The sequence below is a fragment of the Diorhabda carinulata genome, chromosome 9 (assembly GCF_026250575.1).
Source record: "Diorhabda carinulata isolate Delta chromosome 9, icDioCari1.1, whole genome shotgun sequence".
Lineage (NCBI taxonomy): Eukaryota > Metazoa > Arthropoda > Insecta > Coleoptera > Chrysomelidae > Diorhabda > Diorhabda carinulata.
Genome location: NC_079468.1, coordinates 15,415,943 through 15,476,890, shown reverse-complemented (window position 1 = coordinate 15,476,890; position 60,948 = coordinate 15,415,943). Strand labels below are relative to the sequence as shown.

At 31.2% G+C, this 60,948-nt stretch overlaps 2 protein-coding genes across 5 annotated transcripts; one reads left to right on the top strand and one right to left on the bottom strand.

Annotated features, from left to right (window-relative positions):
• Window positions 1-1,578: 1,578 nt before the first annotated feature.
• On the bottom strand, window positions 1,579-13,680 carry LOC130898056 (uncharacterized). Of its 4 annotated transcripts, none has more exons than XM_057807091.1 (11): window positions 13,576-13,680; window positions 13,051-13,310; window positions 12,844-13,001; window positions 12,561-12,738; window positions 9,061-9,232; window positions 7,577-7,737; window positions 7,214-7,398; window positions 4,554-4,709; window positions 4,079-4,394; window positions 3,657-3,938; window positions 1,579-2,368 (listed from the first exon to the last, which is right to left on the bottom strand). In XM_057807091.1, the coding sequence occupies exons 2-11, from the start codon at window positions 13,282-13,284 to the stop codon at window positions 1,745-1,747; spliced, it is 2,466 nt and encodes an 821-aa protein (XP_057663074.1). In that variant the 5' UTR covers window positions 13,285-13,310; window positions 13,576-13,680; the 3' UTR covers window positions 1,579-1,744. The 4 variants fall into 4 exon arrangements, with proteins under 4 accessions (XP_057663074.1, XP_057663073.1, XP_057663072.1 ...); XM_057807090.1 differs by having other exon boundaries at window positions 13,580-13,680; XM_057807089.1 differs by having other exon boundaries at window positions 13,051-13,317; window positions 13,375-13,616.
• LOC130898055 (MMS19 nucleotide excision repair protein) lies at window positions 13,629-33,404 on the top strand. Its single transcript, XM_057807087.1, has 12 exons — window positions 13,629-13,803; window positions 13,861-14,063; window positions 16,572-16,752; window positions 17,098-17,300; window positions 20,294-20,437; window positions 24,281-24,838; window positions 26,548-27,241; window positions 29,257-29,408; window positions 30,450-30,553; window positions 31,579-31,723; window positions 32,705-32,875; window positions 33,179-33,404. Exons 1-12 carry the CDS (start codon window positions 13,707-13,709, stop codon window positions 33,365-33,367), a joined length of 2,841 nt encoding a protein of 946 aa, XP_057663070.1. The 5' UTR covers window positions 13,629-13,706; the 3' UTR covers window positions 33,368-33,404.
• The last annotated feature ends 27,544 nt before the right edge of the window (window positions 33,405-60,948 follow it).

The following is a 60,948-nucleotide window of genomic DNA, read 5'->3' as shown; positions in this document are numbered from 1 at the left end:
ATATATTAACTGCGATTGGACTAAACACTGCAATCAATTGTATGAAGAACTATTAAGGAACCATTTTCGTTACTTTCAAAATTAACACCTAAAAATTTTCAATATTATATCAAATATCAACAAACAACCAAAGCAAAATGTATCTAATAGCTTAATCAGCAAAATATTCTTTCATAACAATGTTTTATGGTATTCCCAAGGCACACTTTGCCATGACAGACGTCACAAAACAAGTATCTACATATTGTAATACTCCCTAATTATGTAAATTGTGATAATGGGTGTAATCTTTTGCATCTTCAAATCTACTATAAACTCACTAATGTAGAAATATCCAACCTATTACTTCTGACAGTTATAAGGATTTTCAGAAAAACTTATGTTGAAGAGTCATCGATATTTACATAAACCTAGACACAGTAAGAACTAATAATTGTTAAAACACCAGTACCTACTCTCCGTCTACATAATGCATGTTTACCTAAAATAAAAATTCACTAGATACACTCCGCCCATGTATTTTAATATAGTGCTTTGTTGTTGACCTGGTCTTTTGGCTATATGTCGCTGATGTTATAAACATCTTCGATCTATTGCAAATTGGAATCTTCCACTAAGTTATGTAACTTTGTATTGGTAAGAACCAGTCGATCCTCTCCGTAAGGGAGGTTTCATGAAGGCGACCAGCCACAAGTCTGTGTTAACATTACAACCGGCGTGATACGTTATATCAAATTGTATTTTGTTAATTATTGTAGCACAGGAATCTCTGGTTCTGAAACCTATATACCACGGGCAACTACTAAGAACTGAATTTTAATACATGTCTGATGTATTAATTATTTAAAGCAAATTTTGTAAATTTTTTTCCGTGGAAATTAATTTTTATATTTAATTGGGAAACAAATTTTCTTCATTTAAATCGTCTTGATTTTAGGTAACTTTTTGTAATTTTTTTTTAATATAAATTACTCTTGATGTTTTGATCAATCTCTTGTCCGAAACTAATCAAGTATCTGAATATACTCTCGGTGATGTCCATTTATAATTAATCATTAAAAATGTGTTTTTACTATAAAGAAATATAAAAAATTGAAAGCAAATTCGTCCTTCAATTTAAGGAATAAGTACATGGGCAACATATTTTTGAAACTTACGATAAGTATTGGATGATTTTTGAACTATTTCTTTTTTTATAAACGTTCATGATAAGTTGTTTGCTTGCCATATTTCATTTGGAATGAGCTAGATAGCAGTGAGACTATTCCAAATAGCTCACCACACTAGTTTTAGAATCTGATGATGATTATATTCCCATTTACATCAATGTATTGATTACTTTTATTGAACACACTACCACTACACCAACAGTCATAATGACACTACTTAGTTCTATGTTAATTTTGCTGCAGTGTTAATAAATATTATCTTCAGTTAAATATCACTGTTCAAGATTTTTCAACTTAAAAACGTTTATTTGTGTTTTTTGAGTAATTAGGAATATATATTCATTACAATTGCTTTATATTTCTTTAAAAAAGTGATACAAGTGGTTCAAACCTTTTCTATATCAAAGACTTTTTCTTTTTATTGCACGATTTTATTGTGATAGTTGATTAACACATTATTATTATGAGCCCCTTATTCCTTTTAATCACTCTGCATATGACATTATTGAAATGATTAAAAAATGTATAACCTTTGTCAATAACGAAGCTCGTTAAAAACCGTTTTCCATAGTTAATTAATAATTTTCTCCCATCAATATAACAATTAGAGCACTCCAGCCAGTAAAGGGCCTCGCACCGCTACCTTCTCCAGTCTTATCATTATATTGTTCCCAAATATATCCACTTTTGAAATACTGTCGCATTATATTTTCAATCAGATTATTCCTCAATTCTACATAAATTTCCTTAGCCAAAGCCTGATACGGGCCGTTGACCTTTGAATAGTGATACAAAGCTCTTGTGGCTAAGTAGTTGATATTAACCCAAATTTGACCTCTCCAATATGGGGGATCATGCTCGGTATTTCTCTTCATATATAGGGGAGCATTTTTAGATAAAGACCTTAGACCATATGGAGTCCATAATAAATCGGGGTTGTGTAGATTCTGTAAAGTTTTTTCTAGCTTCGGCGAATCTGCATCTAAAACTTGTAACAAGAATGGGAATAAGCTTACATAACCAAATGTTGAATCTACTAAGCGATATTCTGGTTTTTTAGTTACAACTCTTTGCAGCTCTAGATTTTGATTTTGTGATCTTGGCAATGGTTTTGGTCTCTCTAATCGGACAGCATCTGTGTGAAGACCATAATCGGCATAAATTTGGGCATATTCAGACCAATGTAAAGTGTCCATCAACTGAAATACAGAAAAGAAAAATATAAATCATTTAAGTATAACTTTAATGAAGATATCAGCATTTATTGGTGTGATTAGACTTTACATGATAGTTCTTGTCGAATTGAAATTCTACCACTGTAAAAATTGTTTTAAAAACGTAGCAATTCAGTAATACTCATAACTCAAGGATTTTTGCTAAATTGGAAAAAAAGTAACATTAAGTTGATACTGATTTAATATTCGTAGAAGTTGCATGTAAAATATATTTTTTACATAGTGTTAAGAATGAAATTTAAAGCGATAAAAATTATTGTAAGAGAAAATATCCCCTAAGTTTCAGAAGAATTCAATATTTATAGAAGGAATTATGTGCTCTTTCAATATTTCATGTCTTTGTAATGTTATTTTATTGAATAAGTATTTATTAACCCATATCTCAGGGTTCATCTATTCCTACCGCTTTAGATTTCTACGTTTTAACAGTCATTTAGCAAGCAGTAAGAAGATATCTCTTTCCAGAAGTATTGCAAAAGACTGTCAGGGCCACTCTCCAATCACTTAAGTATGAATAATTTCATTTAGGAGCCAGAAGTGACGCCACTGCTTGTCAAATATCATACAAAGACTTAAGAATCGTCATTCATTATTAGTATTTGGATTAAATATATTATTTATGTGGGTTCTTATATTTATTATTTCCTTCTATTGTGCCCTTTTGCATACACATTTTTTTAAAATTTTATTTTCATATAAATGGATCTAAAAGTATCAGAATGAATCAAAAAAACACTTAAGCTATAGAACAAATCAAATAGACGTGGGAGGTAAAGAGTTTAATTTGAAATAGTTTTTTGTGGTTCTTAAGATGTCTAAAAAATATTAAAGATGATTAATCTATAGATCCCATTCGGACCCAAAATGGTTTTATGTTTAATTTATCATTTATAAAATTGCTAAAACTATAGAAATTAACAGATAATATGCAAGAAAATTTTTAAAAAACAACAAATTTTTATGAGAAACAACTGGCACTTATAAAGTCATTCCAAATCACTCAATTTTTGTTTTTAATACAAATATTTTGGTTTTGCACTTACTACTGTAATTATACACAAAAATCACTCCCAACTTTCACCTCAAACTAATAAAAAACATAAACACCTTGATGGATTCCATATAAAGGAAACACCCTTTTTATTAGAGGATTTAAAATATTCATTACCACATAAAAGACTGCGAATAATGAATGAAGTTGTTTCATCATCCTTAAGCTTTAATATCATTAATATTTCCCAAATTTACTAACCTTGTTGTTCAATAAATAGGCTGCGGTCTGTTCATATTTGTACCCATCGCTTCCTAAAATTTTGGCCAATCTTGCCATAGTCTTTGAAGCAATTGCCATCCAACAATAAAGATCAATATGTCTTTCTTCATCGGTGGGATGAGATGCCCTGGGATAATCATCTAATCCTGAAGTTAGAGTTTTCGGATTTAATTCTCTTGTAGTTAAAGCATCACGTCCACGCCATCTGTAAGATCCTGGAGCATCACCTTTCTGTGTGGTATTAAACCATGCATACCAAGCCTATGAATAATATATTTTTCAGAAAAATATATAAAATTAATTGGAATATTAGAGGTTCTGGAAGCAGCCACAATGTTTAAAAATGAATTGTTGTACTGATGACAAATTATTTAATTATCAATATTGTTTTATCTACTTACTTGCAGCCTGGGATAGAGTCGTTCTAGTAAACTATACTTTTCTCCGATTAACAAAGATTCATATCTATCTAATATGGTTTCCAGTGTCAAGAAGAAAGTAGGTGGATTCGCATTCGTATTTCTTTGTACCACAAACTCACTTGGTACTTTAGCTAGCGCCTCCACTCCCAGAATTTGTTCCCTAGGAATCCAACCTTCTGCATTCATAAGGTCAAACCAATGACTAATTATGTCCAATTCGATATCCAGATTCCATTGGGATATTAGAAATCCATGAAATCCTTCATCCCAAAGAAAACCTCGAGGAAAGAAACTCCTAAAATGATATTTTTGGAACATTGTTCACAGTATTATTCTAAAAATACAAAACGCAACGGAAATTTTTAATTTCTTTTCAATAATTAATAACGTTTAGGAAAGTATCACATTTCTCATTTGACCACCCCGTAGAAAATAATTATTCATGGAAAAGTACCTTGAAGGAACTGCTGTATACAATGGGGCTCTCCAATAGTAAACAGGCTCTTTAATATAATTACTTTGAACACGTGACGCTCCATAGAAATATCCAATTCCACCAATCATATTACTTAAAGCTGCTTGAGCAAAACTTATTTCCTTTTGGGTATACCTACAAAATAATAGAACATAAAAAAGTTACAAAACAAATTTAGTAATCTTCATTCGATTGGGAAAGACTGAAATATTATTTACAGTATACACAATGGAAGAACAGCATATCAAAATGATTATTTTAGTTTGAAAAACTAATGTTATAGATTAACTAAATTTTTCAATAGAAATATACATTATAATGTAATGATAATTCAATTATTTTAATAATTCATTTAGAAAAATATTTAGGTGAAATTCTTTCAATTACAATTGGCATGAATCTAATGAATGAATTAAATGTTCAATATAATCCCATATAATTAATTATAACAAAAAATTACTATATGGAAGTGGAGTCCATATAGTCCATGGTATATACCATATTATTATCGGAGGAATTTAATTGGAGGGTTTTGTACTCTGCTTGTCAATGCCTTGATTAAGAATTTCTGGTCTTAAAAAACTTTAATAGTATTCAAAGTGATAATGAGAAAGGTATGTTGATTAACCCAATACGTACCGTATGTCATATGTCATGTCATATAGATAGGACGGTTAATTTAGATTTTTTTTTTTTTGGAAAACCTTATTTATAAGAAAAAACAAAAGCTGACTACTGTAGTCTAACATGTGTCTATTCTGTATATAACATTAACTTCTATATTTAAAAATATGGGTCTTTATGGAAGTTATAATTTTTTGAAATCTGCAAGTTATTGCGCGATTTTGAACGTTGATGCATAAATTCATGAATTTTGAATAGTTTCGCAATATCAGTTTTACGCCATGAACAGATTCTTTACTATTGTAAGAGTATTACTCCAGAAATATTTTATTTATTAGAATGTTTATAAATCCTATTTATTTTGATAAAACTAGATTTAGGAAACCAGGATCATCAGCGTAATTTATTCAGGCATGAACATGACTCATTTCTTTTGACAAGTGAGTCACAAAATATACCAAAAAGAAGGTCGACTTGTATGTAAATCTCGGCAACACAAGTTCTGCCACCAGCCAATCGTGACTCTAGTGTAATAAAAATGTGTCATTACTGTCAATGTTAATATGTCATTTGTCATCAATTTCTGAATTCCCGACACATTTCCAATTTTTTTAAACATTAGATTAAGTTTTATTAGTAAAGATATTATTCGTTCACATTGTAGTTGGAATATATTAACCAAATTAATTATTGGGTTGGAGGTAAAGTAATTTCAGTTTTGTAATATACAATTTAACACTTTTTTTTAAATGAATAGTTTTTAATCAATTATATATTTCCTATTTTGCTCAATGGCCTTTTACCCATGATTCCGCGCTCATAATATTTTTGGTCTTTATCAGTAAAAAACTGAACCAGGTGCGATTGAAGGTCACCTTCATTTATGAAAGTTTACCAATCAAAGAATTCTGCAAAAATCGAAATAAATGGTAATCAAATGGTGCTAGATCAGGGCTTTATGGGGGGTGTGGCATCACTTCCCAGCCAAGCTCCAATAGTTTCCCACGAGTTGCTGAAGATGTGTGAGGCCTTGCATTATCATGGTGGAACACTAAACCTTTCCGATTAGACAATTCCGGCCGTTTATCTTTGATTGCTTCATCCAGTGACATTAATTATTGACAGTAAATATCAGAATGGATCTTAATCTCACCTAACTGACAGCATGAGCTTTTTTTGTTGTTTTCAGTTTTCGATGTGGTTTGTGCTGGTTCATCTTGTTTGCTCCATGATCGTTTTCGGTCTATGTTATTGTACAGGACCGATTTTTCATCACCAGGGATGATTCTTCAAGAAAGGGTTGGTTTCATTTCGTTAAAGGTGCATACCGCAAATGTTGATTCTTTGTGTTAAGTAAATTTTTTTTAATTCGTGAGGTACTCAAATATCAAGCTTCTTAACTAGCACAAGGCATTTTAAATGTTTTTTAATTATTGTGTGCGATACATATTGTAGCCTCTTCGCAACCTCTCGAACAGTTATATGGCGATCCTCTTTAATTTTTACTTTGATTTGGTCATCATCAACTTCAGTAGGCCGACCAAAGCGCTGCTCATCTTTGAGGGAAAAATCTCTAGAATGTAATTTTTCATAGCAAATCTGACATGTGCAATCAGCACCATAAACCACATATTTATTTATTTCCGCAGCCACTATAATAAAAAAGTAAAATATACCGAAAATGTTCGTTTCTGCACTCCTTTCAAAATTAACCCACAACTAATAGCTTTAATAAAAATCACGCAATACTAGTTACGTCAATGTGACTAGTATCACGTGACAAACGGCAAAGTACAGCACTAACATAAGTTATTCAAAAAATAACGCTTTCTATCAGTAAAAAGCTAAAGTACTTAGTTGCAAATTTAAAGGAGAATAAAATTTCTATTTCTGAATTTTGTGTATTTTTTATATACTTATTTTAGCACTGTGTCGTTCATAATTTTTTATTCATATTGCCAAACGCCATACGCAACAACCATCCTGGTCCACCAAACTTTTCTGATCTTACTCACCCCTTCCCTTTCAATTTGAAAATATTTTCAAATTTTTCAGAAAATTGATTCTGATGCAACTGAAGAATTTTTGTATAAGCATCTCCAGCTAAAATTTCTTGTACGCTAGAGCCAGATTCATAAATAACGTCTATTGTAAAAGGAACTCTTCCTGTCAATTGTATTGCTACTAAGTTCGGCTCTCTCTAAAAGAAAAAATAAAATAGTACTTTCGAGGGTAGTTTCCAGAAACATGTATTCCATATTGTAGTTGAATTGATGTGTTACAATTTGGCCAATATCTTCAAAAGGTCTAGTTAAGATAAGTTATTTCATGAAAAACTGGACATTTCATTTTCTATATATATAAATAAATAAAACTACCTTTTCATGTCCGGCAAATGATGGTAATTGTCCACCCAAGACAATTTTCCTTCGGGAACTTGGATCATCTTGAGCAAGTCTTAGTGAAGATATCACAGTTTCTTTGATAACATGTAAGCCTGGTGTTCTAGTACTTAAAAAAGACTCATGTTGTAAAATACCTGAAATATAAGAAAAACATGTTTTTGAAAAATATTACTAAAGAAATTGTTTAACAATAACTAAGTCAATAAGAAAAAGTACCTTTGGGCAGTGCAAATAAAAAAAATTAATGAAGTATTAAGCTAGGCTATCAGCTTAAAATAAATGTATCATTAGACAAGGGCCGACTTATTAATTCTTCATTATTTCATTACACATTGTTACGAACGTGTCTATGCCCTCGAGCCGGTCCTGTCTAGATGTATTGGAATTCTAAAATTCGGCGAAGACGTGCGCGGTGCCTTCACTTACTTTTTATAAACCGCGGTTTTCGTTTGATGTTAGTTTTTTATAGAAAGCGGTTTATTTACATATTTTCACTTTATATCTGAGAAGCAAAAATTCAAAAGGAATATTTATCCAAAATTTACATTTTTTGTTTCTAGATGGTGATACATACCTGAGTAATGGTAATCAGTAGCAGAAAGAGACTTAGAAATGTTACAAAATGACAAAAATCAAAGCAATTGATGTAGGTCATTAATTATTTTTTTAACTAAGGTTATGAATTTAGTTACTGTATTATTTTAGATATCTGGATCATTTTCTAAATTTAGAAAATTTTTAGAGACCATTTAAACATGACAGATAAATGTATGAAACTTTCCAACCAAGACATTATTGATGCCAGAAAAAGGGTTTTTCAAACAATTTGTGTAGAGTCAGGGCTCTTCTAAGATGACGCAAAAAGAATAAACCAATAGATGGATCTTGCTACAGAGTGTGCCAAAAAAATTATTTTAAAATGTTTCGTTATTTCTTTGAAACGACTGCATACAATTACACATACTATGTTAGGAAAGGATATTAAAGAAAATAGAGAGAAATCCAATAACACCCAGGATGCAACTTGGTATTAGGGTAAATTTCTTAAATCGTTTTATTTTGGGCTTCCCTATAAGCCTCTGCTCTGTGTGGTTTCTTATGCGACACCCTGTATTAAATAAAAAAATAAATTGGAAGACTAGTAGAAAGGTTACTAATTAATGAAATGAATAATAGAACAGAAGCATCACTATTTACCAGAATAAAAAATCAGCAGAAGTAGTAGTGGAAGAATGACAGGATGAGAAAATTGAAAAATTTTTACATTGAAATTTAGTTTTCAAAAAGTTCCACAGCCACAGATCTTTGAGCAAATTCATTTATTTGTTGTAATTCTGGGGTTTTAGTTAAAATTTGTTAATTCTTGGAAATTATTAAATAATATAATCTATAATTATTTGTACAAATATTTTTTGTTAACTCTATTATCATTATTACTATTTTTACTTCATGTTTACCTGAAGTATTGATAAATTTTACTCTAAATTCTCCTAATGTAGAAGTTTTTCCTTTAATTCCAGTTATTTTGGTTTCAAAATTGGTAGACTCAAGAAAACCTTTTGTTTCTTCATCTAATGCCAAGTACCATACCAATGAAACATCTTCATCTTTTAAACTTGTATTACTTTTCTGAAAAACATATTATGTGGTGTCATTATCAGGTAATAATAATATATGTCTTTTTTAACAAACAATTCAGAAGGGAATGAAAAATATCATATCATAATAATGTATTAATTTTATAAAAATACTGCTCTTCCTTCAAGACCCCTATGACTATATTAATTTATATAAACATTTACAGAATGAAAAAGAAAAAACAACCCCCTTATATTACATTTAGGTAGTACTATATTGTTCATTGAATTTTATTAGAAAGATACAAAGGTAGTCTGTGGATGTAACTCTATATAAAAGACATAATGAATACAGTTTTTTCCTTTTAGACGTCAATTTTGATGCTTTTGTAAGCCATTTTTCCAAAAACTATCATAACATAGTCACAATTATTTAAGTCAGCACTATACCAAAGATATTTTTTTTAATACAACACTTAGGGCAATTACAGTTTGGGTGGACTTTTTAGGTTAGCATAACCTTTTTGCAATATCTAACATGATCTGAAATACTCAACTTTGAGAATCGATTATGAATTTCAAATTTTTGCTTTTTTTAGCTCAGTTCACCTCAATTATTTTAATGATGAAATCACTTGGAGATACATTCCCTAATAATACATATTGTACATGGTCTTATTGATTATTAAACTTAAATTAACTTAAATTAAAAAACGACGTTTTTGACTCTTTAATCAGACAATAGTTCTGTTTATATTAATTTCTCCAACTGCTCCAGTTCGTTAATGGTCAACGCGTATTAATTATGGTTGACATAAAATGAAGTAACAGACAATGGATAGAAGAGGTAAGGAGAACCTTTTCTGTGTTACAGAAAATGTCCATCAAATTCTTTACGTTAGAGAGGCGCTACTATCGCATGAGTATAAATTTTAAATAAAGCGCTAGAAATTTAAGAATAAGGACAGAGAAAGAAAGAAGTAATTGACACTTTCTTTCTTACAAATTCACAATACTTAATTAACATTCAGCGTTATCTCACAGTAGTTTTTCTAGGTTATATTTACAAAATTATTTTGTACTACGTGAATAGTTTAGACTTTGTATACCAATATTTAATTAACGACTCTAGTCATTTAAAATATAAAATTTTCTAACACTGCATACTTCTCTCTACCTAAAATAACTAAGTTCATATGATATCTAGTCTGACAGGAGCGCCATTCTGGTCAAATTTTGAATTATAATTTACCGTCTACAAGCGAACAATTTTTAAGCTAAGGTCCCATATGAGATGGTCCTCCTTACCTCTACCCTCCATATAACAGACTAAGAAGGGATTTCTCCACTGATGCACCTGATATATTACTTGTAATTGGCTATCGAAAAAAAGTTTCTATAAATGCATTTAAATGGTCCTTTCCAATATAGACCAAGAAAGATTGTACCGAGGTTCGTCCACGATTTTCTGATTACTGCCTCTTCAAGTACTACAAGAGTGTAGAAAGTATTTACGATTCGTGGAAAACTTCTTAAGCGGCCATTGACATTTTCCTGAGAAAATGAGATTTTCCAAAAAAAGTGTCGTGCTCGGATTTTCTGATTTTTAAAATATTTATAGAACAATAGATTATCATAGATTTTATTAACAATTTTTTTTGGAGGTTAGCAAAGGTTCTAAGCGCTAAAATATATTTATATGAAAATGCAAGGAGAATCATCGATTTTTTCTTATTTCTGTCTTTTTATATCTTGAAAAATCATGGACTCCAAGGCCCAAGAACAGTTACAGACTAGAAGAACTCCTGCCAACATTTTTTATGATCATTTTGAACCAAATATATTTGATTGGTTTAGCAAGCAGGACTGAGATAATTTTCCTTGAATTTTCTTAAATATATTGTAGCCGTTAGAACCCCTACAATCCTCCTGGTAAAAAATTTTGTTAATAAAATTGTAAGTACTTTCTACACTCTTTTAGTACTCCAAAAGGCAGGAATCAGAACGAACTTTGGTGCAATATCTCATTGTCTAATAATTGGGAGTGCACTGATGGCCTGTAATTTATTTAAGTTTAAAGGGTATAAGCTTTCCTTCACAAAGCTGATAAGACAAGGGACAATCTACCAGTGTAAATTTCAATCAATGTCAAGGTATAATAAATAATTCTTTCTTATTTCTTAGACCTTTTGATATATTTATGTTTCTGAATCTTCTTGATTTTACATCTCTTCTGTTTCAAATTTTTTTTTTAATAATTTTTGAATGATAGATAAAATTGACGATTGTAGATATTTCGATACCATGCACATTTTGTTTTAAATAACCTTTGATGATCCGGTTTTGGAAAACATTTTCTGTGATAGATTTCCTTATGTATCCAAATTACTTCTTGAGTTTTATTCCTTGTCAAGATATTTTCCAAACAATAATGTTAACCTTTGTCAGAAATTTATTTAATCTCGTGTCACTAAAGTCTCAAATCTATAATTGATGTATGATCAAATTTATTTTACAAATTGAGATTTATCTAAAAAATTTAATTATGTCACTAAAGTTATCAGAGCAATATGAAATTTTCCTCTATGCAAGTTAAATGTGCAAAATAAACAGATAATTAAAGTAGAATACTTCCATAATTAAATGTTCCATTGTTCAATGATAGAAAAAATGTCTTATTTTCCTATTCTTGCCCGGAATTGGAGACTTTTACGCCTGTTTTCTGAGAGTTAAAAAAGCTTCACAAAAAGACGTCACATAGAAATGATTTTTCCAAGTTTTTTCAGTGGAACACTATCATTGTGGAGGAATTATCAACTTGTGTAGCCTCGGTAAGTAAATAACTAAGTGCTCGACTGTTTCCAATTAAATACTCAATTTTTTTGGAGACGTCACGAAAGAAAAAACTTTTCTCATTTTTCTCAACAGAGTCATTTCACTCGGTAACGCATGCAAAAAAATTCATATAATGTGAGCAGTTGATTAGCATTACTTGAGCACTTAATTATTCAGCCCCTAACAAAGCTACACAAGCGTATAATTTCTCACTAATGATGGTATTCTGCTGAGAAATCTCAGAAAGTCATTTTTTTTCGTGATGTCTCAGATTAATTCATCTAGTGTGCAGCAACGTCTTTTTGAAAAGCTTTCAGAAAACAGGCATAAAAATTGCTAATTCCATGCAAGAATGGAAGTATTCTACTTTCATTATCTTTTGATTTTGCACATTTAACTTGCATCACTTTCTTAATTTTATTCTAATGTTAGCAGAATAGCAAATTTCTCTAAAACTTGAAGAGTGACATTTTAATCTCTTCCAAATTAAATTTCAAAACTAACAAGATCAGTAATTGGTGAATTAATTATAATATAAGCCTTACCACATGATCAACCTCAATTCTAGCTGTCCAATCACCACCAGACAAACCTCCTGGTCGTTTCACAAATGATGTTACAAGTTTAAAAGGTCCATCAATAATTTCTTGAATACCAAAATTAGAGCCATCATGTTGTAACCAACCATATTTATTCAAATTATCACCTTGCTCACACCAGTGTCTTCATTGCAATATTTGATAATAGATAAGAAACAGAAAATATGCATATGAAAATTATCAATACAAAGTTATTAGTATCATGTAAGTAGAAAATAATAAAGGGTACCTTATGCCATCGCCTCCCGGACCTAGTCTTTGAGGAAAGTACCATATAAGACCTGTCACAAGAGAATTGGGATCCCTCGTTTTTAACCCAAAATAATTTCCTGGTCTGTAGCTACCCCAAAATAAATCAGGGACATCTAAACCGCTCTTAGAAACCACCTAAACAATTCAGTTAATACAAAAATTTATAAATAATGATTAGTATTACCTTTTTATAATCAAATGGCGTATTTAATCTAGTCTCTAAATATCCCATATATCCAAAACATACAGATATACTAAGTACAATTATAACTATAAATTGTTTCCAATAATCTAATAGACCTTTCGGTTCAGAAGACTGAATTTTAGAAATACTACTACCATTACTACTGCTGCTGTTAGTTCCCTTATCAGTTTTATTGCCTCCTGAATTAGCCTGAGATCGACGTTGACGCACCATATCTTTGAAATTTTCAATAACCTATACTATAAACTAATTTTATTATAAATATACATTGGGAATCGACTAGAATAAAATTATATGTTTAACCTTAGCAAACATGAGTTATTTTAGCGGTCTTAAATACAACATTATTGTGTTCGTGGCAAGATAACCAACCACTTGCTGCAACTATCATGATTGGTGAATAATTGAAAATTTGAAGAATTGATTTGTTTCTGCTTTATCACATTAAAATTAATTACACTTCCTAGTCGATGTTCTCTTACTAAAATTAAGGATGCAATATACCTACAATTGTCTTTCAAATAATTGTTTATATGTTGTCAAAATGTCAAACGCTTGTCTATTGTCATAACTCATGTGGTCGATGCGGTACATAGGTTATTGTAAATTTATATGGTTTTTTTGCAAAAATTGATATGACAACATCAATTATGGATTTGAAACGTCTCATAGATCAGCTAGAAGATAAGGAAGATTCGATTTTTAGAGAAAACACTTCAGAAATATCGAAAGGTAAAGATCAATAGATATAAAATATTTACTTAATTAAAACACAATTACATTTTGTAGGCATACTAGAAGATAAAATAACTATCCTTAGCTTAATAGAACAACTGGATCAATTGCTTACCGACGAACATGCCTCTAAGAGAGAACTAGGTACAACTATATTAACCGAAGTTTTAAGAGGAATTCCACTGGATTACTTAAATGTGCCACAATTGGAAGTTTTAGCTTTATTCTATAGCAGTAAGCTCGAAGATCATCACCAGGTAAATTTAATACAATATCAATTATAGTCAGCAAAATGGATTCCCATTGCTATTATTTAATCTTTAGTTTGTAGTAAGATGCATATATAACTATATTGTCACGCTTTTTCCACAAATTTTTCACCAGTAAATTACTTTTCACATAATAATTTTCAATTTGAGAACTGTATAGGTCTCAACATGTGGAAATTTAACACGTAATTTCTAAAACAAATGTTGTATATGTCCAAGATACCAGTTGTTTATTCAATAGAGATTAAATGTAAAATGAACTCTTTTTCATGGGAAAAGGTGCATTGGCATGGGAAATTTAGTATATCTGTATAACAACAAAGATTTTAGTTTATCTACAGTCTCTAAACATGATAACTTTGTTATTGAATTGCAAGTAAGAGTGTAATTGTGAATGTTAGTATAAGGTAACCAACCATTTATCAACACCTAACCAGTTATTGACATCCTTTATGTTCTCGAGCAAAAATAATAAACAGCAGATTATATATAATTTTGTGGCATCCATAATTTCTCTATAATGTATGACATTGTTATCAACTACAATAGCTCTGGATCTGCTATAATAGCAGCATTTCACAAATGTTCTGCAAGCACCTAAAATTTTACTTTGTGATTATGATAGTAATTGGAGAAATTAAAGTAAGTACTTTTGAGAATTTTAATTCAAGCCTCTAAAAATTGCAATTTAAAACCTACATAATATATTTATATGGTCGGGAATTGTTAGGGAATTGAAGTCAGAGTTAACCTTAAACATGAAATATGGTATTAAACTGATATGTCAATTATTGAATTACTGAAAATGGTGTCTTACCATTCATTTACAGCAGTGTAAATAATTGGTTTTGACATTTCTATTGAGATTCATATATCCTTTTTTTGCTTATATTACGGGCATGTTGCCAATATTCTCTGTAATAAGTTTAATATCAATTTTCAATATTGGGTATCCATAACTGGTTGTAGTGTGTCCATAATTAAACATAAAGTTTTTGTTTTTTTTAGAGATATTAGGCCTATTAGAGATCAATTTGTTGCAGAAAATGATGCTGTAGCAAAAAAAGAAATAATTTCGTGATACGAGAAAAATAAATAAGTTCAGAAAAGTTTTTTCCGCGATTTACTCACAATTAAGATCTAAAGTCTTTTGCATCAAATCAGAATAAAAATACAGCAGCTGCTACATCTGAAGTGTGGCGATCATTACACTCTAAAAAGGAAAATGAAAAAAATGAAAGTTGGAAGATATAGAACAAAGAATGAAACGAGGACAAGAGAAGGTACAGGACAAAAATAATCTTGAGATAGCCAAAAATATATCAAAATTGAATAAAAAGTCTGATCTCAGATGAAGAGAGACAGAAAAGTATGAGCAATTTGGGCGATGTAGATATATATGAGAGTTGGCCAACTTTCTGTTAAACTGTCCAGAGAAAAAATATTTGTATAGGAGATTATATTCTTGCATTTTTTTGGGGAGGTAAAAGAAATAAGAAAAGTTCTAGATACATCTGTACAGTTCAGAAGGTTTTCAAACAAGAAATTGAAGTTACATGTATGAAATTGATGAAGAATACATTTCTTTTATCAGTAAAAACTCGATATTGGGGATTTTACCAACTCCTACAATTCATAGAAAAGGCAGACATAATATGATATTTCTTTACCTGTAAACATTCTATTTAATATTTTATGATATTTAAAGTACATATATTGTTTATTTCAATAATTTGTTGATAACTATTGTTGTTTAGATAGACAAGCTTTATATTTTTAATTTGGAGAAAAATTACTATGTATGGTCATATATGGGATGTCAATAAATAGTTTTCCATAAACATGTGATGTCAGTAGTAGGCTTTTTGTAGTAAAATTTTTCTGAATCAAAAAATAATTTAAAAAACAAAATAAATGAAAAATTATTATAGTATGTTTACAGTGAAATATTTATAAAATAATTTACCGATGAAGAAAATAAAAAAAATACTTTCTGTAATGTGTTTAAGATTATGAATAATCTTATTATCTAAAAGTGTCAATAATTGGTTGTTTACCTTAATGATACTAAATAGTGTGTTCAGTATGAACACTAACTATTCTAGATATCTCAACTTTTCGACTATCTTAACATGTTCTTTGGCGTTTTTTATTTCCTACGTCTCGTAAATAGTTTTCTTTTGTTTAATCATTTTCCGATTAAGTATAGGTTGGTTAGATTCTTTCATAATTGATAGGTCTTTCCTGAGTTTATCTATTAAGGCTTGAAGTTTTCTTTTCCAGGGTGGATCTTGGTTTTGTGGTTTTGATTGTTTATTAGCTTCGGTTGCTTGTGAGGATGTTACTCTGTTTAATCAGTTCCTACAAGTATTGGAAACCATAATTTTTCATTGTCACAAACAATAAAATTTCCAATAATAAAAACCATATTTATTTTACATTGATAATTAACATTTCCGTTAGTAAAAAATGAGTATAACGCAAATTATATTTTAGGTTATTCCTACTACTTTATTAGGAATCTTAACATTAATTCAATTTAAGAATTTTCCTGGGAAAAAGGTACCAATTCTACTCAATGCTATTTTCAAAAATGTTCCCTGTCAACAACAACAAAGAGCAGATAGGTACCATATATATCAGATTTTTGAATTTTCATTAAGGGAATTCAAAGAAGGTAATTATTCATCATATTAATCAAATAATTGGTAACCAGTAATTACTATAATATTAAAAACGGTACTTATCTCAAAATAGACTGATAGTATGTATAGTTTAGTATGTATTTGTATATAAAAATTACCGCTTTGCTGAAAATCGCAAAAAAGTTATTTCTTAGACCTTTGACCTTGAATGAATTTTTTTCCATACATATGAATGAAGGGGAACTGCCAAATTTTATTTTTAATTATATTTTAAACAAGTTTACTGATTTTCAACTTGGTGGGAATGTAGCTTCACTACTATTATTTAGTCTAATTTGGCCGCACTACTTATTTCTTAAACAAACTGATGATTTTAGAATTACTGGCGTTGAAGTTAGAATTTGTATATATGGTATTGATGACCGTAGATGGGGAAAGAGATCCTAAAAATTTGCTGTTCCTATTTAAATGGATGAGGCTGTTCCTTAGTACTTTTTCCCTTCAGCATCTAACTGAAGATATATTTGATGTATTGGCATGCTACTTTCCTGTGGATTTTAGGGCACCTCCAAACGAAACAGTAAGAATCACAGTTATATATATATATATATATATATATATATATATATATATATATATATATATATATATATATATCAAGTAATTTATACAAAAAATTATACTAACTCCCATTAGATACATTTGGGTGAATTTTATCAATAATTTCCATATTAACAAAATTCAGTGTTTTTTTGAAAATTGTCTTGCAAGTTTTCACATAATTTCTCAATATTATGCAATTATAAAAATTCTATACAAAAGATAAGAATAATATTAAAATGGTATTTTGGGCACTCATCAGTTGTGACTAGATAGTTAGTTCTCTATGAATGAGATTATTCAAAATTTTGAAAAATGTAGAAGTATTGAATGTAGTGAAAGTCAATTAAGAAATTCAGAGATAGAGAAATAAATGTTTGAATTTCTGCTCAAACCAACGATCCTAGTTCGGGCTAAGGAATTTCAATTTTAAAAAACATTTTCTACAAATCTATGCTTTCCATGCATCATAAATGCATTCCATCTGTTGCAATATATTGATCTCCTAGACCTCTTTGTTTAATGAAAATTCGACAAGAAATAAATATTTGGAACTGGTGCAAATAGTGGCGTGCCCAGAATTTTGCTCGGGGGGCAGGAACCTCTGGGGGACCTGGGTGGTAAAATTAAATAAAAATGTTCTTAAATGGTGATGTTCTGGCCCATTTGCCCTCTGTAGCCTTTTAGGTAAGTTATTTAACTAAAAAGAAATTATTTACTTACATAACATTGAAGTCTAAATTATTGTTTGCACGAAATATTATTATGGTGAAGTGTTCCGAAAACTTTCTTCGAATAACATTATAACAAGAGAAAAAAACATTCATTACATTAATAAAAATAGACAATATTGAAAGATATTTTATTTATTCATACAATATTGTTTATTTCAGTTTAAACACACAAGGAAAAAACCATTCATTATATTAATAAAAAAATAATGAAATTTATTTATTTATTTAATATTGTCAATTTTAGTTTCAACATTATTTGTTATGGTTATACATGGTTATTATTTTTACAGCTTAATGCTAAGCTTTTGTCGTTTTTTGTTCTGGGGGGATTCAGTCGCTGGTCTGCACGTCACTAAGTACAAAATCATATTGTCCTTACAGATCTCTTATTGTTAACTTTGATAAGTTCCAGCAAAATGGTTCTCTTGCTCACATCATACGTGAGGTTAAAGATTATTGGGAAATAATTCAATAAATGTTATTATTTCTCCATGTGTTGTGCTTAAGTGACCCCATAGATCATCGGAATTATTTCCAAACTAATTTTTTTATATAAGATTATTATTTAAAATGAAATGTGTATATTTTCATGAATTGAGAGAAATCATTTCCAACTTTAAGGTAGAATTAATGCTGACTAGCTGAGGGATGAAAATGTATCTGTGTAATAAATTTGGATAATGTTTAGCAAAGAGGGATGGATTATTTGATTGTTATTGATTTTAATTACATTTGTGAAACTTACATCCCTCTTCCTAGTGTGACTTCACATATTTTGCAAATTACATTTAAATTATTTTTTAATAAAATTAACATCAAATCAAGTAATTAACAAAACAAAAAACGATCAATTATATTAATTAAAGAAATTAACGAAACAAAAAATATTAATAGAATTATATTAATTAAAGATATAAACTGATATAAACTTGAGTCCATGGACTTTGAATCCACTCCTTTAAATCATTTATAACTGGCATAAAATTCAATATTTAGGCAATAGTGTATTGCTAAAAATAATCCTGAATTAACCCCCTAATGGTTTATGGGTTTAAGCTAGGGTGGTAATAAAATTAATTTTATAATTTGCATTAAGGATGAAGATAAATATATTTGAATGTCAATTTTTGTATTAGTAATTTTCAAATATGTTTCATCAATATTAGAATCTTCATTATCAAAAACTGCTTCTGTACTATCACTATATGCTACAATCTTCAATATTTCACCTGTTTTATTAGTTTGACTATCATCTGTTATTGTAAATTTTTTTCTCGTCATCAAAAAAATCTTCAATTATAGTTGGTTCATCTATATCATCAGGAGTGTTTTTGTTAAGCTCCATTTGATCAACTTTTTTATTTTTTATAGCGATGGAATCTTTTTCTTTTTATTAACCTATATATATATACTTTTCAATAACCCCGGTATCTTCAGTTATATTTTTCTTATTTTCAGTATATCCAGTTCTATCAACGTCGGTACTTTTAGTTTTATCTTCATGTTTTTTATCACTTTCAGTGATATCTTTTTGTGTCAATTCATTTTTTAGTGGTACTAATGAATTATTATCACTACTAGTGCTTTCTAATTCCTTTGTTATATCACTATTATTAATTATATCTTTTTTTTTCGGTTAGTATACTATTTTTTACACACAATATATCAATATTTATTTGATTTTCATCGATATCTTTGTCGGAATTGTCTTTCAACATTCTCCAAAATATGATATTGACACTGACAATTTGTATAAAACAAATACATTTATCATATCTCGAAAATCTTTTGAAACTCACACTTATACAAGGTGTTAAGAAAAGGTTATCTCGTCTCTAGGATAAATATAGAACTGAAAAATATTTGGGGTTCGCTCAGTAAAAAATTTTCGTAACGCCATCCGTATTCAAGATAAAGGGCGCCGAAGAAAAAAATTGCGTACCGTTTTCGGAATATTTTGATTTGAAAATGTATGTAAGTAATAACCGATGCTGGTATGAAGTAATGATAAATGTATTAATTATACAAAAAATCACAAGATGAAACTATAAAACAAGTTATTAGTCTTTTTTTATCTTGAATACGGATGTTGTTAAGAACAATTTTTATTGATCATACCCCAAATATTTTTCACTTGTAAGTTTTTTATAGATTTTACATTGAAATTCTTATAATCCACCGAATATTTTCCAATACTGTTTATAGTAGTAAAATATGTACAGATGAATATTTTTTTCAGATTATAACTAGAGAAGCTTTAGCTGAAGCTTTGGCTCCATGTTTGTATGCTATTCCAGATTTTGGTGAATCAGGTGTAACTTTGGCATTGGAAAAATTGGATTCTTCCTTGGAAATCGCAAAAACAGATAGTTTGAACCTTTTGGTATGTAAGAATCATGTTTTTAGTCTTATATGCCTATCAGTTTAGTTACGCCTTAGTTTGATTACTATATTTTCTAGTAATGGGCAGTGGACCATTCAGTTTGAAAATAATTTCCCGTTGCCTTTTCATAAGTTATTGTAGGGTCTGGCGGTATGGATCTCCAAGTAGAATAGCTCCTACGAGGAGAGTTAAGAGCTTTAGCATTGTACAATTTACCCCAAAATATATTTGAAATCAGATTTTAATTAATAAGATGCCAAATTAGCTTTGAGTATAAAAAATGACCGTTAACGAATAGAGATTTATTCATGTCAGATATTATTCAGGTCAACAAGACTTCAGAGAACTCTCTTCTACATAGCTTCATTAAACACTAGCAGTCTTTTTCTTTTATATAACACGAAACCATTGAAAATTAATACTTGCACTTCTGAATAGGGCTAAGAAATCTACTAACTGAATTCTGTTTTAAAACTACTCCTACTCATTCGAAAGTCAAAGATCAAGTCTGATCTCTATCAGTCGTGAACATACAAATTGAATTTGTTGCTTTGGCTGTCTACCTCGTAGAAAACAATCAAATTTTCATGTATTTAAATAGAAAATGCAACAGTTGTATTATAAATAGTTTATGAAATGCAGCCTGTTATCTCTAACAATCAAACACCTGGAACAGCAAAAATATTAATATTAGCCTTTATTTCATTAGTTTCATACTTTATAAGTTTGACATTTATCAATATAGTATTTTTTGGATGTTTTTTTTAGACTTCGCATACCATATACAGTGTGTGCAGAAACTCTTCTGCACACAAATCTGATGTTCGAATATCCCATCAAAGAAAACGTCATGAAGAATTTTCTTATTTTTTCAGTAACGAAGATGGCCTCTGTTTTTTCTATGACTATTTGAAGAAATCGGTATTCCATGTTATAAATTGAATGGGGTTTTTTTATTGACAGTTCAACTAAAAGTCTGAAAGCTGTTTTACTACATGATGGGAACAGATTTCCATCGATTCCATTATCACATTTCGTACATCTCAAGGAAAATTACAACAGTATTAAAATGCTACTAACTGCAATTAAATATATGGAATAAAAGTTGGCGATTTCATGATGGTGTGTTTTTTGGCAGGAATACAAGGTGGTTATATTAAATACTCCTGTTATCTATTCCTGTGGGATAGTAGAAATCATGCCACCCACTACATACAAAAACATTGGCCTGCACGTACTGAGCACGAAGTAGGAAAATACAATATTAAATGGAAAGTAATTGTCTATCTCAAAACTATATTAATGCCACCATTGAATATTAAATTGGGTCTTATTAAACAATTTGTAAAGGCTTTTAATCATGAGTCTAAAGCAGCGTTTCTCAAACTTTTTTGATGGCGGAGCCCCTATATATTCTGATCAAATATGACGGAGCCCTGTATGGTATTTAGTTGAACAAATGTAAAATAAGTAGGAGTAAAATTAAAATAATAAAACCAAGTAAAAATGCATATTTTTATTTTTAGTGTGTATGTAACAAGACGAATGTGATGAATGATATTGTATTTTATTTTTACAAATTTCTTGAATATTTGGCTTTATTGAAGATAGCTGTAACCTAATATCTGGTTCGCAACCAAGCGGTTGCGGTACTTGCTTTTGGTGAAAATATATGAAGAAAATCTCGTTTCGTACAGGTATGTGCTTACAAATGGTAAAAGGACGGAAATATCTTTTTTGTAAACTCTGGATACTCTTCTTTAAGGCTGCACCAAAACTCTGCTACTGGTTGATTCTTCAACTTTAGTTTTAGTGAAGAACTGGAATTCAATTCTATAAGTTTTTCGTATTCTTGAAAGCATAAAGTTGGAGGCTTTTCATTTATAAGAAAAGGATTTTTAACCCATAAATATTTTTTCAGATTGGTACCCAATTCATTAGGAAAGTACTGTGTTACCGAGCTTCCCATGTTTCTAAGATGATTAGCAATATCAGTAACTATTTCTTGAGGTAATTCTTCTGTATTTGTCTCTTCACAAAATTCCTTTAATGTCGGAAAACAGTCAAACTCCTCACTTTCAACGCTACTTAGCCAAAATTGTAATTTCCTTTTAAAATATCTTATTTTATCATTTGCTGTAAACACTGTGATCTGTTTTCCTTGAAGTGACAAATTAACTTCATTAAGTTTAGAAAATATTTCTGTTAAATAGGCAAGTCTAAACAACCAGTGTTTATCAATTAATCTGCTTTGTAAATCAAAAGGATGTTCCAAAAGAAAGGCGTGAACTTCAGCTCGTAATTCAAACAATCGAAGTAGTATTTTACCTCGAGATAGTCATCGAACTTCCGTGTGAAGTAGTAGAGAAGTACACCATTACGAGAGGAAGCTGTGCGGGTAGTAGGGATGAGTAGCTTGGTTCCCGGAAATTTAGTCGCGATGGATCACTTCACCGAAGCGCAACGTGCATTCTACATTAAACATTATTACAAAAATGGCGATTCGTGCGCTATTGTTCGGCGTTTGTTTCGACGCGAGTTTGGATTACATGACATAAATCAGTGTTCGAGGGAAAGTGTGATTCGATCGTGGGTCAGAAATTACTGGTTCAATTCTGAATCAGAAGCCTACGGGACGTCCAAGATCAACAAGAACAGAAGACACAATTCAACAAGTTAGAGTTTCAGTTCAACGTAATCCTGGTCTATCGACTCGAAAGCGATCAGCTGAACTTGTGGTATCCAGAACATCTTTGCGTCGCATTTTGTCGAAAGATCTAAAATTACACCCGTATAAAATTCAACTTGTGCAGAAATTACAGCCAAATAATTTAATTTTAAGACGAGCTTTTGTTGGAATAATTGCCGTTACTGGGCTGCAGAGAGCCCACGTACAAAACATCAAAAGCCTCTGCATTCGCCGAAAGTAACCTTTTAGGCGGCCATATCAGCGCACGGAATTATCGGACCCTATTTCTTTCAAAATCAACAAGGGCAATCTGTCACTGTAAATTCTCAACGATACATAGCCATGTTAACAGATTCTTTCTTTGCGCAACTGCAACAATTTGAAGCTTATAATCGTACCAAAAGGTTTCAACAAGATGGCGCGATATGTCATACTTCTAATGCCTCTTTGGCGGTCGTAAACCAGATGTTTGCTGGAAAATTGAGGTGACATTGTATGGCCGCCTAGAAGTCCGAACCTAACACGATCGGATTTCTAATGTGGAGGTACCTGAAAAGTAGAGTCTACTCCAATAACCCAGCCATGCTTAATCAGTTGAAGACCAACATCCGAGAAGAAAAAGCAGCTATTCCCCGCGCAATGTGCCAGCGAGTTTTTGCCAATTTGAGATCTAGATTCGAGGAATGTTTACAGCGCGATGGTGCCCACCTGGATGATGTTCTTTTTAAGAAATGAATTTCCCAGATGTATATTTCAAATAAAATAAAAAATTGTATGTGGATTATATTTAGTTTTTTTTATTATTCTTTAAATTCGCAAAACTTTCTGGCCCACCCTGTATATGCAGTGCGAGTAATATCGACAAACTATTCTACTAAATTTAACAGCGCCATTGCCTAAGGGTGCGTCCTTCCTTAATGTTGAATTATAAGTTTTACAATTATGTCAAACAATTAGAACAATGTGAATGAAATTTTTATTAATGGATACTGTGACAAAAAATTATTTTTTATATTTATTCACTCAATCAAATCCAAATTATTTTCAGTTTTCTACCTAACGGAGCCACCTTTTTTGAAAACATTCTATATATTTATTCTTGACAAAGTATTTTTAAATATTAGGAAAAATGTCTTATAACTATATTGTTTTAGAAAGAAGGCTGTGCTACATATCCAACCTCAGTGTATATAGAAAAATCATCGGAAATATGGTCACTGATTCAAAAAGAAATTTTAACTGGCAGTTCTAATGAAATTATATCACAGTGTTTAGAAACACTTTCGGCAATTATTTCCAAAATTTCAGAGGACGAAACAGATAGGTGTATAGATGTTATACACAACATATTTGACACTTTGAAAGGCAACTTATTACCAGACTCTCAATTATTTGAAAAATCATCAGTCATTTTAGTATATGTTGCTGTAGGATCCCAACGATCGTGTAAATATCTAATAAAAGAAATAATACCGATTTTGACCAACATTTACAACATGACTGCATATAATGATCAACGGTCCCTTATTGTTAAAACTTTAGTTGAGTTCACAAAAGTGCATTTGAAATATTACAAAAGTCTAATGAGTGAAGAAGTTCCCGAATTACAAAAAATCCCTGTAATGTGCTTAGAAGTACTCAATTTTGGAGAAAATAGTAGGAAAATTGCCTTTGAGTGCTTAAATAGTTTGATACCATATTTAACAAATGAGGTTAGTATAAAGCTATTTTTTTAATTTTCTTTTTATTATGGTGTTTGAAATTGTTGCCTAATAACATATTAATTTATTTACTGCCTCAAAACTCTTGCACTAGACTAGTTAATATTTATTAGAAACCTCCCCTTTACTATAACTCCTCAATACCTTCATTCAAAATTTATGAGACTAATAATTTCCATTCAGTAATAAATTTTTGTTTAGAATAAAAAACAAATTCACCCCTTTTTGTGCAGGGATTTTTTCAATTGTATTTAATTTACTTGGACTGGATGGAATGAACTGTAAAGAAAATTATAAGTAACAAAGTAACAAAAGGCAGTAAAGACTTGGACTCGGACAACAAAGGAAAGCACACGCCACCACTTGGGCAAGTCTCACAGCTTGTCTTATGACATCAAAAAGGTCAAACCAAAGCGTCTGATCGGCTTCTTAAAGAACATCGTCTTTTGGTAATGTCAAGTTGGGCACGATGGGCCTATCAAAAGGCTTATGTTTAACGGCCCTTTGGCCAATAACTATGCTACTATGATTACAGGCTTGTGTCATCAGTATCAACTACTTGCATGTATATATTTGAATAGTTCATTTAATGTTTTAACCTGCGTGAGTCCGACTTTAATCTTATTAAAATATAACCTGATATCGATATCGATGAATTTATAGTTACCACAATTTAATTTATTTGTGTTAAACGTTAGCTCTGGGTTGACTGCTTTTCTGGAGAGCGACATTCTCATATAGCAGTTCGTTGGGAAGTGCGTACTTTAGCAGGTTCTTCAATAGCACGCGACAATGAAGCCTCGATAGTTGACTTTTGTTAGATCAGCTATTCATAGAAGTTTAAAGCATTTGGGATTGAATGATATCGCTTTTATGAATCAAATTTGAGTGAGGACAGCACGTGAAAATAAAAGTAATTTGTTTTTAAAGTCAAATATATGTAAATAGTAGGACACTTTTTATTTAATTGAAATTATTTGTTATATATGTAATGTATCTTCGGGCTAACCAATGCTGGTTGACTATATTCTTTGTATTACAACATTAAAACAACTTTGTGAAAAACTATTTATTATGCAAGACAATAATTAATTAAACTTGGTTTCAATAAACCGTCTACCGTACTCGACGAATGTCAAACTATTAAGAACCTCGTATCTGCTTAAAAACCGCCTTGAATACCAAAATCCTATTGTACACAATAAATAATTATATTTATGGTCGTTAAAGTCACATCAATATAAATAAAAGTAAGTAATTTGATACGTTATTGGAACTTCAAGTGTCTAAGGGACACTTGGAATCGCTTAACTATGACGTTGGTTCCCATTAGGAGTGGTTAGTGTACAATAAATCGTGACGAATATAATAATAAATTGACGTTAGGTAAATTTATGGGCACATGGACACATTTTATCATTTAACTAGATGATTAACTGATCCTAATGGTTCCCAACACAAGATCCCTGTATGGGTTACATTCGTGCAATGTTAACTAATTTTAAATAGGAATTTTTTATGTCAGAACAATATACACTGTAAAATTGGAAAATATGAAATGAGAAAGGTTATTGTCTAACAATAGATAGATGATATTTATTCTGGATTATTTTCTTTACTTTAAACTTAAATAAATTTATAACATTAATCTCAATTATAAATTCTTTATAATCAACATTTTTTCTCTATTTCTTTTACAGTTGAAATCTACAATTTATCCAACTCTACAGTCTTCAATTTTCACAAAAGATCCACCAGAAACTAAACAACTGTTTTTACAGTGTCTTAAAACCACTGCCGTTTATTTTCCAGATGAAGTGAAACAAAACATACTTGTAGAATTAAATCCTCAAATTTCTACTTTAGATTATATTTTAGAAGCATTGATCGTCTTAATTAATTTGAAAAATTTCCGGCAGTTTGTTATACAAACTTACTTAGAAGCTATTGCACGCCCGGCGTTTTCTAAAATTGCAATAAAAAACACAAGATATTTAATAGAAAAGGAACAACAAAACCAGGAACTGTTAAAAGAGTTGATAGAATTAAATTTACTACACAACCTTATAGAATCAGCGCTAGTCAATGACTTTACAGACATGGACATTCTAAAAGATATTTCTGTGATTTTAAAATATTTAATGTGTTCTCAAGAAAGTTATGTTCAGAAAGAAATTCTCGATAAATATTTCGAAATTATTTTTGAAAAAATTCAACACAATCATTCAATTTTAGCAATAATGAATGGCTTAGTATGTGGTTTAAGACGAGATTTAATAGTTGACCAAAAACTGATGAACGTTTGTTTTAATTTAAGTACAGGAAGCGAAAATAATGACGTTAGGTTAATTGCCTCCCAATGTTTGGCGAATTTAACTAATAAAATGAAAGATGGTAAGTGTTTTTTTTAATCTATGATTAATTGAAATGTTTTTCTTATTTATTTATACGATTTCTATTCGTGGGGTGAATTAATGGACACTTTCTCTTACGTCCTTGATTTATTTAAATACCTTATACTACACTTAACTAACTTATATCATTACTATCACTTAAATAATTTATTAAAATTCTTCGATTACTTATTGTGCTACAGAAACTACTTATATATGCCCCAAAAGAATTATAAAAACTTCTAGAAAGTAAAGAAATAAAACAAACAAATAAATAGACCTTCCTAGAAATTATTCAAAAAATTATATAATATATAAACCGCCTGTTATAATAAAAAGCTATATAAAAAAACATCAAACGAATTCGGGGTATTTCAATCATACATCGTCGACAGTGAAAATGAATAAATTTAGTAGTTGTCACTTTTTCTTTCCAGTAGTTGACATAGGTATGCTTAGATTAATATGTAATGAAAAGAAATACACAAATCACTGGAATAAGTACAGCGAAGAGTACTTCACTCTTCCCTGTGCCTTCGCTGAATTTTAGATTTTCGTATTAGCCCAACAGGGCCGGTTTAAGGACCCATTTCGCGAACTTGTTCATAACATAATTTAGACTCTAGATTGTTTGGGGCGTTTGTTTAGCTTTTCAGCCATCCGCACCTAGTTATAGGTAGAAGATATTTTATACAGGACTGTGCTTCTCCTTGTTCTGTAATTTTTTTGAGTTTCTAGTCCCACTTGTTAAGATGTTAGTACTTCTCCTTTTAGGTACTGAAGTCTTTTGATGAAGTGGGCAGGACAACAATTAACTTGAGGCATACAATCGATTTTTATAACTTGATTTTCTCTTATGAATCATGATAAAAATACTATTTCGACTATAAAAGTGCTTGTAAGAAAGGACAATTATGACCAATATGGCTGCTTATTGAGAGATAAACCAAAAAAAATACAGAAGTCAATTTTTTTCTGATGTTTGCCTAAAAGTGACATAGAAAATTTTATTTAATTGCCACCAATGCTATTGGTATATAACGTTTTGAACTCCCTAACTTCTGAAAAGAAAATCCACGGAACTGAAAAAGGTGTTTCTTTGCTCCAGATGATTTATATTTATTGAAATGTAGGGCTTCTTAGAGTTGTGCTGGTTCTTGATTTCGTCCAAGCTTAGGGTTTTTCCTCTTTAAGCTGTTTTCTCTTGGCGGTGAGGTTAATTAAAGCTGACACAAAGTAACTATATCAGAACTTAAAAAGAATTTAATTAATTTGAGCATATATGGAAGCCGTGAGTGTAATCATGTCGCTTACCGGATCTCAGATAAGATTGTATTTATACTAGATTATAATTTTACCTTTCACTGATTCAATAAATATTGATGAAATGATGCTGAGTCGTGTAAGATCAAAAAAAAAAAATTTGTTTATAAATGCCTTTACAAAAAATTGATCTTTAAAAGGGTTTTCCGATAGAAGGCAAGAAAGGAGTCAGATAGTTTAGTGAGAGTAGCGTGTTTAGAAATAAATTATATTTTTGAACATGATCTATTAGACATTGTGATGGTCTGAAAATAACATGTATTCATTTTATGTTATTAATTTTAAATGGGTACTTGGATTCGAGAAGGGTTCTTAGAATGACCAACAACAAAAGCACGCTTGAAATAATTAGAATATTGAGCATTAACTATTCCTAAGTGGATGTGAGAAAAGTTTTCATATAACTATAATGAGGATTTCTGTCTCTGTTTAAGAAAAGTATAATTATTCTCTAATAAATTTTTGAACGCATCATTTCCAGTGTATCGAAATTCTCATTTCTGTCCTGCGTTTAATTGTCCAGTCCTTCATAATAAGTTGTAATATCTTAGTCTTACTACGTTGTGATTTGATTTTTCCTATGAGTCTGCTCCGTTTCGTTGCACACCATTAGAAAATAGAATCTGCAATATTCTTGTAATCATATGAAATTTGTTTTGGTCACATTATTTTAAAAATTTAATTCATTTTTAGAACAAAATTTGGTCGAATTCTTAACAAAAACGAAAGAAGAAAGTTTACATTTGATGATGTCCTCATCTAAGAATATAATTTTAACATTGTCCTGGATAACAAAAGCATTATTAATGAGAAATCATTCTTACGGGCTAATATGGTTGAATTGGGTAAGAACATTTTTCACTCAATATGTATTTTTTATGATAAAATTATAAAAGAAAGTCATTTTAAATCAGAAGAGACCTAAAATCAAGAACATTTAACATATAAAAAGGTATAAGAAATTATTATACTATATTATGAGCGTTCTCTTATTGGGAACGCTCGCAATTGTAAGGAGAATTTGGAACTACTGCTAGTTTTGACGTTATTACGTCTTATCAGAGCAGTTTAAGAACCCTCGTTCGGGCTTGAGACCCGACCTAAAGACAACGTCAAAAAACGATGTTAATATCGACAAAAAGGCGATTGACATCACGCTCAAATTTCAAAGGAAATATAATTCCATATTCGTCGAGGCATTAGCCAGGAGAGTAGTTGTTTTCTCCTTTGAAGAATGGCAGAATACATTTTCGAAATATTGAATTTCGAAATTATATCAGAGGTGAATAGTAGAAATCCAAAAAATAGAGTCTAATGAGACGAAATTAATTTTCAAAAAAGATTGATAACTACCCTAAGAAAAATCCAATTACTGTCATCAGAAATTGGTTGATAAAATATTTTTGTCTCTGTTGGCCAAATTGAAAAGGAATGGAGATCCTAAAATTAATACCTAAATATTTCACTTTGTGATTAGATATTGGTGGAATTAATTAAATTCCTACCATTTTGAAGTAGTAGTTCTATTTATATTTCAATCACGGACAGTTTGCATATTTTAATTAAATTTATTTAGTTACAAGTTGTAACTTATAGGCATGTTGTCATAAAAACTTATCTAAGTTAGTATAAAAAGAAGATCGTTATTGAAGAATACTTCTCCATCGCTGTCTCTAATTTATATACCAAGTCCTTATCGTCCTTTTAAGGCAGATTTTGTTACATGTTGTTGAATAAGAAAAGAGGTAGTAAGTACAAAGTGAAAAAAGTATTATAGATACTCCTCGTTTTTCTACTGCTTACCCAAATCTTATGTGCTATTTAACTTCTGATGATATATTCTTTCCGTTTATAACTTTGCATTAAAAACTATTTTTTTTTTGTAGTTATTAGAATTATTAGAAAAATACAATGAAGTAACCGAAGGATTACGAATTATCATGAAAGAAAATTTTGATTCAATGGGAGATGATGTTTTCTGTTATAGATCGTAAGTAAATGATATTTGAATCAATTAGTCACTCATATGTATGGTCAATTAATGGAATTACGGTGAAGAATTGTATTGAAAAAATTTATATTAGTTATTCAGAATTCAGTTATTTTCCATTTTAACTTTTAACAAAGAATTCACCCATGGCTTCCTCCCCATTACATATTCACATAAACCATAACTAGAGCTCTAAAAAATTGGTATTTTCATATGGAAATGAGATTGAAAGAATTTCTAATTAGAATTTCATTATTTCACCCAAAACCAAAATGTGACAATTTTCTTATACTAAACACAAAATAATAAAACATTTATTACATGTATTTGTCACTTACATTGTTATTTGAATGTTTTTATGGGAAAAATTATACATTCTTCATCCACCTCAATGTCTGCTTTAAGCGTTTGATAATTTTCCAATAGTAGTGCATCATAAATTCTTATACAGGCTGGTCTACATTAGTTGATTATAAATATTCAGTAAAAATGGGTAGGGTAGGTTACATAATACTGCAACCTTTAAGGTTTATATTAGAGCTGGGTTTGACATCTACAGCTTTCCATCAATTTCCAGAATTCTGATGTACTTGAGTATATGTGATAGTTTCAAAGAAGTTAGATTTTCGCCTCTAAAGGTTTGTTGTACGAAGCTTTTTATGTGTATGCTTGCAATAGCGAGGCATTATTTATAGAGCTAGGTGAAGTTACATCCTTCCTCCAAACTGATTGCATTGCCCTTTAACGAAGCGTGATGAGATGTAGCTGGTTTTTCTTAGACCCAAATGCTTTTTGGGTCCAGCTGTGTGAATCTTTTCATTGATTCAATACAGAGTGCTTCCGTCTTATTCCGAACTTTTTTTTTCTACAGCAAACAAGGCTCTGGACAAATGAGCGATGTGGGTGATCTTTTTTAGATACAAATAAGTATTTATATGATCTATTCGCTGATTAGGAACTCGGTTAGATATTTAAAATTTTATAGTTATCATTTCTTGTATTTATTTTAATATTTTTGTTTTTAGACCTCTCTATAGACAGAAAACATTCGTTTATGCAACTAATAAGATAGCAGACCAATATGATAACGATAGAACAGTATATTTAACAGCTCTTGGTTATTTGTTAGAATTTGCTCCTTCGCAGGCAGTTGAACTTCAATTTCCAAAAGTAAGTAGCTGTTGTGATTCTTTCATAAATTTATAATTAATTAATTTGAGTTTATAGATAATAACACCTCTAGTGGAGAATAATGGACACTATTAGGTTTCACATTTTCTACAGATTTGGCATTAAAAACACACAATGAAATGATGATTGGTAGAGCAATTTGGAGGTGTTTACTTAAGTGGAATAAGTTCACAAGATTATATTCCAGTTAAAGATAATTACCTGTGATAAGTGTTTATATAAGATAGTCATGAAATATGTACATTACTATGTAAAATGTACATATTTTATGACTAAAGTAAACTGTTAATCTTTATTCTCTGAAGACAGTCTAATTGTGAGAACCATTCTGTCAACGCGTTGAACCAAGTCATCTGAAACGACAGATTTGCGCCCTTGGCCCCTTTTAGCATGCACATAATTACGGCCATCTTCAAACTTTCGACACCGTTCACGCACAACACCATCATTCATGAAGTTTTCCCCATACACACGAGTAATTCTCCGATGGATTTCTGCAGCACTATGACCTCAGCCTGTAAAAAACGAATCACTCTTAGCGGGAGTATCAATAATGGCGGACATGTTTACGTGACTGTAGCACAACGCCGACAGACGCGTAAATGTCAACAATGACGGAGTGTGTAGTACGAGACCTTAGCAGTCGCCTACAGTGCATGCCCGTGTAGCGTCTGCACGGAGCGATCGGATATTGAAAAAAAAACGGCCGTCGCATATAGTATCCAAAATAATGAATTCATTCCATTTGGTTTACACACTGAATATATACATTAGCGTATACCTTCGATTTTGAAAAAATTATAACAATAAAATTTTTTGCTTAGAGGTATCCAAAGAATTTTTAAAATAAGAATTTGGTTTAAAGACTCAAACTAAAAATATTTTAACAGCAAAATTGAATAACAACTTCAAAAATTTATTTCTATAAAAACCAAATAATATTTATTCTTTTTTTTTTAGATTTGTAGGTATGTTTTATTGTGTTTAGAAAAAAGTAATGAATCTCAAATATTACAAGTCATTTTAAAAATTACCAACACAATATGTAACAATAATAGTGCCTTAATAGAACAACATTTGGAAGATTTTCTCGATAGGATATTGAAACTCACGCAGTTTCAGCTGAGCCTGGTAAGTCTATTTTATATAAAGAATTCTCGACACTTTTTCCCACCATCTTAATAAACTTTATTGGTTAAAGCGAAGGTGACCAAAACTCACTTGAGCCGAGCAGAAGAATCACCAGATATTATTCTTGTAATATTACTGTATCATCTATGATTATCTGTTCTTTTATAATTCTATGTCAGTTTGTGTTTGCAAAATGTGTATTAACGCGTTGGATCATTTAAAAATTTTTGTCCCAATACACTTTTGTATTTGTTAAATTATTTTATATTAAAATGTCTTACGACACTGTGTTTTTATTTTCAGTTAGTACGAAGGGCAGCATTGCAATGTCTTATAACGTTTACAACAACTTTTCCCGTATATAAATTATTACCATTCAAATTGAAGGTTCTTCGACAATTGGGATTGTGTGTAGACGACAAAAAGAGACTAGTACGAAAAGATGCAATGGAAGCTAGATCTTTATGGTTCCTTTTAGATGCTCCAGTTTGATTTTTCATAGTTTATCAATTATAGTTTTTGATTTTTTTCTGATTGTTTTATTTTTATCTTATATAAAGGATTTGGGTCTCCTTTGAAATAGACTATTTAATCTGATAAAATTGGCTATAATTATGAAATGTATCAAATCATTTGCAATTAAGATACAAATGAAACTATTTCGTATATCGTCGGCTAAGACTGTAAACCTGTTAACTCCACTTTTGGTACAAAATGACATTTTTATACTATCCGCAAGAGAAAAACAAAGCACAGGGACGTGTAAACCCAGTTAAATTGTTAAATAGGCAAAAAAGTGTGATGCGTAAAACAGCCAAATCCATATAATTCAAATTTCGCGGCTAACTCCATGATTAACGCGATATTTTGTATTGTGTCTTCGGCGATATATCCGTGCAATAAAAATATGTTTTCGATGGAATAAATCTACCGATTCAAGATTTTAAAGTTGAGATCTATTATCTAAAATTACAAGATCAACGACTAAGAGTTTGTAGAACATTGTTTCTTCATACTCTTAACATGGAGATGGATGGTCTTGAAATGGAAGAGCAATGTTTTCAGCCGATGCAAAGACAAAAATCATGAGAAAAATCATCTCAACGCCAATTAACTTGTTTCTTGTGCTTTTTTTGAGGTTTTCAAAGACGAAATCATGAGATTTACCTACTTCTTCGATTGGTCAAACGTTGTAAATACGTTTTGTTTTTTGGGCTATTGATGGGATTCAAAAAGATATGTTTGCGTTGGATACCGACAATCGCTCGAAAACAGTTCGTGTTGATTAGTGCAAAGAAATGTTGCAAAAATTCAATCGTGGTACTTCAAAAGACGTCTATACAAGGCGACGAATCATGGCTCTATGCATATGAACTCGAAACTGAAAAGCAATAATTGACTGTATCGGTCTTTCAAGACGAACCGAATCTAACAAAAGTTTTTCACGCGCATTTCGAAGCAAATGGTCGCCTCCCTTTTTCGCAAATCATAAGTACAAATTATAATCATTTTGGAACAATAGTATTTCCACAGAAAAACATTTATTTTAGATTAAATTCATTGACTATAATTCTATATATAAGTGAGTTCGGAGTCAATGGATTTTAAGTTGGTTTGCTGGATATTTCCAGCCGTTTCTGAGCAAGCAAATCAAGATGATCCTAAAGACATTATGATGACCAATAAAATCATGTTACGTACTAAGGGAGAAATTTCCTCCCTCATCACAAACTTTAAAAAAGGCTTGTTTGATTCTCCCGGCCAAAAAAATTGAAATTTTTTTTGAAAGAATGAAATTTTTTATCGATTACAGTTTAGATAAACCATTTTTTACCATGAGAGAAAACATTTATCGGCTTTTTTTTGCAAATCCATGCAAACCTCGCTTTTTCAATTCCTATAGTTTTGAACTATCAATTTTCATAAAAAAATTACATGCACGGTATGAGGGGACTTTTTATATTGACAGCTCCTGGACTATATGTTGTTTTGATTGCTATTAAAATACATTACCTATCAATAAATCTTCACATAAAAAAGTTTTAATTGGAATTTACAGATACTATGTATAAAGTCAATTACAGAGAAATATTCATCAATAACCTCAAGTATTCATCAAAATCACAAAAGCTGGTAACACCGAATGAAAAGTAGTGGAAGTTTTTGTTGATGATATTCTTAAACAATTTACAATCATCACACAAACATCACTCAATTGTTATAGGCATGTTCCGATACCTTCGATATCTTAAAATGACTTGTTTATTGAGATGCGCGTCAATTGTTGCTGTAGTGGTAATGAATAGTATTTTCAGTAAGTCTCATATTCGTTTGAAATGTTCTTTTTATTCGTCTTAATTATAATAATTGGAATGAGTATTTGTAAACAGATGGCCTTTTAGTGAACAAACTAAAAATAATAATGAAGAACACAACTCGATGCACAATCCCTTACACTCCGATGAAGTTTTTACCAACCCGATTAAATTTTTTGCTGTTTCAACTTTTGTGAGTCGATCATGTCAATCCAACCATACGGATGCATTTTAGTGCAACTCTGTGCGATATTTGTGCATGCCCATAAGTAATCAGAATTTTTTGTGAAAAAAATTTGAAGTTTGCAATATCGACGGCGACGTGGCATGCAATGTCACCTGAGCGTTAAAACAAAGTTGGCTGTGAATAAAGGTTTTATTTTTTACTCTTTTTGAATTTGCTTGTTTACCAACGGTAGGGAAATTAGAAATTGAGGTGGAATGCACTTTTTGATAACAATGAGCTGGTTTAAAATTCAGAAACAGGAAAATTATTATAGTATATGAAACTATGTGAACTAAAATTCTGTAAAGTTATCAATATTGTTCAATGTGTGAGTTCGACTTCAAATATCTGGGCGTTACAATATCTAGAGTGAAATAAAAAACAATACGGAATAGATTAAAAAATTGCCATCTCCAGCGAATCTTTTTGAGTTACAGCTGATCAAATAATAGTTATTTAGGATAGTACAGGGTGGCGCAATAGAACGTGCATATTGCATCATCTTTTTTCGCGAGGTACACGGTGCGTGGGCGGGGGGAGCCTAGTGTGGTTGGACAGTTGCGTAGTTTTAATAGACATGAGTCACACATTAACGAAGCTCCGAGTACAAATTTAATTAAAATATGGGTTAAGCATTTTGAAGAGACCGGTTCCACGTTTAAACCACCAGCAAAAGGGTGTCCAAGAACGTCTAGGACCACAGACACGGAAGCGATCTACTTGTCGCGACGAAGTTTACATCGAATTTTGAAGTTGGATCTTAACCGACTTTGAAGCAAGGTTGGTATGTGCATTTGAAAGGAAGGTGAATAAGTGATTTTCGAGAGAATTCTAGATTATTCTATTTGGAAACAAGAAGAAATACCAAATTATTTTCACCGACGGATTATATATCGAACAAGAAGACAAACATTAGGCTTTGGAGAAAGTTCGAGAATATTGGAGATTGCAGTGAGTTGAATTTATGCCAGTTACAAAAAGTGATTGAGCTAAAATGGAGGATTTGATTAAGATGATGAAAGAAATAAGAGGGGGGAGAAATTAAGAAAGGTTAAGCTAGTCAAGAAGAATAGAAAGACGGAATGAACAAGGGCCAAAAACTTTCGTGGAAAGTCAAGAAGAACTGAAAGACACGAACACGATCATACAAAAATGAAAGAAGATAGGCCAAGAAGAGCCCAATTAAGAATTGAACAAGAAAAATTAGCGGTGAAACATTACAGTACTTTACTTATTAGTTTCCGTTCAATATTATTCCTCATATCCATCTTACATTTCCAGCCAGTATGTAATTTGTTTTTATTATAATCCTGGATTTATGTTTCGAATACAAATTAGATTCCACTAAATTAAATTATATAACAACGTCGTTTCTAAATCCGATCATTTGTTTCACCCATAGCTGCAACACAATACTTGATAAATATGAAAATTTCAACGACATCAGCGCGATACGATGGGACTGTTTAGAATGCTAAGTCCTGGATGACACTCGGGGTGTGGTTATTAAGTGAAAAATCTAGCATTACCATAGAAAAAGTAGGCATGTGCCAAAGTCTGCTATTTATCTTTAAGGCTACTCTTTCGAATGAGATGTCTACCGTGTTTGTAAAAAAACAAGGGTAGCCGTGACTTTCGTTTGTATGTGTTTTTTTTGTCATAAAAATGATCGACGTAACAATAAAGCACCGGATTGTTGCGAAATATCACATGAAACTTGGAAAAACTGCAACTCAAACTTATGATTCATTGAAATAAGTGTATGTCAATGAATGTTTGAGGGGTTCACATATTTTTGAGTGGTTTAAGCGTTTTCGAGATGACCTAGAAGATAATTCATGTCAAAAACTGATGAAAATATCGAAAAATTTGGTAATTTGCACGATCTAACCATCGGCTAAGTATTTGTGCGATTGCTGAATCTATAGGAATTGAGAAAAAATGTGTTTGACAAATTTAACGTGAAAATTTCGATATGCGAAAAGTGTGCACAAAGCTGGTGCCTAAAATCTTCATATTTGAACAACAAGAAACAAAAAAATTTGCATGCTATTGAAAATGACTTAAACTTATTAAAAAAATAAATATGATTAATTGAAATGAACAATATTTGGTTATGTAGAAGCTGATAGAGGAGGGCATTGAAGGTGATAATAAATAAATATAGAAAATATGAAAATAAAATATTTTTTGTCATCAGTCTCTCATTTAATAGCCACACCTTGTATCGTTATAGGAAACGACATGTCGGTAACGTATTTTGGGATCAACTGCAATAGTTGTCGTGTCATTTCCGTGTAAAAGTTGTTCAATGTTCCAGCTAGTTTCCAGAACATATGTAAACGATATATTGTTTTATTTACGTTAATAACTTCTAAAATGTAATCTTTAAAACGTAATGTATAAAGAAACTATCATAAAATTAAGAATACCACGAATATTTATAGATGTCAATTGTGTCCAGATAATTGCATCACCCTACACATAGAACTTACACGAAATAGTACACTTTATTGCAAATTATTTTCAGAGACGCTTTAACGCTTTAACCCATACTAGATAGGTCATGCATGATTAAGAAAGAAGTCAATACCCATAAAGATCGTGCGTAGTCCTAGAGCGTTAAATGTCCATCGACCCAAGATCCAGCCAGTTTCTTGCACCCACTGCGACTACAATTGTCACGAATTTGAGTACAAAAGTAAAGTTCGAGTAAAATAGACGAGTCGACAGACAATCGATTTTTATTCATCGAACGGATATACATTCGATTTTATTTAATTCATTTAATTTTTTACTACAACTTTATTCTGATATAAGTAAGAAAATGTTTTGATGAAGTCCTTTAACATACGTCCAGTGCTCAAACTCTCAGATTAGTTTCGACTTACAGATTGACTGTTAACTTAGTATAATAAAAAGTATGGTCATTTTCTTATACGGACGTGTATAAATTGACAGAATAATGACAAAAGAAATGAATTAATTACGTTGAACTCTATTTCTGTTTAATGAGGGAGCAAATTAGGAAGTACAATTAGTCACTTGCTCAAGGACAAAAATTTCCAGAGAAAAGTTTCAAAGTCATACATTTGAAATTCTTTAATTTGTTCTGTGAATCTATCATATAGTTACTCTTAATGTGGTTTTTTCTATATCTTTTTCTTCATCCCTTTTCCTGATATTTAGCGCAGCTTTTTCTCGACCTTCTTCTTCTCGAGAAGTAAATTTAATCATTGATGTGAGACTATTGAAAGATATCCATTAACTATTAATTGAGCTATTTTTCGTAGTTTTTATGCAGGAAATGAGAATAAGCTTCGAAGATTTTATTTTAATCAGGGGGTCCGGAAACTAATCTCGTTTCTACGCAAACATTGTCATTGTCAATTTATTGTGCACTTCGAAGTTGTGTGGAAGACATTTGAAGGTATTTTCGTTTCTAAATAATTAAGTATTTGACTTTTTTTGCATATCCGATATTATAAGTTTTGCAAGGGTAATAAGGATACGACCAAAAACATTCGCATTGTTTATTAGAATGCATTAGACGTTCGTAAATTTCAAAGATAGTTCTCTAAGTTCACATCCGGTAATTTTGGTCTCTCTGACTAGTGAAACGAGCACCGTGATCAGCTATTGGAAGGAAGAGAAAAAGCTAGATCCTTTCCCCGTAAAGTAGTGCTTGATGAGGAAACAGATGTTAAGAAGAGGTTTTTAGTCGGTAACGTAAGATCCTGATGATACATAAAAGTATTGAATTGGTTTTTAATTTATTTGTACCATTCCTATTCTTGTGGTAAATGAATAAACACTGACACAAACCCCTTATATATCCCAAAAGAATTCTAAAAACTTCTAGAAAATAAAGAAATACAACAAATAGGTAAGATAGACTTTCCTAGAAATTATTCAAAAGATACAATGTACGAGGATATATTGAAGAATTCTTAGCCTACTATAGAACCAAACAAAATTTCAATGTCAACATATTCTCCACTTAATTGGATACATACATTACAGCGAACCTGCAACATCTCTAGATCTTTCAAAAAAATGTTTCTTCTTGCTGTGCAAACCAGACCTCCACAGCTTTTATTACCTCCTCGTTCGAAGAAAATTAACGACCTTAAAAAGTTTTTTTTCAGTTGAAGAAAGCGATAATAGTTGGACGGAGCCGAATCTGGTGAATGAGGGGGGTGTCAAACCCTAAATCACGAATTTTTTGCTCGGCAACATAAGATTTGTGTGCAGGGGCGTTGTCCTGCAAAAACAAAACACCTTTGGATAACTTTCCGCGCCTTTTATTTTTAATTTTTTTCTGTAGAGTGATTATGATTACTCTGTGGCAATCCCAAGAAACTGAAGCAAGTACTTTTACATCAGATTTTTGGACACGAAACTTCTTAGGTCTTGGAGCACCAGAGTGTCGCCATTCCATAGATTGTTGCTTTGTTCCTGGTACCCAAGTCTCATACATAGTAACAATTCGGTTTAAGAAGTCTACATCGTTTTCAAATCAAGCACATAACGAACGCGATGCTTCTACCCTTGTACGCTTTTGGTCAACATTCAAACATTTGGAGATCCATTTTGCAGCAATTTTTCTCATGTCAAAATTGACTTGAACGATATGATGAATGCGTTCGTATGAAATATTCAGTGTTTCAGATATCCGTTTTAGCCCAATTCGACGGTCTGGTAAAATCATGTCATGAGCTAAATCGATATTTTCGGGGACTTCCCAATCGGTCATCATCTTCAATGGAAAATTCACCTCTTTTGAAGCTTGCAGTCCAATTTTTCACGGTCTCATACGAAGGACATCGATCACCAAGGGTATTAAGCATATCTTCGTAAATCTGCTTACCTCTTAACCCTTTTAAATACAGGTACTTAATGATGGCTCGATACTCCTATTTTTCGATTTTCACAATTTCGGTGGACATCCCTTTTCTTTTTATTTATTGCGTAACTCTGGTTGACTTTTTTGACGTCAAACTTTACACTGACACTTCTAATAAGTTATTGTTCGTTGCTATGGTAACGGAATATTTTATTTATGTATGGAACTGGTCTAGGCTAACTAGTTATCAATACTTCCTCGTAAATAAACTGCCTGCTATAATAAAAAGTTGTATAGAAAGTATTCACAGGTGGTGCATCCGGCGAATTTTAGAATTTCTGGTATTTCAATCGTACATAAGAGCCGGTTTAAGGACCTATTTCGCGAACTTATTCATAACAGTATATTTTTAAAAATTATAACTTACTTTCGCTTTGCCCTTCAGACATTACTCGAAATATCTCGTTTCACATTTTAATTCTTCTAGTTCACAGGTATAATCATTGAATAAATGTGATTATGGTAACATGAGTTCTACAGTTCATTTACTTCTGTAAACACATTTAGTTCTTACATGAAATATTTAATTTAAAACAGAGCGAAATCTGGACAAACTATATCAATGCGAATTATAACATCTGAAAGCTGAGACCGCATTTTTTAATATAAATTGATTATACCATACATTTAAAGACGTTCATGCTAGCAAATGTTGAATTTAGTTCGGGGTTGGGAAATAATTCAAAACTACAGCCAACAAAAATTTCTATCTAGATATCTATCTAGAAAATTTAAATTTTCAAATGTTTTATATTTATTTATTGCAAGAGATGGTTTTTACATTTTTTTTTCAAAGGTAGAGTCTTCCTCAGAAAATATAAAAAAAAAATTGTTGTAATTTGTAAAGAAATACGTTGAATATTTGAATACACGAATGAAATTTATTTGAATATTTCTTGAAATTGATTGGGAAAAGAATCAATTAAATTTAAAATTTTTCATGAACAGAAAATATTATATGAAAAAAATTAAAATGATTAAAAATGATACAGTTGATACAGTATCAGATAGTGAAAAAAGTATTAGTACGGAAGTCATTTGAGAGTTAGGACATTTAGATTTACATATCCAATGTCAAAGGATTATTTTAAATATGTATGGGTTCCTAAGACCAGAATATAGAGATCAGCTAGACAATTTTATTATTAAACGTATTAAATAATCAACTATATGTCCATTTTCTGTCTTGTACAAGTTGAAGTTGTTTTTGACTTGGAGACAGATGTTTTTTTGATCATTGAAAAACTTGCTTATTATGGAATCATTCCATCTCGTTGAGTTTCGACAAGAATGTTAAGACCTAACGAGACTTAAACAGTAATAGTAATAGTCCATTTGAACAAAGCCCGGTTTGATACAAATAACGAGTAATTATTCTTCACGCTGGCAATGAAGATGGTTTTGTTTACTTTTAGCCGCTAAAAACATTCCCCAATACTTTGCTTTATACATGTGCACGGTATTATTTGAAAGATGTGTCACCGATCAGCGCCTACCAAACGTTCCGCCATTGTTATGGATAACCCATCTGATCATTCCTGAATACTAAACAAAATTTGCTGTATTGTTTATCCCATTCTTCCTCTTTCTACTTGTTGTACTAGCTTTTCTCGTGTCTTTTTGTTTCTGTCACTTTTCTTATTACGCTTTGTAGTCTTCTCCTCTGTATGTGTCCGTACCAGTTTGAAATAGTTGGTTTCCTATTGGTTCCTGATTCAACTTTTTTATAATTACCTCATTTCTCATCCTATCCATCCTCGTTTTCACTGTTCTTTCCCTTAGTTGTTTGATCACTGCTGCTACTGCTTCACTTCCATATATTAACGTAGGTTCTGTACTCGAGTTGTATACTTCTTTATATCTTTATGTTTTAGCCTGCTTCTTGATTAGCTTTTCTTACTCTGTTCGCTAACTCTATATTCTTCCGTCTCCTATAAAAATAACTCCTAAGGATTCAAATGTGATTACTTTTTCTACTCTTTGTAGTTTCGTTATTAAATCTTCCTCATATTCTCTTTTTTGATTTACCACCATTATTTTGTATTTTTCGATGTTTACTTATATTCTAAGGTCTTTTATTATCTTATTCCTAAAAATATTCTCACAAAAAGGGAGTCGCTTCAAATTATAAAATGTTGAAATTAAAAAAACGAGAATGTTATACGTAGCATTTTCATGTTTATTTCTATGAAAATAATTCGGACTACATTAAAAGAAAAATCAATATAATCGTTAAGTGTTATAGTGATTGGATGTATTCGTCAAGTTATGTCAAAAACCGTCATTGGTATTGAACACATTGAAGAAAGTAAGTGTATATTTTATTTTATTGACCATGCCTTGATTTTCAGATTAAAACGTCAGTAAAAAATATTTTTTTTATTATTTAGTAGAGGTTTATATAATAAATGAGATTGTAGAAAATTATACGTACGAAACTAATGCGTAGTAAGTTATGATTAATGAGCGCCCGTGGGGTGGATTTAAAGCAATGAAGTGATATTTTACAATTGCTAAGTTTATTTGATGTAATGGGTAGAATAAATTAATGTGATTGCGAATAATTTATATTATATACTTCCTTATTGATAGCAAAAAAGAAACATTTATATCAAAATTCGAACCAGTTAGGTATGTATGAAGATAATTTCATCTCTTTATAACTAAAAAAGTTCTTTCCAAATTTGCAAAGTTATTTTTGAGAAGCTTTAATAAGCTGTATAAAACGCAGATGCATTACGGGATGGTTTGGATCGAATGTTTTTTGAATGAGTTAAATAAAATATTACAATCTCACGGCAAGACTTAACAGGTAACATTCTACAGTTTGGAAAGTATAATTAAAGTGACGAGAATGGTATAGTGTACCGTTAGTTATTTGATGAGTGATACCATTTTTTCAAATTCAAGTTAGCCGTGGAATATCATCGTATTTATAAAAAATGAATTTGAACAAGAAAAATATCGTTGTCAGTGGCTTTGTTAAATTTCGGCTGTAAAATTGGCTATGATTGGAAAAAAGAAACACTCAGTGTTCATGTAAATGTTATTTGAAAAAAAGTAATTTCTATATCAGATAGGCCTCTGGATGAAACATGTGCAGTGTGCGAAGTCCATTTCGAAAAACATTTCATTGGTAAGCACTTCAGGCACATTATAGATGGAAAAGAAGTGTTGACATTAAAATCTACGTTTTAACCAGAATGCATTTCTATGCAAAAGAAATTGAATAAAAACCGGGAAACTAAACGTTTTAATAATAAATGTTCGAAACTGAGAAATGTTGAATAATTTTGATAAATTGAAATTCCGCTTCTTATTCCTCTGTATTTTTGTTAAGTAGACACAACATTTTCCCGCCTAAGAATCACATTTTTAGTATGTGACCTAACCAAAAGTAAGTATTTAGGTTTTATTTGATCAAATTCTCATCTTCTTATATAAATATTAGTATTGCAGGTAGCCGGAAATGTATGTCGTTCAATTCAATTTTTCAATTTTTTGAAACATTAAAAGACTAAATTTAAAATAAAATTACCAGTAAATTAAGACCATTGGAGAGGTAGTCCTAAGAGATACTCAACAGTTTTATAGTAAAGAGAAATGTGTGTGTGCCCTTCAAATATTGGATTTCTATGTGATAAGGTGGATGAATACTCAAAACTAGTCACTATTCACTATATTATACACTAAAACTGATTACTATTCACTAACTTATATAATTTATTTAAATTCACAGTTTACTTGTCTATCACGATGTTTTCGGGATGAGATCAGATTATGAACTGACTTCCTCGATGATAAATATGCGCGTATTTATACAAAAATAATTTTTCGATAATTCGGTTTTAGAAAGTAAACAAACAAATAAAAAGACCTTCCTATAAATTTATTCTATAAAAATAACATAAGCAAATTGCCGCTGTAATTAAACATATGAACAGAATTTCCGAGAACCTTCGCATCTGCCAAGCTTTAGTTTTTTATCATAATCGAACAGGACCGACTTCACGGTACATATCACGGACGAGTTCGTAACAGTATTTGGAATTCAGTTAGTTAATAGAATATTTATAATTTTGAGATACTTATGTGTATATCTTACGCCGAAATCAAATATATAATTGAAATTGAATATTGACCACTACCTAACCTAGCCTAATCTAACCTAACCTACAGCTGCCGACGTTAATCGGATGATCGAAAATTAGTAAGGTTAGGTTCTATCCACACGCGTTGTAGCTGTTTAAAATGGCCACTGGACGTTTTAGTTCTTCGGTCTTAACATATATCAAATATTTGGTCGAAAGGAAATATTGAAAAGCTAGTCATTAATGAAGAGTTTGATGGATTTACTTTATTCAAACATTGAGAAAAAATTGTTATCTATTTTTAAACATTTCTTTGAAAATAAGGAAGAATTTCAATCATTCAATATAATCTTTAGTATTTGTGTGACAAATAATTTCAAACACCGTATATCCTATCCCCGTAAAGACTCTAGCACCATCTGCGAAATGTTAAGTTAAGAAGAATAACTCTTTTCTTCGTACAGCACACTATGCTACTTTAGCCACCGTAGTATAATGGCCAATCTTTCAAGATATCATTGATAGTGTACCCTCTTCCCCGCAAAGAGCCATCCATAGCAGTGATTTGATGGAGTATTATTTTCTGTGCTATTTCATGGATAGATTATTCGTAAAATAAGACATTTTTGTAATTAAATTACATGTACAGAAAAGTTCAATGACATTATTTACGAAAAAGAATCTTTGCCATGGGGTTTCTCAATCCAAAGATACAGTAACGATTCTTCACAGTTGAAGGAACTAAAATGGAATAGATTTGAAAAAAATTGTTCCACATAGTGACCAGAAAACTTTTCTTGATATTGACTTTTGTGAGAATATGACATTTTTTGACGTTTGGCAATAATAAAAATGCGGTTTAACATTTTCTCAAAAATATAAACTGTCCATGCATTTTCAATTTCTGCAGTGCACTTACCGTTATAATGTCAAAATGTTGAAAAAATGTAGTTTCGAGTTTTTTTTTTAATTTTGTTGAGAAATTTTTTAAAAGTAGGTTAATAATTTTCAATATAATAATAAAATAAATTACCAAGCCGAAATTATTGTTTACCCTCTGAAGATCTGATTGAGAAAACTGAGAAAAATTACATTTTTCCGTTTTCATAATTTTTTAATGTGCTGTTTATCTATTATGCTATTTATTTTTCATTAAAAAACTACTGTTTACACTCATCATTACATAAATTCTCAAAATTACACTGTCTAACCTAACCTACCCTTCTGACTCTGAAGACGATAAATTGGTTATCGAAACTATCTTCAGACTTCATATACAACTTAATTGGTTTCTTTTACAAAGACGTCAAGTGATCCGAAATAGCAAATTTTAATCCCAAAAATTTTTGATTGTTTTGGGATATTCTCTTGAAGTAATTTCTAGGGTAGTTTAAACAATTTTCTAAGCATTTTCTATAGTTTATTTCAGAAAGGTAGAGAGCAATAAAATCTCATTTGGTATGCAACGGGACCACAGAGGCGTTGGCATTGATTTCATTGTAAATTTCTTCCTTATTATCAAGTGCAGATAGTACCACCCGGGTTGGTGTCAATATATGGGATTAGCCTATTGTTATCTATTCACAAACACTGAAAATAGTGTACCAAAGGGGTAGGATACTCGTAAAAAGGAAGCCGAATCTGAAATAGGGTTGAAATTAGACAGAGGCACTAATAGAAGGTTAAACGGTATCTGTTAAACGCAACACGTAAATGTATAATCTACTACCCAAGTAATCCCTACACAATATTTCGATATTCACACTTCAGGCCAAAAAACATACTTTTCCTATTTCTCTTACGCAATTACTTGAAGTTTTAATATTACAAACAATACTATTTCAAGACCTATACCTATAGCCGACACCAAAATTCAGCCGAACTGGAAGAAATTCCCCATTTTATTACTCTACACCTTTCTGAAATAGACTATAACATTTTTCGACTTTAAATCCTTTACAGAACAATGCAGATTTGCCTTTCGGATGCTACTTTAATTTCACATTCTCTTAAACTACATCTGTTTTTACACTACGATTTGTTTATCAAGTTTTCACAAAAATTTCAATAATGGATTTATGAATAATTATATTGTGTTTCCATAACAATAAATAATATTTGTGATAATAGAATTATGTAAATATTTCCTTAACCCTCAAAAAAATATATTGTTTTCGGCAAGGAGAATGGAAAGAGCGTTGTTTCGAAACCTTCGCAAAAGGAATAACAGTGAGTGTGTAAGGGAGGCATAATGTGCGATTGTGTGTGTGTATAAGTGCGAATCGATATGGCAGTCTGGGTCTGGTTCGTTGCCCCGTGACGTCACGCCGTAATAATGCGTGCACGAGCCGAGGTCAGTGACGTCTACGCCACCACGACGTCGGAATCAGACGAAGAAGATTACTGCTTATGGATTACGGCTTACAACTACGAGACTACGGCTGGTACTGGCACTCAGACAATGCCGCATTTCGATAGTTTTTTTTCGAGGTGTGGGTTAGCGTAGGTTGCTGGTCCCCATGTATATCCCCTATTTCTGTCTGTGAAAGCTGTCACGGGTATAGAAGTTTTGGGAAAGCGGTAATGTTCTTTCTTTGGGGTCGAGGATCGAATAGATTTAATCTAACTTGACTGACAAAAATATTTCAAATAATTGAATTCACATAATTTATTATTTATTAAATAATCAATTAATTCCATAAAGTATACATTGTACTTAATGGCTTTTTAATATTTAAGTTTATTTTGTAATTTTCAGTATTCTCAATAAAACATTTCTAATAAAATCTGGACAGTTAATTCTACTCTATGGTTTAATAATTCAAAAATTGCACAGTCATATTGAGTTTTACTTCGGAAAATTCGTATAAATTTTGTCATTTGTAAAGATCTCTTATTTCAATATCAAGGGGAAAATCAGTGTTGGCAAATATTTCGATTCCTACCGCTTCAATTTCCATTAACTATGGATTGATTAGTTTTTATTCATCACAACGTTTTTGAGATGAGGAGAAGACGCAGTGTTTCAGCCGGGTCCAGGTTATCTAGCAAAACAAGTTTTTGAACTTGCTAGGGAAGTTTGTGTTTGCATGATTTTATAATACGTTACATGTTATTCATCAGATGTCAGTAACGATCAAAGAAACAAAACTTTGTTCTTAAAAACCATCGGACTTGTCTACATTTAAAAACATTGTATTGACACATATTCTGGAATCGGACATAGATGCTAGGGTTTTGCGTAGTACGAAAAAAGAGAGCTATCGTCACCGCATCGTCTTGTATTATTTAGTGATTTTGCTTTGCTCTATCCACGCAATGGATTGATCGAGAAAACTCCCCACTCAGTAAATGTATATTTGCATTGTGCCATTTCGACGAAAATTGAGAAAACTCTAATTGTTACGGTTAGTGAGGTAAGCACACTTTGAAATCAGAAATTATTCTGCCACGACACTTTCTCCTCATCACCGGTAAAGAACAAAGATAATTGTTTTTTTATCTTTTGTCTAGCACACTAAAATAGATGAGCTAGAGCGTAAGGTTGTAAATCTACCACTTTGACCTATTGATCTATTTTGTATCCCAGACTGTTCACCAGTCAGGCAGCAACGACATTGTAAAGTGAGCTACCCGTTTCGGGGCTACACGGCTCACCTCTTCTGGCTTGAAAAAACTTGATTATAAGAACCGCAGTCTTTATTTTATTTGGATCCCTACAGAAGCGACAAAAGTTAGGAGTTTCTTTGATGTTTTTCAGATGGCAGTTCTCCAGACAGTGTCCAGTAAGCATACCAGTAACTCTTGTCATTGTTCAGACCAATTTGTGGACTAAGAAAAAAGTTTTTTCGATTGCTGCAAATCTGGGGCCTTATTCCATGTTTCTAATTTCTTCTCGTTTTCTTACTACTTTATTACCATGAGTTGATGGTTCTTTGGGAAACCTATGAAAGGTTGTGGTCCTATGTAACTAGCGCATTAAGTTTTGTAGGAATCTTTTCAAGATTTAGCAAAGTACTTTCGACTATTTACGTAACAGGTATTATTTCTCCCATGAGCGTCTTCCCTTAATTAAGAGTTTCTGGTAGACGGTAGGATGAAGATGAAATGTACTGAAACTATCTTTTCTGTGTTCACAGGCTCAAGAAACTTTGGTTTTATAAACACTTCGAATACAGCAGATAGAATTTCAAATGTATGTAGACGACACGTTTTGCTTTAATGTGTCTTCAATTATTATTTACTAACTGTAAATCCTCTCTACTGAGTACCTGAGAAGGATTGCAAAGGAAATGTCTCATAGTTTTTTCCAATACTAGATTAGGAACCACTGTCGATACTTTATTTTCTTTCCATCCCTTTTGAGGCTTAAATTTCTCTCATACAGCTCGTCGCTCGTTACTTTACTTTGTGATTTGTCTAATGTTATCTTGACTAGCTTCATAATTTCTTTCAGCTTCACATTTCATTTTTATATATTGTGTGATGAGCCTGCTTAAAATCTAAACACAAATATGTAGGTCTTGATTTTGCTCACATCTCATATCTTCCTTTTTTAAAATCTCATTTAGAAAAGCAAAAATATAACTGTCCAATAGATTGGTGATATGCTTCGTTGCCAAACTTGAGAAAACACGATTCTATATGTTGAAGAATGGCGTTCGATGCTATTATGACAATTATGCTATTGTTGTAGCAACATTGAGCCAAATTGAGTTACGATTTATTGCCTTATCGGTCATATTCATTTGATCTGACTCCCTCTGACTACTTTCTGTTTGCAATCACTCGAAATGACTTGATAGAAAGTGATTTCAGACAAATGGCAAGGTGATGGAATAATCGCATATTATAACTTCAGAAAGATAAGTTTGAAAAAATTATAAAATCGCTGGACTGAGTGTGTAGAGGTGGAAGAAGATTTTGTTGAAACTTGAAATAGTTTTTTTTAAAATAGTCATTCTATTGAAAAAGTTGTCTTATTACGTCGGCAGAATGTGTTTGCTTCTAATCTGATGATATTAGACTGTGAAATAATATCAATAAATATCATATCAATAATGACCACAGAAATTAATTTTTCAATAATTTTTTTAATACATCATCATCATACATCATGAATAAATAAAATTCGCTTTTTACATTGTTAAAAAATTTATTATTTATTATATTATATATATACTGAACACATTTACACTGCGACTACATCAACACTCATAATTAGATTGCTGAGGCGCATTTTGATAACCAATTTGAACAGTTTACCTTCAGTCTCTGAAGACGATAACTTGGTTATAGAGACCCGCGTCAAACAGTGTAATTGTGAGTGTTGATGTAGTGGTAGTATAAATAGTGTGTTCAGAATGAATATCCCCAACGGTTCCAGAAATTCCAATATAAAATAATTTAGATCATAGTAAAAATAAAATTACTGTTCAAGGAACCAATATTTTTGTCAAATGATAATATCAGTTAATTAGCTGTAATATCAGTTAATTAGCACGCAATTACATACAATTCAAATGCACATTCTATACAACAATTATTATTCTGATTCCCTATTGTGCCAGCCTACATTGAACTGATCAGTACCTTGAATATAAGAAAGGTATATAAGTAAAATTAAACTTAAACAAATATTGAATATTGAGTCTCAAATGTAAAAGGCTTATTATCAAACTTCAAAAGAATGTATTTGTGCAAACAAATATTCATTTCCACATGAAAATTATAGTAATTTTTCCAATTGATTATTGTGATAAAAGTAAGTTTTTCTGATCGAAATAGAATGTTAAGATCAAAAAAAATTTTAGGAGTTTAAGTAGCTCTCAATTAATATCAAAATTGTGTCGCCAGATTATGGCTTAACCCACAAACAACCAAACAACGTAGTAAAATGAGGAAAATAATGTGAAAAAATGTGAATAATTTATCGTTATGGAACGCACAGAGGTATAACATTTTATTAAAATGCAAAATGAAGCGAAAATACTAAAATTTATATACGATTATTATTCCTCAAAAAAAAATGAATGTCGTTTTTTGCGATATAAAACTGTTAATTGAAAGTTTAGTTTTTTAATTAATTGACTTATAATTTTCTCTTTAAATACCCATTTAATGCAGTCTGTCACAAATAAAAGAGTTAAATTATTAATCAAAATGATACAGGAAATGATAAAAGGATTGAAAAAAATGTTAAATCTTGTGAAAATATAAAGATTAACCTAATTACTTGAAAAACCATGGTTCCGAACTGAACAGCTTTAAGAGTAATGCAACTAATCAGAAATATTTAACGTTAAGAATATGCTAGTGTGATAGCATCCGTGGAAATAGGTGATACACAAGTTCACTTAGCTCCCTGCTATGGCGTGACCCAATCTACGTTCTTCGGAACACTGGCACGGTATTGAGAGATGCGACCTCTAGGCAAGAATGCCACAGCTACATCGATTTTTGATAATACAGGTACTACGAAATCACTTCACTACAACTATTGCACTATAAAAAGAACTGGTTCATTGATACGATACCGCATAAGCCAAAATAAAGTACGTCGAAGGTTGGTATTAAGCAGTATTACTGCATATAGAGCCTCAACTGTCCTCTTCTAACCGTAAACATCGCATACAATGTTTGAATTTAGCCAGAGAATATCAAAATTGGGCCACGCAGATGAAGCAGTGTATTGTTCATTGATAAGTTATTTTTATGGAGCGCAATTAGTTTGGGTATTAACACTGATCTAGTGATAATAAGGTGCGATCTATCGACAATTTTACATTTTAGAGTCTCTTGTAATGCGACGTTCCCCATTTATGAGAAATGAAGTGCTATTAATGATAATACATGTCAACCCGTATATAAGATGGTGCAAAATTACTTCCAAGGAGTAGATATTCATGTTTTGGATCGATAAGTACGAAGTCCTAATATCAACCAGATTGAACACTTGAGGAACAATTTCAGTCACCAGGATTGAGTTTTACTGTATTCACCTGATAGTCTAGATGAGCGAACAGTCATACTAACTAAATCAGATACATAATTTCAAGTATCCCAAGAATCTGTAATATTAATTCGACCAAAAGAAGAAAATATATATAGGTGCTTTACGCACACCTTCTAGGCACATAGCATGGAAGTGATTCTTTTCCACTCTATTTTTTGCTTTCGTTTTCCAGTCTTGAATTTCTCTCCCTCTCTCTCTCTCTCTTAGGTCTTCCGTCATCTGTGGGTACCGTCTTTTCCTTGTTTTTTTTCTTGTTCCTCCTTGCTCTATGTCCATATTTTTTTTGTTGCTCTAAAATCTGGCATTCTCTGTAAATGACCCAGCAGCTCTATTCTTTTGGTTCCTATTATTTTGCTTAGTTCTGCTTCTCCAAATAAATTCCTTATTTCATTATTTGTTCTCTTCCGCCATAAATCTCCCTCCTTTTTACCGCCTAGTATCCTTTTTTTTATTTTTTCTTTCCCATAATTCTAGCTTCTCTTCCTTTGTTTGATTAAGAGACCACGTTTCGCCTTCGTACCTCACTGTTGGTCTTATTATTGTTTTATATAGGTGTAGCTTCGCCTTTCTGGATTTTTTTTGGGATCTTATTATCGCGCTCAGCACTCCCAACTATTTACTTCCCCTCGTTATCCTCGCTTCCAGATTTCCTTCCTTATGACCGTTGTTCTTAGTAACCACCCCAAGATATACATAACTATGAACATGTCCTAAGTTCATTGCTTTTTCTTCGTTGACTCGTAGATTCACTGTCTCTGCCATTTCTAAGAAGGCTCTGCACGTTCCCTTATGCTCGTTTTCCGATGTTAAAAGGATTACTACATCGACTGCGTTGTTCTTGTTTTTTGTATCCCTGTTCTGTTCAAACCGATTTCACGTACTATCCATTCTAATACTATATCGAACAGCTTATTGGATAAAGGATCTCCCTGAAGGAGGAAATGACGTTATTAATTCTAAGTTTATTAACTAACTTTGAAGAAAATTCTTTTTTTATTAGTAGTATTACTATGCTTTATTTTATGCACCAGAAAAAACGTTATTTGATATAGTTAACAGCTAATATACAGCCATCATGTAGATGGAATATAGACCATAAAGGAGCCGTCTTATTTTACAAAATATTCGTTAAATTTTCTGCGTAGCGTATGTGAATATATACTCTCCCTTCGTACCAATAAAATCATTTTTTTATGAGAAGTTAAACATAAAGCTTTGCAATTATTTTGATTGAATTTGTTCATAATTTCGATATCTTCGGGAAATTACAATTTTTATGAAAATGAAACTCATTATTAACAAAAAATAACGTTATCGAAATTTCAATAAATGTATGCATATATCTAGCAGTTGAGAACATTGCGGCTCTAGAGAGAACCATTATATTATAGTCTAAAGACTAATTTTTTAAAAGTATAACAAAGTAAATGCTATAGAAAAAATCTTCCTTAATAATTATTGCAAATTAGAACTTTTGCTTAAAGTTATTTTTTCATTATACACGGTGATAACTTGGCATTTAACAATTAAACATTCCAAGCATCCTCCCACATTACCAATGAAGAGGAAGGACGATAGACTCTAAAACTTTTTATATCAAAATATACAGGACTCTAATTCGCTAAAAGTTAGACTACGGTTGTTCTTTATATGACTACAAATCAGACTTTAGATTCAGCTCCTTATGTGGAGCTAGTGTGTCCCCACTAGATTTAACAACAGCAATTTCTTCTTTCTAATCTTTTTAATCCTGTTTACCTTCTATTTGTTGTAAGTACTGGAATAGTTTATATTTTCTGACGCGCGTTTCGATAACCACTTTTGAGTTTTATTCCAGACTCTGAAGACGATAATATGATTATCGAAACGCACGTCAGACAGTGTAGTTATGTATTTTGTTGTAGTTGTAATAAAAACAATGTGTTCAGTACCTTCTTCTTATATTAAACTCTAACAATTCATCAACCATCTCAGTAATGAAACCAATGCCATTTATTTTATCCCATCTTCTTGACGGCATTGACCTTTTACAAAGAAGCTCTTTTCCTATTCCCTATACTCACAACACACAACACCCCAGCAACTACTTAAATAAAATACCTTAAAAGATATAACAATTGATTGTAACTATGTTTTAATATCATACAAGGAGACGCATACAAATAGTAGGCTACTTAGTTACAGTGTCATCAACTCCAATAAAATCAACTCTTCTTCTACAAGCAGCATCGACTCAAGCAAACTATGTAGCATACTACACTTCCCATATTATAAGCTAGTTGCAACATTCTTTAAAATAATAGTGACTGTCATTTGGGTACCTTCCCATATTGGCATTTTGGGTGACGAATTAAGAGACCAAAAGGAAGAATTGCTGCACAAATACCACTCGATAGGTAACTCTCAACCAAGAAATTTTCCAAGCCGCTCAAGACAAGATTTAACTTTATAAGAAGAGTAAGGATGGATCCACACATGGTTATCTAATGCCTCGAGACCCAATTGTACCAACTGTACTTCTAATTTCACTATTAGCCTAAAGACAACGATTCGGAACAAATTACCTACTAATCCCAATTTCCCCAAGATGTGCACTTTTATCACAAATTATAGAACAATTGTATATTCATAGTATGTTTGTATGGTTGTAATAATACATTGGAACCGCCCCTCAGTGGCCATAGTAGTTCGCTAGAAATAAAATTGCATTGTTACTTCTTATCAATATTATCAGCACTAATTTAGATACAAATAGCATAAGAAAAAGGAAACTGGATACATTTGTGCCTTTCATTATAAAATTTGTGTAAAAAATTGAAAAGAAACATGTACACAGCAAACAAAAAATCAAATGTCTTATTCAACTTTAATTTGGATTTGGAAATCCATAGAAGTTCATATAGCTTTGGTGTTTCAAAAGCTCACTGTTGCTTTCGGATTGAACATTTACTGTGTACAACCAAAATTTTAATAAAAAGACAGATATTATGAACTTGTTTAATTATTAGTTACCCTAGCTGTCATAATTTCGTCGATACACTTCGTATATGAATATTATATATATTCGAAAGTATTCGTGTCATTAACTATAAGACCAATATCTTTAAAATTCCAAGATCTAACGTGCGTTCGAGCGGAAAATAAAAAACGATCAAGACAAATAGAGCACTACAATCGAACCATTATGCAGAACTACAGCAGCGTCGATATAGTAAGAGAATCAGGATCGTTAGGTAAAGAAGATGTGTCTGGGCATGCGATATGAGTCAAGAAGCCACAGTGCATAGTTGATTCGATGGAATGAAATTAGAGGTGGAAGCCGTTTTCTTGAACACTATAAATTCGCATTTCAGTTACAAGTTTCGGTTAATGGACCTTTTATTTAATTGTTAATGAACAAATATCAATAGAACAGGGTCGATACTATTTTAAATAAATAAAAAATAGTAGTAGGATGAAACCAATTGGGAAAAAAAGAGAATATAATATAAATGAAAGGATAAATAATTTGCGGACGGGAAGTAGGAGGAGGTAAAAAACCATATTTATATAAATATAATACGAAAAAATGTTTCTAATTTTCATAGTTTATCTGACTATGTTAGTTTCTACTCCTTTCTACTGGTTGAAATATGCTCCTGGAATGCATCCCGCTTCACTTCATGTATATCATTTGACTTTGCTTAAGTTTTAATAATATTCTTGTTGTGAATTATTTGAACAATGGATGTAATTACAGGCGAACTATAATAATTTAGGCTGGTTACAAGGTCTAGATGAATAAAGTCTTTATTAAAAGAAGATTTTGACATAACCAAGGAAGAAACGTCAAAGTTGTTGAAAGAAAAGTCAAAAAGTAAATTGCTTTGTAATTTAATTTGAAGTTTATGAGAGAATTATCTAATTTTAATTGCTATGACTTTCACCTAACGGTGTTCCACTCGTGAACGATTATTGAAAGATAGTACCATATTCATTATAGTGATCATTATTATTTTCTTTGAGGTTAATAGGAGTAGAAGGCTATCATTATTGTTGAGTACAGATTCTTGCACTACCGAGGCGTTAAACGATGCTGGGCGAAACATATAATGGGTCTTCTGCTCCGAGTGACATATACTATTTTTTCTTTAAGCATAAAAATAATACATTGAAATTCTTTTTCTTGGGATATTTTTACAATACACTTTCCAAAACTGACAAACATCAAATTAAATAAAAATAAGACAGTTCCTGCCTATTTGGTTACAACGCCCTTAATAAGACGTTGCTATCGTTTCTCATTATTTTGTTACTAGTACAATAATGAGCGTTCATTATTTTACTAGTAAAAGGATATATTATTTCTACGATCTACGTTGCCAAAAATAATATAGATATTTTAGAATATTTCATTATACAATAAAGTTACATTTACTTTAAATCAAAAATATAATTATTAAATGTGCATTGCATAAATGACACGTTCCTTAAACTATTCGATACAACAGTCGAATTTTCTTGTATCGAAATAATATTTCGTCTTGCCGTCATAACTCCCGTTGATGTACTTGGTCGCAAATCCGATGTTATTTCAGCACTATCACACGTTCTAAACACACTAGCTATTTCTGTCCTGTGTGCTAACGATACATCAACATACCCTTCAGCGATCATTAATGACTTCCAGCCGCCATGTTTATTTAGTGTCATCAAGTCTCCTCCATATTTAACTAAAAGTGTAGCAGACGATTTTGGAAATGAATATGAGTTGAAGTTGAAGAAAGTTAGTCACTGTTCCGGTAACCTTATAAAACTGATTTTTACCCACAACCTGATTTGATGCATTTTCCATTGTGACATGCATAAAATAGGCGGCGATCCTTTGCTGCTGCTGGACGAAGGACTACGTAAATTCGGCAAAATTTAACATATTTATCTGTAACCACAAATATCCTGTTTATATCATTCTGTATTTACTTAAGTTTAACTGTTAATAACAATACCGAAACTTCAATATCATCTAATGTTACCTGGCTGAATTCAAAAATTCGATAAGCTCCTGCAATCCCAAAACAACAACAACCTTGATAATATTCCTCGGAAGCATTATTTGAAAAACCACTAATTTGTGTAAATCTCAGCTTTCTTACATTATTATTGGGTCGTAACACACTTTCAATCATTGAATAATTCGACCACATTGTTGGTGGCTTTTGTTGTTGCGCCAATAATGAAAACTAGGCCAATGAATAACATGGTTTCCGAGAAAGAGCTGCATGTTTTTTCCATCTTCCATTCCATGAATTTTCCGCGATATAGCTAGCAATAATTTTTGTGACGCTACTTTGGCTACTTCTACTAATTGCGGTGTCAAAGAAAGCCAGACATTTCTTTCTTTATAGTATTGAAAATACTGAACATTCACCAAGTTCACAATTCTTTAAATCATATCAAAAAATTGAATTGACAGCTATTTGATTACTTTAAAAGTCTAATGGTCGTTATAACGGGAAAAATACTAGTATTTCTTGTTTTATGTCCCAAACAAACTTTTTTTAATTTAAAACATTGATTTTTTACCGCACTTTGACTTAATATCCTATCGAAAATTCTCACGTCTCAATATGGATTTTTTTTTAAAAAAAATTCCAAAGATTTTTGTTCGTTGAAATATATATTACGATGTTAAAATATCTATGAAAATGCAAAAAACAGAAAAAATTTTAATACTTGGTACCTCGACAGTTCCCCAATTTTCTATAAAATACCTTTTGATAGACTAATAATTTAGATAACACTCCTTAAATGCCCCGAGTTCTTTGAAACATATTTACACAAACAAACCTCTTGAACAATTTGAACAAATTAAGATTCAGCTGCATCTACTACAAAACAACTTCTTATATGTCAGTTATTTGTGAGTGCTCTCTCACCAAGGACTACAAGGAAAGAAGACGCTCACAAACATGCAAAATACGCTATGGTATGCAGCGATGTACATGTAGTGAATAGTTCGATTGATAGTGACGTGAAAGCCTACATAAAAATGAAAATTATTCTTCATTGGTAAGCTGAGTGGCATGGTTAATGTCAAAAATTAAGATGAATAAAGAAAAGTGTTGAGCAGTAGCCGCGTACATGCAATAATCGCCCAAAACAAGTCATAGTAACCAGACTAAGAAAAGGTCTAATCAGAGTAAAATTATGCTTGAATATTTATTATGTAGAAGTGACAAATTTATGTGTACAACTTGTGATTAAGAACATACTGTATAACATATTTCATTAGAATGTACATTATAAACATCGTATAGACTAAAATGTAATTTTTGGAATGATATGAAGACTACTAGGAAAGAACTGCGACGTGGATTATATCTAAAAGTATCTGTTAAATACCTTTTTACTTATGAAATGTGATCAAAATCATCGCTAATAACCAGCATGGTTCATGCGAGAAAATAGAAAAAAAATATAAAATTCAAATAAATAGTTAAAAATTATACATAGGAAGAAAATTAGAATGAAATAATAGTTACTTATGCAACAAGTGAGTAAAGTAATTCTCCATTTCACGAGTAGAACGGATTGACAATTCCTACGAGTGAAAAAAATGTTACTTTACTCACGAGTTTCATACAAAAAATTTTCTACGTCCGTAGACTTAAAAAAATTGGACAAAGCTTTTATCAATTTTTATTTTGTAATAGTAATATTAAAAATACAACCGTGAACATTATTAATTTGGAGTGAAGAAGAAGTTACATTACTATTGGAATTGGCAACATTTAAGGAATTCAAAGAAATAACATCGTCTATAGTTGTATTAGTACTTATTGGATTGTTGGTAGGATCGTGAACATTTACAATGAAGTCGAACTAGTTGTTCTCCTTAAAATTTTCACTGCGGAAACCATTTTGTTTTTTATTGAGTCGTCTACGTAACCCTCCGCAACTGTGTTGGATTTCCACCCACCGTGCTTCGTTAGTTGAATTATATCACCACCTGAATACACTGATAGAAACGCCGAGGAGCGTCGAAATGTATGCCCAGTGTAGTTTTTTTAATTAGGTAAATTCAAATATGGATAAGCGAGGGAATTTTTGAAAAGGTATTTATACCTACAACTTGGGTTTTGCGTTTTCCATTTTTATACTTCAAAACAAAATGATCTGTTTTGACATTTGTGGGTCGTTGGTTTTTATACTTTCTATAAATGTTTACCAAGTTTACTCAATTATTCCCCCAATAACAGTAAATCGACGTTGAACATGAGTTTTTGTATCAGGTACTGTGATAATTAAAACATTTCCGGTATTATTAATATCGTTACACTTCATTCTATATAATTCCTTCCTCCGAAGATTCCGAATATTAAAGCAACCTGAAAGATGTTACAAATAATATCTAAGCTGACATTAAAATTTTTTGTTGTCCTACCTTATGCATGAGATAATGATCGTCTGGAGCTTGCAACAGAAAATTAATTTCTTCACGGGCAAATGTTTTAGATTTTTTGGGTCTCTAGCCAACTGAGTTATTTTTCAAATATGCAATGAGTTTCGAGTATTTACTGATGTCTACGTCGTTATTTACCATTAGGGTGCCTTTCAGTTTTGAATAAGTCGACCAAAGTGTTGAAGACTTCTACATTTTGGATTTAGTTTCAAAGTAAGCTAGTAACACACTTTCTGTGAAGCTGTTTATTCCATTTTTAGTAGGCAACTCAATAAAAGAATTATATTCCTTTAAATACTGTAACCTGGGTTTCTCAGGGAGAAGATTCATAGTCGCTGCAGTTGCCGAATCAACAACATCTTCTGGTGTGCAGCTTAAACTTTCTTCACTATTATTCTCCACCACTAATAATAATACTTCACTCCTTTTAATTAGACACAAAACTGTTTTTTTAACGAATATCAAGAAATAAAATTCTGACAGTTTATCGGAGAAACGAATTGACATGAGGCTGTTGACGCCTCATGTCAATTCGTCAATTGATAAAACAATTTTATAATAGCGTTAAAAAATGATACGTTACGGCGCTTTTTTACGCAAAAGTGTGAAAAAATGAATGCCGATGAATGAAAAAACGGGAATATTATAACGGACGTAGAAAAAAATAATTATAATTAAAAACATAAATATACAAAATGTTAATATAAAACACTTTGAAAAATTAATCTTCTTCAAACGGTAGGGTGTCGCATAAAAGATGATTGTCCGCAAGTATTACTCGTTCTTTCTCTGGAGAATATAAGTCTAGATTATTTAAAGCAAACTCCTCATGAAAAGTTTTTAAGAACAGAGACTTAATGTCCTTATCTGCGCAGTATTCAATATAATTCCTGTACAATTTAGATTTGCTTTGACAAATTGGCTAAAAATACTTCTTACTCGATGAAACTCGACAATAGTGAATTTTTTTGTAATTCCATCAAAAACCTTGATTCAGTTCAACACAATAATTTTCCCTTTCCTTTCTATCGATTTTATTTTTTCCTAGAGCATCGTTCCATTTGAATTTGGAACTAAAAATACTATAAATTCATTTCTTCTCATTCCGCCGTAAATCTTGAAAACGAGTACAATATTAAAATAAAAAAATCATATCGCAAATTATCTTGTGATCATAACGTTTCAAACAAAGCCACAGAAGTCTATTCTAATATTTTGTCAGAAAACAACGTAAATCAAAACCTCATTAGTTCTCCAACAAACGGGTCAAATATAACAGTCTACATTTAAAAGTTGATTATGGCTTCCTTACCTTATGTTTCAATAGAAAACAGTCATTTTTTTGAATATTTTTTTTATTTTACGCAATATTTGGTTTAAAATCGTAAGCAGATTTTGAGCAATGACAGCCGAATGCAAAATGCAGACTTAAAAGCTTCCGAGTAATTCCATGAGATGCATCGACATTAAAGATTTTGCGATTGTCCGATAGATGTCGTTATAATCAATTGAAGAGTCAGGATGTTAAATAAGGATATTTTAAATTCATTCGTATCAAAATCTGATAAATCATAAAAATCGGACTTAAGAGGTTTTGAAAGTAATCCGACGAATTGTTACATATCTAATTGATACGGCACATTTTCCATGTTACGATAAGCGCGCAGTATCTACTTAAGTCATGAAAACATTTGCCGATGTTTCCATAACAATGACTAAAAAATATTGCACAAGTAGTATTGATGTCCTATAGAACAGGAAATAATTTTTGGTTTTTTTAATACTAAAAATTCCGATTTATTTAATATTGATTGTACTGGAATAGGAGGATCTAGTGTCGGAAAATACACCTCTAGGTAATTTTCAAAAAGCACCCAATGTTTGTAATAATTTGCTATCAAGAAGATCAGGACAAAAATATGAAATCAATAATTTGCTGGACTGGACAATTTAAGTAAAAGGTAAATTTTTTTCTTGGCAATAAAATATTTTGAAGAAAATGTAAAACCATCAATGATCCCAGTCATCGATGCTGAGGAGTAAATAATCAATAAAAACCTTAACTGCGCCTTTATTCAG

Excerpts from the sequence above, each read along its gene's own strand:
- LOC130898056 (XM_057807091.1), bottom strand. The coding sequence starts at position 13,284 with ATGGTGCGTCAACGTCGATCTCAGGCTAATTCAGGAGGCAATAAAACT. Across the intron at positions 7,399-7,576 it reads CATTTGCCGGACATGAAAAG|AGAGAGCCGAACTTAGTAGC; the intron begins GTAGTTTTATTT and ends TTTTTCTTTTAG. Across the intron at positions 4,395-4,553 it reads TATACAGCAGTTCCTTCAAG|GAGTTTCTTTCCTCGAGGTT; the intron begins GTACTTTTCCAT and ends ATATCATTTTAG.
- LOC130898055 (XM_057807087.1), top strand. The coding sequence starts at position 13,707 with ATGACAACATCAATTATGGATTTGAAACGTCTCATAGATCAGCTAGAA. Across the intron at positions 27,242-29,256 it reads AACTAATAAAATGAAAGATG|AACAAAATTTGGTCGAATTC; the intron begins GTAAGTGTTTTT and ends ATTCATTTTTAG. Across the intron at positions 29,409-30,449 it reads GGCTAATATGGTTGAATTGG|TTATTAGAATTATTAGAAAA; the intron begins GTAAGAACATTT and ends TTTTTTTTGTAG.